We start from the raw sequence: 72,089 nt of genomic DNA on the forward strand, positions 1-72,089 counted from the left end.
CTCGTGTCCAAGTATTGGGTTCTGTCATTAGCCTCCTATCTTTGGGGTGGATGCTTGTGGCTGTTAAGTCCTAGTCTGTGGTGGAAGAGTCGTGGACAGTGTTCACCTCCTAATTTTGTCTCCTCCTCCTCAAAGTCCACGGTGCCATGATGTACTGTACTCCTCCAGGTTTTCCTGTCCCTGGCTGTTTCTTCCCATGAGGAAGGATCGATGTCAGTTAAAGCCAGGGTGCGCTTTAGTTGCTCTTTATAGCGCATTTTCGGGTCTCCTCGTGGTCTGGTGCCCTGGGTCAGTTCTCCGTAGAATATCTTTGGGAGCCTAGATGGATCCATCCTATGCACGTGTCCTATCCAGCGGAGGCGGTGGTGGGTTGATGGTGGCCTCCACGCTGGTCAACAATGCACGTTCTAAGATTTCAATGTTGGTGGTGTGGCTCTCCCAGGGGATTTTCAAGATTGCCTCAGTTTCATTTGTTGGAAGCATTCTAGGTTTTTAATATTGCTTCTATATAGCGTCCATGTTTCACATGCACACAGGAGCGTGGAGAGGACTACTGCCCTGAACACCATTATTTTGGTGGTCATTGTGTGGTTGTTAAATACGCGGCAGTTGAATCGGCCAAAAGCAGAGCGGGCTACCCTGATCCTGTTCTCCACGTTCTTTTTGCTTGTGGGAGCTGATGTTAGGATGCTCCCTAGGTAGAACTGGGCCACCTGTTCTAACAGTTGGTCATTCACTGTGGTATTGAAGTTGGCAGCATCAGTCCTGGTGGATGTTGGACAAGGGTCTTGGCTTTATCTATGTTGACTTTCATCCCAAAACATTCGTAGGCAGAGTTGTATGCATCAGCTAACGACCGTCTGACCTGGGGTGGCATTGTCGTCAGCATACTGCCGTTCTCGCACTGCACACAAGGTGGTCTTGGTTCTGGCGTGGAGTGTAGCGAGGTTGAAAGTGCCTCCATCCAAGCGGAAACGTAGGTCGACTGGGGGTGTGTCTGGGGGAATCTCGTTGAGCATTGCTGCGGTGTATAGCTTGAAACATGTTGGGGCCAGAACCCAGCCCTGCTTCAGGCCGCCGTTGATGGGGAATGGGTTTGAAAGAGAGTTATGGTGGCAGACTCTCCCAACCATTCTGTCATGGAGGGCACGCACCAGCTTGACAAAATTGGGTGGGCAGCCATATGTTTTGAGGACAGCCCACATGGCAGGTCAAGGTACTTGGTTGAACATTATGGGCTGTTGTTGTTCGAGGCTCTTCTCTTATAGTTGTCGCGCACAGAAGATCATATCTATGGTCCTGCGGGAAGGTTGAAAGCCGCACTGGGACTCTGGCAGGATGACTTCTGCGAGAATAAGGAGGCGGTCAAGGAGAATCGGAGCGAAAATCTTACTCGCGATGCTTAATAGTGATATTCCCCAATAGTTGTTACAGTTCCCCCTGTCTCCCTTCTTGAAGATGGTAATGATGTTTGCATTGCATTAGTCACTGGGGAGGGTCTTGGTCTCCCATATTTTCAGTATAAGGAGCATCAAACGGTTCCTCAACCCGGGCCCACCTTGAGTGAGGAGCTTCAACGGGATGTTGTCTGGCCCTGGGGCTTTGCCGGGCTTCATGTGCTGCAGGGCCTTGTTGCAGTCCTGGATGGAGAGTGGTAGTGATGGACGGGATGCTGCGGGGTCATTTGCAGGAGATCGTCTGGGGTGTCTGCTTGGTCATTGAGGAGGTTCTCAAAGTGAGACCTCCACCTGGCCAGGATGCCCTCACTGTCGGTGATGGTCGTGGCCCCATCCGCAGCCTTCAGGCCGCCCACTGATGACTGTGTGGGACTAAATATTTCCATTGTTGCTGCTCTGCAGCTTTTCTTAGCCACCAGGTGTTCTGGGCTTCATGGATCCTTCTTTGGCAACCAGCTTCAGCCACCTTGCGAGCACATTTGTTAGCTGCGGTTGGTTGGTTCCAAAGTCCGGCATGTTTGTCGTTTGGTTTCAATGAGAGGAGAGATGGTAGCATCATTCTCATCGAACCAATCCTGCCATTTCTTGGTGGTGTTGCCTAGTGTTTCCTCCGCGGCACGGGTCATGGCACTTCTGAGGGTGGTCCAGTGGTGCTCAACAGTGGCCTGCGAGGTGTCGTTCGCAGGCCTCCTTGTAGTTCTGTGCCACCTGTGGGTTGCAGAGCTTGCTACAATCAAAGCGTTGGTGTGGTACATTGTCAGGTGCTCTTCTGGGTGGTTGTAGGGTTGTCACGGAGAGTCTGGAGATGAGGAGTTTGTGGTCCATCCAGTAGAGTATATAATACATAATTCACCATGTTTAAGAAAATATTGCAGATAGCTCCAGATTCTTATTCGTTGCAATACATCATCTGCATAGAGAACTATCTAGAAAGAATATTTCAAGATAAATATCCCTTTAACAGGTAAAGAATAAATTTCAGTGTGCCAAGTAATTCAGGGCAAAACTTTTTGCGGGGTAAGGTGGATAGAGCATACATACTGTAAGGTAGGATTTTTTTTTTTAGCATAAGTCAGGGTATTACAAGAATATCACTTGTAGCAGGACATTAACATGACGAGACAAAAGTTCCGGAAAGTTGGAGATAACAAGAATTGCTGCAAAATAATCTCAAATATATTCCTCCTTGTAGGAGCAAATTACAATACTGGTTTTATCTCTCCATGCTGCAGTATGGCAACAAGATATGATTATTCATCATACAGAAGATAGCAATGATTATTCATCATACAGAAGATAGCAATGATATGTCAATGACTCAAAAGAATAGTTTTCTTTTATATCAACACTTGTATAAGACTTCCTTTCCGTTTGGGAACATATAGTAATATTCCATGACGATAAAATCTTTCAGCATACAACAGATGACTTCAAGAAGAGACATCTTAGCAATATTATCATTCCATGGTGAGGGAATAGTTAAAAAAGTCTGGCATACAGCAGATAACTTTGTCACAGTTTATTCATTTAATGTATAATTATCCTTTCATAGCAAGATATCATTTATATCGACAGATGTAGAGCAAGTATATCAAGATAGGCTTCCTTCAACATACAGTATATTTTGAAGGAAGACAGCCTATAGCTTGAAATACTTGGAGAGCATCTGTCGATACAAATATTTTGCTGCTATGAGAAGAATCATTATACATTAAATGAATAGTCTGTAACAAAGTTATCTGCTGTATGCCGGACTCAGTTGTACCTATTCCCTCGCCATGAAATGAATCTTGCTAAAATGTCTCTTCTTGGAGTCATCAGTTTTATGCTGAAAGATTTTATCACGGAATATCACTACATCTTCCCATAAAGAAAGAAGTCTTATACAAGTGTTGCTATAAAAGAAAGTTTATATTCTTTTGAGTCATTGACATATCATTGATATCTTCTGTATGATGAATGAATCATATCTTGTTGCCAAACTGCAGCATGGAGAGATAAAACCAGTCTTGTAATTTGCTCCTACAAGAAGGAATATATTCTAAAAGATTATTTTGCAGCGATTCTTGTTATCTCCAACTTTCCTAAACTTCTCGTCATGTTAATGTCCTGTTTACAAGTGATTATATTCTTGTAATACCCTGCTGCATGCCGAAATGAATCCTACCTTATAAAATATTCTCTTCACCTTACCATGCAAGAAGTCTTGCTCTGAATTACTTATAATGTGTTAAAGTTTATTCTTTACCGACTGTGATTCATCTTGACATTTATTTCTATCCCATTTCTTCACATAGATGATGTCTTGCTATGATTCTGATATACTTGATGTCTTGCTATGATTCTGATATACTTGGAGCCACCTGCAATACGTTCTTAAACATGCTGGGGATAATATAAAATACATTCACTTTCCATGTAAAATGTACATGTGCTGCTACAAGAGGACAATATATTCTTGGAGTCATTTGCTGTATATTGTACATATCCTATAACCTAGCATAAATTTACTCCTCCTTTACTTGCTTTTTAGTTCTTAAGTTTCCTTGCATCTTTAGACTCCTTGGTTTTATCTGCAATTTGGCGAAGGTTTTTCTCATTTTATATATTTTCAATCTCTCCTTGAAAATATAGGATTTGCTGTAGCACATCTAAGACCTTGAAAATCTCGTGCTATTGTTTATAGTTCAACCATGGATGTGCTGTTATAAAATTATTTTGGTTTACTCCATATGCAGAATATAACATAAATTTGCTTATTTGTGAGGCCTTCTGATTGATGCCTAAAGAATCTGGATCTTGCTAACTTGCCACGATTCTAGTGTTATAAGATATAGTTGACTATTGAATGTCACATTCTTACTTCTTCATAGTGCTCTGTTCAAGGAATAAGTTTTTCTTGGAATTATATGGAATATAGTCATTCACTTGGTGAACATGATCAAATTCTTTTCCATGCAAATGGCTGTGAGCACCCACATAGGTATGAGGACATATTTCTAATGAACATCCTTACTATGCTGAAGTTAGCCACTGCTGAGAAAAAGATACTTTTATCATATTTATCTGGCATTTGATGAAGGAGTTTCTTGAATATCATTCTCCATGGTAAAATCTTCTGCAACTTCTCATTTCTGCTCTTTGCTGATGAAATTTCACAACCATGTATTTTTTTGCTTGCCATTTCAGCTGTATGCCGATGAAATTTTACAACCATAAGTGTTGTTTACTTCAGCTTCTACTATCCAAGCCTTTTTAAATATGAAGATTCTAAGAGATCCAAGTATTTCAATATGTTTCACTTACTCTGAAAAGGTTAATATTCAATTAATTATGAGTAAATTTATATAAATCTAATAAAATAATGATAAATTAATAGTTTTCTCATCCTTTTTTCTTCTGTTGAAAGAAACTAATTTGATAATTTCATATTCTTATATATATATTTTTAATGTATTATAAAAATGTACATATAAACAAACATCAACTAACCAATGTCAAACAAACATCATCTAACCAATGTCAAAGTTTGCATTAATTCTCTCATTGTGATGTTGAAGACTTATTTAGAAATATTTGATATTTTCAACCTTCCTTTACAATAAATAATTAGTTATGTTAATGTACAATTATGCTTTGTATTTAATGTATTCACAAAATATGAGCATGCTTATCAATTTGATAATTACTCCAAACCTTACCCAAGTACACCTTACATACTTGCACTATGAAGCAGAAATTTTATTTTTCTTAGCTAGACAGGTTAAGTCTTTAAACAGTAATATTGTGGGGAAAAGCTGTAAACTGCAAACAAATTACTGTAGAGGTTCTAGCAACTGCCACCCCATATTCACTGGTTTAAATGCTGTTCATGAATGGCAGAGGAAAGAGACAGTGACAGACCATATACAAATATGATCAGCACCCAACCCCACTCTCCACCAATCTTGGACCAAGGAAGGCCAGGCAATGAATGCTGATGACTCAGCAGATAGACCTATAGGCTACCCAAAGTCCCCCATTCTAAGCTCACAAGGATGGTAAGTTTCAAGCGATCAAAGGAACAAAGAGTTTGAGTGCTAACCCCAATCTGACATTCACCAATCAGATACGTTACCGAATGGTCTTGCCAGCACCCGAGCCTCCATTTTAATTCTGTCCGGGTCCTGTGGCAAGTGGAACCTAAGTGACATGGTTTTGTATGGCCAGGAAAAATACAAATAATTTAATAATTATATTTCCTAAATAAATAAACAATTTATCTAACTGGTTGGTTAACAACCCAAGATCCCAAAGCTCAGTCTGGAAAGATCAAAGAAAAAGAATCCTTGCATCCCATAAACCATGACCGAATGATTTATTGCATAACGCCCCAGTTGTTTTGTCATACAAGGACGCATCCTGTTAAGGCTAAAATAAGTATTGGGTTTACCTTAACTGTCACACTCTCCCTCGAAAGGAGCATAGTGATCCTGCAATTTTACTACTAGTAAAATGACTGGCAATTTTACTATTAGTAAAATGACTGGATGCAGGTGAGCACACTAGTAACAGGTAGTGACCATTCCAGTTCCATGACATTTTACCAGATGATCCCAAAAGGGAATGAAGGAAAAACCCACTTTTACTAAAACCTTAAAACCATCTTGTAAACAATATTTTAAGACACAATGCTTCTATGACCCAAAAAGAATGGGCTTGCTACACCACTTGTTGCACACCTTCAACAGGTCTCACGGAAGAATATGTCCAAGGACTTGTGGGCGCAATTCCGAAAATGTCCGCAATCCCGAAGATGGTCTGCCTCCTCTAGACACCAGTTTAACACTGGGTCTTTCTGAAGGCTAATAGCACCAATCCCCTGACCTCATGAACTCTTTGAGGGTCAAAGGTAGATTTCTCTAAGCTCCTTGCTCACTGTAGGCTCTACTGATGACCTCTCAAAACCAAGAAAGGGTTACTGAAGATTTTCTTCCTCTCTTCCCTGTGCTAACAGGGTTTCTGTAAGTGCGGCAGACATAATCTTGTTCATTTTATGTTAAGTATTACTGCTCTTACAGGTCACAGTAGCAGCAGGTCAACAGGGTTATGGGTAGTCTCCTTCAGCTATAATACTGAAAAGGAATCAAACCTTGAGTCCCTGATCAATGCGTTTAGTATTTTTGCCATGCGAGAAGGAAATCTGTATCCATCACCACGACATAAAAACTAAGTATGACCTATCATGGCGTTCTCCCACGCTTTTGGTTCAAGTCTAGCTAACAAACACTATAAGAGTGAGAGGCCTGTCTGTAGCTCCCATCAAGGTGTTCGTAAGGAGCCTTTCGGAGCAATTAAATGATCCTTGTCACATCCAAGCTGAGGCTATCTTTTCTGAAGGACAAAATTTTTTATCTTCCCATGACATCATCAATCAATGAAGACCTCTCACTTTGCTTGGTGGACCGCCGTTTTAAACTTTGAGGTATCCGTGGAAGTGTTTCGCAGATGGTCATGTAAAGCCTTTCTCTCAGAGAAGCCAGATACCCTCCAACCACGAAGAGAGCCAGTCCACTGCACTATGGTATTTCTTCATGTGCAGCTAACATAGGAGGTTGTACCAACCTGGGAGCACTCTGGGCACTTTCGTCATTAGATTTAGAAGGCCTGGATACCAGTGTGTGCAGTGATTTCAGTACTACCAAGGGCAATTTGGAGATTTGGGCATGACGATGGCTCTACTGATCATTCCTGGAAAGACAAAATGGTGGGAAGGAATGAATGTCAAGGCCATCCCACAGGTGTAGAAATGCACCCTCATTACTGCTACTTGGTCCGGCTCTAATGGACAAGGTACTGCGAGTTTGTCATCCAAGAGAGTGGTTAAAATTTTTATTACCGCACCACTAGAGTATTCAAAGATCATTCAGAGCCTGCAACTTCAATGCGAAAACTCAGTCTGTGACAACATTCAGTTTCCCTGAAATAAACCATGCTGACAGGGTTACACTGTTGTCCTCAGACTATGAGTGTTTGCTCACTGCCAAATGGCAAAGGGGGTGAGAAACTGATCCCCCTTAGCTTGTAACATAAGCTGCAACTATAGTGTTGTTGCTCATCAACACTACTGAGTGACCTCTTATATGTCCTGGAAGTGGATCAGAGCTAGGTTTAATACAATATACGCAACTTCTTGTCTACCTCCTCTGTCCACAGACGTGATATGGAGAGAACAAGAATTTGGCTCCCCACCCTTCTCCAGACACAACTAGGAAAAAACAAGCTCAGGGTTAAGAACCTGCAATAGGGATGCCTCCATCCAGTTCCTCTTGTGCAACCACCAGGATTGGTCCTTTCAGACTGCCTGTGTCCCATTAACTAATACCTCTAGTAGGTCAGATCTCCACTTCCAAGTGGAGTTTAGAGCCCAGCGTACAAACCGAAGGTGTAACATCCCGTGCGGAACCAGACGTTCAAGGGAAGAGTGCCAGTTCTTTGTCATGAGGGATTCCAGTGTCAAGAATGGTGTGGAGGCTTTCTTCACCTCTGTAAGCTGCCCTGTGATGGGAGCACTTTACCTTGGACTGTGTCTATCATTCCCATTCAATACTAAGGTCGCTGCTCTTCTTCAGTTTGCTTCCAAAGAGTTAACTAAAGAAGTGCCAGTGAGGAAAATTTCAGTTGTTGGAAGTCAGGCTCTCTCTGTCTTTCCCGATCTTGAAGACAAACCCGAAGGAAGACCATCACACTTGGATTTCCTCTTCATACCATAGAATCTCACCAACTGGGAGGGCTCTCAGTCCTTGCACACATTACAAAGAGTATCTGAAGGGCAGCAGTGGCCTCTGCACAATCTTACTCAAAGGTTCCACAGTGTTGATCCAGCAGTCCTGGACATGTCCGCATCTTACCAAGTTTCTTCACACTCGTACTGAAATGAGAAAACCCCTAAGAAAAAACTTCAGACCAGTTGGAGCACATAGGGACCACTTCTGTTCCATACGACAGCCAGAATCAGAGTGGAGACGGGTTCTGTCAAACCTGGACCAACAGTTTTCCAAAACTGAGTGGCACCTCCTAACTCCTAACTGGCTGTTACTAGCTCTCTCCAGAAACTTACCCTACTAAAGGACGAAGGTTTGTTTTGCGTAGGAACAAATCCACACTTAAATGTTTTAAAAACTATCTTTGAACTTAAACATGTAATCATCACATACAAATTGCATCCACATACCTAAACAGTTTAGTTCCCCTGTAGCAAAGTATCTTCAAAACATGCACTATAGGATCTCTGCAGCATTTCTTCTGCTCTTGGCTACTATATTCTGACTTCCTTCATTGTGCAAATTTTGAGTTCCAGTCTAACCCCTGGCACCTAGCTACTAAATTGTCTGAGAAGCCCCAGCAACCAACTATGTAGCCCAAATCAAAAAATCCAATTAAATCTAAATCTAGTCCATAAATAACTCGCCCACCACTTGAAATATATCAAAATGTGACCAAGCCAATGGAACTTTTATTTTAGATGGAATTTAAAAGTAAAACAAAATTATTATACTCTACAATATTTATAGCTATGAAAATCTTCATAAAGAATGTTCAAACTTATTCCTGACATTCTACCTTAATACACGCAGTACAGTAATACAATTCATGTTTCATACTAACAAATTAATATACCATAGAGTATAGTACCCACCTATTCATGAATTGTTAAGACAATTTCTTATGCTTAAATAATTCTATAAATTCAATAATGTACATATTCCATTTTTCATAAAACTATTTGCAATATATTTCAATCAATATTATCTAACTTCCTTCAAGATTTAATCATCAAATGCTATACTAAAAGTAAGCCCTATGCAAAGTTGATGCTTACGAGATTAAAAACGGTTGATAGTTTTCTTAAGCTATTAGTGGTAATTTATATAAATATTAAACCGAGAAGTTAATCTGAAGATCACCACATAAACCACGAATAAATGGAAACTACGGCAGCCTAACAGAAGTTAAAATTTACATCAAGGTGTGGCCTACCTTAGAAGAAAGTGTACTAACAAACAAGTTTTGATCAAATGGTGAAGAGATCCTTTCTTGTCTTCCTAAACGCACATACTTTAATTTGGGGGATATGAACTCCCTATAATATATCTACAAGCAAATTTCAATTGGGTCAGGACATCTAGGAATAACATACCAAAAACTGTACGTTCTGATACCTCTTTTTCCACAAAAATAAATCAGAAGTCCTTTTAAAAACTACTTAAAAAACATCTAAACAATTTAGTGTTCAAGTGTATTTGCAAGATAAAAAAAAAAAAAAAAAACTTCAAACAACTTACCAGTATAACAAATGAAACTTGTCCAATTCTTTTAAATCTAAAAAAAAATAAACGTATATAACTTATTTTGAATAAAAAAAACTAAGGATCAGCAATGATTACAACTATGATACAGTACTACATTATATTCACCCCTATGCCAATCTTTCATCCAGACCTTTCTTTAAAACAAAATAAAAATATCTTACATACTCTATGACATAAAATAAAAAAATGTACCCTTGATAGCACTGTATTTTAATATTCAACCTCAGTGAAATGCAGTAAATAAAGTTAAATCAAAGTACTGCACCTAAATCATTTTAAAATACATCAATAAGCATTTTAAATTTGAAGTTGAAACATTTTTATATACATTATTAAAGATAAAAACTAAAAAACCAACTGATGGAATTTGCCATATAAGTAATGACGAGAAATCGTCACTTAAATCTTCTGCTACGTCAATCACCCTCAAAACTTTACCTAAACACTAAAGCAATCACTCGAATCATCAAGATATCTATGCAAAAGTACAAACCTAAAACTACATGCATAAAATAACAAGCACTGTGAACCATAGTACAGTACTTAGTATCTAAAATGTAAATGTAGGTTATGTATTAAGAATTACAGTACAATACTAGTGAACATGAACATTGTAGCTAGAAAAATTCAAATTATACAAATTTTAAAAGAATTTGTATTTTTCCTAGCTATACAAACAAGTCATTTATAGGAGGCTCCAGCGCAGCTTTGTTACAACCAGATTGAAGAATTGGGGGTCTGGCAGTCTTCAATGGCTGCCTCATAAGCCCACCATGCCCTTTTGGTGTATTGATGCTAGGGGATATGTGCTCACTCTCTCTGGTTGGGACTCGTGGGGTGACTGAGGTGGATAATACAAGTAAACGACTAAGTTTTGTATAGGTAGGAAAACTACAAATTATTTAAAAATTTGTAGTTTGTTCCTATGCAGATACAACCCTTCGTTATATTTTGGGAGAGTCTTTCTTAGGAGTCTTTCTTAAGAGGGAAGACAACACTAACAACAAATAGGATGTCTGCATAACCTTTCACTTGAAATGGTTATACTCAGATCTGAAGCGAGGTGAGGGGCATGACATTCAAACTTCACATGGCTTCAAGGCAAGTAACAGCCATGGCTCGACGAGAAGGCATATAAGTCTTTAAGAACAATCAATGTATATTATGAAACTGAAGGATCTGTGCTTACCTGCATGTGTCCCATCACTGAGGATACTCCCAAAGGAGGAAGAACTGGAAGAGGGAAAACAACATTCATCTAAACTATTACCAGCACTAAAACCGATGTAACAAGTGTTGTGACAATGCTAGCTGTCCTGCAAGGGCATAAGCCTTTACACCAACTGTTGGGCAGTCACAACAGGGCCAAAAGAAGAGGTATTTAAGGACCTGTGTGAACAATCCTTCAGGTAACGAGCAGTAAAGGTAATCTGTCTCTTTCAGACACCCGCTCCAAGTACCAATGTTACCGAGTGGTTCAATGTGAAAGTGCATTCTTGGTTACTTTCTTCTTTCGTACGGTACTCACAAACAGATCAATATTACCTGGATGGCATGGCGTCATCCTCTTAAAGTAAAGGTGGACTGCCCTCACAGGAGATAGTAGCAAACTATCATCATCAGTTACCTCCTTGAATGATGAAATGGAAGAGTAACATATTCTCATTAATAAACAGATTTTGGATCTTAGCTTTTAAATTCTGGTACAAACTAGAATTACAGCAATCCATCACTTGGTGAACAACACGATACAATATACCATGATACCATGAAGCTCACTCGCTCACTTTGATGAGCAGAGGGCAAGAACGAATACTTTCTTTAAAGTTAGGTCACTGTCTGTGCAACCAGAGACTGATGCCTCACTGCTCACCCCTGATGGGGGAAGGGTCGATAAAAGGAGACCTAAACCCTGGTTGTTCCATCAACACCTGGCCAGTTCACCTTACTCGGCATGTCAAGGCATCTCTTAATACGGTCGAAACAAGATAAATTCCTTTAACCATAGCAGCACGGAATGTTTGCACCTTACTAGATAATGATAAAAGTAGTGAACCATCGTTTTTCGCGGTAGATAGATTCCAAACCCGGCCGCGATAGCTGAAAATCAGTTAAGTAGGGACACCATATTTATGTATTTATTTAACATGTATATTCAGACTTTTAAAACCTTCCCTTTACGTAGTACTGTTAACAAACTACCCTTTAATGTACAGAACACTTAATGCATGTACTACAGTACCCTAAACTAAAACAGGCACAAATATTAAAGGCGATTTTATATCATGCGTTTCCTAAACACGCCAAAAAGCATGATAAAAAATGACAACCAATGTTTTGTTTACATTTATCTCTGATCATAACGAAGAAACAGACGCACTTACACATCTGTGTATAGGTTAGTTTTTGCATCGACAGCAATCTTACCAAGTATTGATTATATGTTGACTTTGTTATTACCAATGTTCTACTTAATTTTTCTTAGAACTTCCAAATAAATGAAATGAATGCTATTTATATAATTTTTTCTTTATGACGCCGCCTGAAACGGAAACCTTCCATTTGTTTACGCTCCATCTTCGATCATAATAAACAAACGAACGCATTAAACACACATGCTCAAAGTGATAACTAATGATATAACAAACATTTAGTAAACATTATGTTATTACAAATATTTTACTTATCGTATCCATATAAATTCCTAAATTCGTAGCAAAGCTGGAAACCTTTTTTTTCCTTATGCGTTTGATCCACAATAGCAAACTGCCGCTAATAACAGAATGATAATTTACGATAATTTTAAACTGTTACGAAAGGTAACTCTTCTTTCCATATCCAAAATACTTTTCCTAACTTCAGTTATAAGTCAACTTGTACCCACCTCACCATATGCACAAAAGGTAAAAGAAGAAAGTACTAGGCCATTTTTAAAGTCATCGAAAAATTAAGTTACCGCTATTACGTTCGATGGTTGGTTGAGCAAGCTTTAATTCGTTTACTTTACTTGGTAGTAGATTCTGTAAACTTTTTTTATGGCCTTCCGTCCTGAAAAAGACAGCAGAGAGAGAGAGAGAGAGAGAGAGAGAGAGAGAGAGAGAGAGAGAGAGAGAGAGAATATGGTTTTAAATGTACTAAATAATAAATATGATAGATTATAACACATTGGTCTCTCTTGATAGCTGAGTCGGTAGGGTCCCTGCCAGCATGGTTTCTAGCCGTACAGGTGGTGGTTCGAATCACCACCCGGCCAGAAGCTGTTACCATAAAATGAATTCCAAGTGGATATATATTCCCAAGATAGAATTCGGTATTAAATGCCATTCGTGGGTGATATTTACATTGGTGCTTATGTAATATTAACTGTATAGATGGTTTGAATAAATTAAGAAATGGTGTACAGTGAACAATTCTTTGTTAATGTATTCGTACTGCGCATATACTTGAGAGCGGAAGCTAGACATCAGTGATGTGATCACAGCCAAAAGTAAAACAAAAAGTAAAAAATACTCAATTTTTAAAACACACCCGAAATTTAAAAACATAGTACATGTTTTATTATAGCGCAATTGACTATTTAAGGAGTAAAAGTTTTCTGGAATAGAATGGAGTTTCCTAAAAAATAGTAGTTTGCTGACAAAATCTGATACCGTATTTTAAGCTATGATTGAAATGGATGTATACAGTACACGGTATAATTTTTTCGTTTTGTATTTAACTGACACTTTAAGAAAACCGATTTTGGTTTCTTCATCTATTTGTAATTATTGTATAAAGAGAGAGAGAGAGAGAGAGAGAGAGAGAGAGAGAGAGAGAGAGAGAGAGAGAGAGAATCAGCTGTTGTAATCGAATGCCGTGTTTTTGTTTCCTGTACCTCCTGAAGCGAGGAATTGATCGCCACAACTAACAATATTCATGTTAATTTCATTCTTAAACTCAAGTTGCCATATGTGAACTGAGAGAGAGAGAGAGAGAGAGAGAGAGAGAGAGAGAGAGAGAGAGAGAGAGAGAGAGAGAGAGAGAGAGAGAGAGAGAGAGAGAGGAGGGGGGTAGGTAGGTTATAACACATTGGTGCTTATGTAATATCAACTGTATAGATGGTTTGAATAAGTTAAGAAATGGTATAAACAATACTTCGTACGCGCCTATTCTTGAGACCGGCAGCTAGACGTCAGCTGATCTGATCACAGCCAAAAGTAAAACAAAAAGAAGACAACAATACTCGATTTTTAAAACACACCCGAAATTTAAAAACAAAAGTACACGCTTTCTTAATGTGCAATTAACTATTTAAAGAGTAGCAATTTTCTAGAATAAAATTATGTTTCCCCCAAAAATAGTGGTTTGCTGATGAAATCGGATGCCGTATTTAATGAAAAAAGTCCACGAAGTCGTGAATCCGCGATGGTCGAACCGCGAAGTAGTGAGGGCTCACTGTAATAGACCCCACCGTAGGACTGCTCTACTTGCTCCTGAGCTTAGCAGATACTAAATTGACATTGCTGCTCTTAGCGAGACTTGCCTCTCAGGAGAAAATGATTTAAATGAAGTTGGGGAGGGTTCCACCTTCTTTTGGAAGGGTTATCCTGTAAATGAAAGCAAAATACAGTTCGTAACACTGCTGCAAAAAACCCAAATTGCCACTAGGCATATCAGAGAGGCTAATGTCCTGGCATATCAGAGGGGCTAATGTCCTGGCATATCCCACTCTCCAAAGCCTTCATTCAACCCTCCTTATGCTCCAACACATGACTGATGATGCTGTTAAGGACTCCTACGTAACTATAGATTCCACTATTCGCAGAACACCTCGAAAGAATAAATCTATTGTATGTGATCTTAATGCTAGAGTGGGTAATTCTTATGGAAGAGTTCTGGGCCATCATGGTATTGGAAAAATGATTTTTTCATAAAATAAATTTTTTAATATACTTACCCGCTGGATATATAATGGCTAAAGTCCCCGACGCCTCGGCAGAAAATTCAAAATCTCTTGCGCGGCTTAGCGCATATTAGCCAGGTGTACCCCAGCGCCCTCACGGTACCACAGGTAGAACTATACTCAACCAATTCAGATTTTCCATGCCCCATGGTCTCTAGAGGGGAGGAGGGTGGGTCTAAAACTTATATAACCAGCGGGTAAGTATATTCAAAAATTTATTTTATTATAAAAATATTTTTAAATATAAAACTTACCCGCTGGTTATATAATGGCTGATTGACACCCATTGGTCGCGGGTCAGAGACAGCTGCATAATTGGAAATTCACTTAAGAGTTACATAAACAACTTAAGTGGTTCTAACCTAATAAGGAAGCTGACAGCAATGCTCTGCCTCATTTTGTCTGCTATCCTTAGGAGATCCAGTGATCCACTCAGGGCTGATGATCTCTAGGAGCTGTCAAACGGTACAACCACCTATAACATGACAGGACCTCAACTAATACCCTTGTTCCGGGCGCTCTCTAGGAACAAAATGACCACCTGACTAGGTCAAAGATTGCGGAAGATTGCCGACCAATCTTCACGTACAATCATAAAAATATATATAACAGTTCCAAGAGAAGAACAGGGGTACTAGGAATTTAGGGAAATGTAGGGGAGAATGTTTCACCTACTACTGCACTCGTTGTTGCAAGTGATCCCAAAACGTAGACGTCTCCATAGAGACTGGACACGGTAAAAGTAATGCAAGGCGAATACAGGATTACCCCTTCACAAGACTGTATACGCGATGCTTTGCAGAACAGTTTAGTTTAAAAATTACAGAAGTTTCTACAGCTCTAACTTCGTGAGTCTTTACTCTTTCAACATCTTATGATCTGTCACCCAACCGTGTGGAAGAACCTTTGTAATCAAAGTCTATACGAGATGACAATGTTTAGACATGGATAGCGCAGGCTTCTTGACCATGCACCTAAGAGTTATGAATAGACTTTAAACTTCTTTGTTCTTGTCCCAATAAAACTTCATCGTTTTTATCGGGCAAAAAACTCTTCTCAGCGCATCCCAAACCAAATTCGAGAGAATAGTGATCCCAAAAGATTTAGGCTATGGATGAGAAAGATGTTTGTTAATGACCAAGAATCCAGGTTGCAAGGTACCTATGGCTGAACCAATGTGAATTCTGTGTTCTTGCTAAAAGAGTGAACTTCACCGACTCTCAACTATGGTAGACTTACTCAGAAAGTCTCCAAAGTTAGGCCTTAAAACCAAGTGTAAAGGGTCGGATCTGTCACTACCGCGAAGCTCCAGAAACGAACCCTAAATTTCAGGCTGAAGCATCTTGCTGATGCCTCAAAGTCCTCTCAAATGATCCGAGATTATCTATAAAGTCTCTATTTGATAGATCCAGTCTTCTGCATCTGAAGACAGATGCCCGCATACTCCTGTACCCTTTGATGGTAGAAGAGGGAAGAAAATGTGTTTTCTTCTAAGGTCTAAGAAAAAATAGGCCACTTTTGTTAAGAGTTACCTAATGAAGAGCCGGCTCTAGCTCTACACCACTCCATACAGCACTCTAATTGGGTTGGAAAACCTCGAGGCAAATGTCCTTTGTACAAGCGAAAGCCTCGGCTGTCTCCTTCGAACCACCCTCTAGATCTTAGGGGTTTTCCGAAATACTGGAGGCAGCTAGACCTAAAGCTTGATGGTTTAACATAAAACGTTCGTGATCCTGACACGGGGAAAAGGACTAAAGACATGCTTCCAGCATGCACCAAGCATGGTCCCAGCATGAGTCCAGAACGGTTCCAGCATGCTGCCTACACTCAACATGTCGTGAGAGAGAATCGGGATGTAGAACCGCCTCCCAAACCTCGCCCATATCAGTCGTAAGAAACCGATATTAAAGCTAGGCTTGTTGAAAAGAAGCGTCAACCACGTGAACCTCATGCTGTGAGGTTAAGACCTGATTCGTGTGTAATCAGCGAGTGTTCAACAAACTTAAAGCCAAAGCTTGACAAGAGGGAGCGTTAGCTGCGAGGCCAGAGAAACGCGTAGGAGAGACAATAGTCTGGTTAAACTGCTGTGAGAAAGAGACTTGACGGTATGCGTCTAGCATGCGACCATAATGTCGCATGTGGTTGCATTTCCGTAAGGTGTGCCCCTCTTGTTGTAAATCTACAGCGTGCTGCGTGGAGGCGACAGCACCGCGTCCAGTCATTGACGGAAAGATGGAACCGATTGCTGGGAGTTGTCCACGTGTAGGATACGTCCGCATGAGTGATAGTCACGCGTCCCGCAGACCGCGAAAATGGGACCACTTGTTGAAAGGATCAACTTTGACTGTTAGCGTCCAACATACGACCAGACTGGTATCTGCGTCTGGGACTGCGTGAGGGCGAGACCAGAACTTGCGTCTGTGTCTGCATGACATCTGCCGTAAGAGAGAGACCAGACTGCTACAAGCACCCGCTCTAACGCTTCTCGTAACACGAGCATATCTCTGCGAGGAAGCGTTACTAAGCATAGGAGAACTATGCCTTCTGACACTAATCGGAAAACCATTTCTTTGATCTAAGGTAGTCCTTAGACTCTTTAGGAGAAAATTTTCTCCTCCCGAGAATTGTGGTTGGTAGGCCGCCTGTGCGACAACGAGTCTTCACCGTTAAAGACACGATGCCTGTGTCTCCGTGTCAAAGACCGGAATCGAGACACCCAACCGCACTGTTAACGTCAGTCTGAAAAGACTGCATAAACGAAGATAGATGCTGTTTCATGCCTAACTACAAAGATCAAGGATCAACCTTAGGCGAAACGTATTCAGCATTATCTTCGTCGATCCATAGCGCTAGCCACTGTCGAGAGACGACACCCATCAGGTGGGGTGGCGGCACTGCGTCTGCGCCGCATGAAACGTAACATACGCAGAACGAATCTAATTTTGTTTTCAGCTTAGCGCCTTTGAAAACACTAATACCTCGCTTTATCTATAGCGAGGGTGAGCGTTCTGGTGATCGACAGAAAATGCTCGAGAGGACTTCAGTTCGGGTCTAAAAGACTGTAACGCCTGGTTACCCTCTCGATTCCTTTCGTCGATTGACTTAACTTCTCCCCTGGGTCCGGGAGCTCGACAGAGGTCTAAGGCTAGGATAACGATAGATCCGAATAGAAGCACTCTCCACTGAATAAAATTCACTGCACAATTTATCACTAAAAAATTTTCACTTTACTCTTTGGCACAAAGATAGTTTCATAATTACCTGAAAGCGAAAGTATACACTCTCTCAAAGGAAATGAACTCCGTAGGGAGAGACTTATAATTCTATCACTGGACAATAGTTTGAATGGGAAAGCAAAAGAACCGAATCCCATATAAATGTAACAAAATAATAAATATCAAATATTACCTTAATAGATACAGTATATTTATAAATCAGAATAAACCCTTAAATTAAGGGGTTCCAATAAAAGATGAATCATCACTCGCATCATTGGAACATCTACAAATAAAATACGAACAATTTAGTATTCCGAAAACCACCAAAGCAACAGCGATACATAGAATCGTGCGCTATGACGAATGTAAAGAATACTGCATCGTATAAAATAAACTAAATTGTAACTTCCTTTAATCTCTGACTAAGGAAAAATACTGGAAGGGCCAATTAATAGCAAAATAAAATGTTCCTTTTATAAAATACAATTAAAGACTTGGGAAGTAAGAAGAAAGTACAATTCATAAAATCGCTACCATATATGTAACATCGTAACGATACCGATTACTGCGTAACAAAAATAAACTGAACGGTAGTTAATCTTTGCAAACAGATCGAAGATTATCTAAAGAAAAATATCAAAAGGATAAAATTCTCAAAATAATTCCTTTAATTTAATTTATAACTTAAAACTTTAAAAGCATAATCACTTATATTCTTTGTAAAAGGCAAGACAGACTTTTAGCCTACGGAAGAGGCTGTAATGTCATCAACGGTCTAAATGTTTACATTTCGCCCCTAGGCTTTCGTGAGGTTTAAAATAGGTTGAAAAACCTTCCAACCCTACCTTTTAAGTTATAAATACGTGATCACAGATCAAATAAAACAAACATACGAAAGCCAAAACTCAAAAACGTTAATACATCACCAAATAACGTCCAAACAGAGTAAGAAAACAAGAGAGAGAATTTCCAATAGTTCAGCCAGCTATAGCGGCAGAGAAAATCTGAATTGGTTGAGTAGTTTTACTTGTGGTACCGCGAGGGCGTTGGGGTACACCTGGCTTATATGCGGTAAGCTGCGCAAGAGATTTTGAATTTTCTGCCGAGGCGTCGGGGACTTTAGCCATTATATAACCAGCGCGTATAACCAAAACCTATAGTGGCATCCTATCGACTATGCACTCGTCAGACATGACCAAAGCGAAGTACTTCATACTAGAGCAATGAGAGGTGCCAAATAATCAACAGAACACAACCTTATTTGAACCAAACTAAGGCTCAAAATAAGACCCTAGACCCCTTGAATACCTTCTACCAAAAAACTTAATTGCAATGCTTTAAAAAACATTGATACAAGGTCAAACTATCACAGTTCAATTGCAGATAATATATCTTGCCTTCCTCCTATTGAGCCTGGTAAAATAGAGATATCGATAGTAAATGGTTAAACCTAAATGTACTAATCCATCACTCGGCAGAGGAAACCTTGGGATTCTCCACACATCACCTTAAGGACTGATTTAACAAGATTGCGGAAGATATATATTATCTCAAAACAAAAAACCAAGCACATAATGCTTGTCTCTCAAACCCTGTTCACTAAAGACTTCATTTCAAAACCTTAGAGCTGAAACTCAGAGAGTACTACATAACAAGGGAAACAAATGGTAGCTTGGTCGCTCAGGAAAACTGCAGTCTTCCAAACAGAAACGACCAACACGGTTTCTACTATGAGCTTAAATCCATTTATGGACTGATAAAACTAAATGTAACACCTGTGCGGTCTTCTAAAGGAATACTTCTGCAAGATAAATTAGAAATTCTTGACCATTGGGCACAACACTTCCGTGGCCTCTTAGCCCTACAGAACCCACCCATCATAGATGTCACCCCAGCACTACTTCCAGTAATGGTTCTTGATGACCAGTCCTCCTTTACTGAAACTAAAAAAGCCATCAAAGCCCTGACAAATAAGAAAAACCCTGGACCAGTTGTCTTGCCCTCTGAACTTTTCAACTAAGGAGAATACCTACTCCATCAGTGCCTTCATAACCTTATATTGTCCATCTGGACCCTGATATAATTATATTGTCCATCTGGACCCTGATATAATTACAATCCCCAAACAGAAAGGAGATCGCTCAATATGAGACAATTATCGAGGCATATCCCTCCTAGCTGTTACTGGTAAAATTCTAGCAAGGATCATACTCTCAAGATTAACACGACTGATACCATACTTCGTGAATGTTCGGCTCCACTTACTACTGCAAGTCTGTTTTCTCAACTATGAACTTCATGAAGAGAAAGTTCCACCCCTGTATGACCAGTGAACACCTCCACCCATCTTAGAGTCGCTACTACTCCATTAGTACCAAGATTTTAGGAATTGACAAGATCCAAGAAATGCAAGTTCTCTCACTTAAGTCTTGCTGTGGTGCTATTTTTTCTTCCATTTGAAAATTCTTCATTTTATTTTCAGAGAGGAAAAGTTCATATCCTGCTATGTTTTCATACCCTGTTCTCAGTTGGGTTGGCTTATTTTGAAATACAAAAATTTCTGGACCTATGCATACATTGGAACTTAACTAACTGAAGCTTTGCTCATAATATTAGAGTAGAGCTGACATACAGTATAGCACCCCTCTGGTCTGGATTTGTAGAGAGAAATTAACTTGCCACGCTAAAATCATTTCATAAATACAATCACTTATGCAAGCTTTCCTCTAAGAGATAGATTCTATTTGCAATATATTTCAGTCAATATCTAAATATTTCTTGAGAAACAATCATCAAATATTGTACTGATGTATGCCCTAAGCAAAGTTGTTGCTCATGATATTAAAAAACTAATGACAACCTTCATGAACTACAAATGGATATCTATTGAAATATTGCATGATTTTCACCCAAATATTCCATGAGAAAATTAAACAAAATATTACCTGGCAAAAAAGGTTAATATTTTTATACTTTACCCATTTAATTGAAGATGTAGCCTACCTTAGAAAAAGGTGTACCTCTTATAGAAAAACATTTGAATAAGTGATGACGAGTTGGTCACTTTCTCGTCTTCCTAAATTCACATTACCATTTGGTTTGGAGGACTTTCATTTTACAGCCCAGCACCCCTGAAAACAAAATTCCTATTAGAAACTAGGCTAGCAATGAAGAAAAAATTCAAATCTATGATGAATTTGATTATCAATGATGATAAAATTCAAATAAAATTCAAATTACCTTATCAACACAATGTCAAAATAAAGGAAATGGTTCCCTTTTCTAATTGCCTTCTCATGATGTGTTTTGAATAATGAACTAACCATAATACCTCTATATGTAAAATTCAATTGGATTAAGACATCTAAGTATAATAACCAAAAGCTATACACTTCTAAGACATACCTAACATAAATGCAGGTCAGGTATATTGACTACTACAGTACCTTAGAAAAAAATAAAATAGAAGTTCTCATAACTAAACTACATCCAAAACTAAATGTAAAGTTCTCTTTGTAGCAAAAATACATAAAACTCTCGGCAGTAAAATAGACTGAACTTGCGCCAGCCAAAGCCAACTGCGATTTTTTTGTTTTTCTCAATCTGGAAAAATAAAACTATCTAAAAAAATGGGATCAACAACAATTTAAAGTAGTACTTGGGTTTACAAGTAACGTTGAATTTGAGCAAATCGACATACGAACAAAAACTCAAAATAGGTTTATGAGCAAAAAATTTCCCTCAAGTGCATTTTATGTGGACAAGTATTATAGAGATTAACATGAAATTAGTCACGTTGTGACCACACACCACACACACTGCATTCACAAGATTTTTACCCCATTTTCATGTCATTTTAAAGAAAATGGCAAAAGAAGACATCATTTGATAGGTTGGTTCCTTGCAAATAAAAAGATCAGATGTCTAAAAGGCATAAATTAAGGGGATTCAGTAACAGTGAACATCATTAAAGAGAAAGAACTCTCGATATTTTACCAGAACTGTTCATGGAGAAAGATTCTTGTTCCAGGCAGTAACCCCACCCCCATCTCCCTCATGCCATCAATAACTCTCCTCAAAAGTATGAGTTAATTTGTTAATATTTCTGTAGGTAGTAGGTTGGCCAGGGTACCAGCCACCCGTTGAGATACTACCGCAAGTGTGTCAATGGGTTCTTTGGCTGGCATTGGATCCTTCCCTCGATACGGCTCATTTTCCCTTTGCTTACACATACACCGAATAGTCTGGCCTATACGTTACATATTGTCCATTGTCCTCATACACTTGACAACACAGATTACTACAAAATTCTTAGCTCAAGGGGTTTACTACTGCACTGTAATTGGTCAGTGGCTACTTGCCTCTTTGCAAGGGTAGAAAAGACTTTAGCTAAGCTAAGCAGCTCTTCTAGGTGAAGGACACTACAAAATCAGACAATTGTTCTCTAGTCTTGGGTAGTGCTATAGCCTCTGTACCATGGTCTTCCACTGTTTCAGGGTAGAGTTCTCTTGTTTGAGGATATACCTGTACTCTGGTACACTCAACTATTTCTCTTCCTCTTGTTTTTTTCAAGTTTTAATATAGTTTATATAAGAAAATTTATTTTAATCTTACTGCTCTTTAAATATTTTATTCTAAGTGTTAATTACCGTACTTCTCTTGTAGCTTATTTATTTCCTTTTTTTTCCTTTCCTCACCTTTCCTCACCAGGCTATTTTCCCTGTTGGAGCCATTAGGCTTATAGCATCTTGCTTTTCCAACTAGAGTTGTAGCTTAGCAGGTAATAATAATAATAATAATAATAATAATAATAATAATAATAATAATTATAATAATAATAATAATAATAATAACTGTGAATTACTAATTAGTGTTCATTTCTCATGTTAGGGGTTATAATTTGTTCACTAAATTCAATTTCATACACTTTAAAGTAATTTTTTTCAATTTCAAAAATTAAAAATTTATTACCTATCAATTCAAGCTTTTATAAACCCTTCCAACAGTACAGTATTTCAAGCTAAAACTTACTATGCTGTAGAAACATCCTCATTCCTTACTGCAGGAAGTTGATCAAATTTTCCATCATCCTTATATTCTTTAGGTCCTTCTTGGTGTAGTGAACGGTAGATTCATCAATGTTGTGATGGTGTCCTGTGTCCAAATAGCTTCTCCCCCCTGAAGCATGTCAAGTATTTCCCTCTTCTCTGTTACACTAAGCATCTTCCTCAATGGTTGGGTTCAATACCAGAAACCTTAGAAGGTGCAAAACGTTTAAGTAGGCATCCCAGACTTTGAAAATAATTTACAATGTGTGACAAAAATGCAAAAAATACCACAATACATGACAAATTCGTAGGTAATTTGTATTTTTCCTAACTATACAAACCTTGGCTATTTAATATGGGTAATTACTTTCAGCGTAGCTGAAATGAGCTATTAGAATTTTAACGAGGGTTTACTACCCCACCGCTACTTAGCAGGGGGTAGGGAGGGTAGCTTGGTACCCCTCCCCCCTCACACACACACACCTGTGCTTGAGCTCACTTTGCTTAGAGGTAGGACTTCACGGGGGATAGGGGTGGCGGGCAAGTGTGATTAAATAGCTAAGGTTTGTATAGTTAGGAAAAATACAAATTACCTACGACTTTGTCATTTGTTTCGTAACTGAAATACAAACCACGCTATTTAATATGGGTGACTCACCCCTTAGGAAGGGTGGCAAGTCCCAGCCAGTACTGGCTTTAGGCTTTGCCCAGGGACTCAGTATCTGAGTGTGTCAGCACTCAACAATAAGGAGTCACTGCACCTCGCTAGAACTTTCCTGCGCAAGGGCTGCGGTCTACGTAAGCTGTGTGTGAAGGAATGAAGTGTGACTCGTCCTAGGAAGTTGACCTGTAGTCCTTTAGATGGAAACTTTAGGCTAGGACTCTCCCAATACCACCTCGTCAGGGTATGGGGACGTGACAGTATTAGCTTAATACTAGGAACACAAGGAAACATGGTTTACCTGCAGTGGTTCGAGGTCAACTGTGCAGAGAACCCAGGATGCTGCTTTCCCCAAGAGAGGAGGATGAAGAAAAGAATAAGGGCCAGACAAACCTTTTCATTCATGCAGACTAAGACCGGGTAACAATGCCCTCAACCTTCTGCTACTTGTCCATTAAGGAGCCTGAGGTTTTAAACCAGCTGTTGTGCAGCCACCACAGGGCCGATAGAGAATATATCGAGCCTCCTGTGGGTCACGTCTTGCAGGTAGTGGGCTGTGAAGGTCGTCTGACGCTTCCACAACCCCGCTTGTAGAACATGCGTCACTGAAAAGTTCTTGAAGACCAGGGACGTAGCTACGCCCGACATCATGTGCTCTAGGGCGACGTGACGGAGGAGGGTCAGGATTCAGGGACAGATGGATCACCCTATGAATCCATGCCGAGATGGTATTCTTGGTAACCCTCCTCTTTGTTCTCCCAGTGCTCACAAACAATGCCTGCACTTGGGGACGAACTGCAGCCGTTCTTTTGAGATATAGCCTCAGACTCCTTACTGGACACAGTAGGAGATGGTCTGGGTCATCTGTTACAGAACGAAGACTCGAAATCTGGAAAGAGTCGAACCGAGGGTCTGGCACTTCAGGATTCCGAGTCTTAGCAACAAACTCAAGGACGAATCTGAACGTTACCTCCCCCCATCCCCTTGAATGGGCGATGTCATACGAGAGACCATGAAGTTCATTGACTCGCTTGGCCTAGGACAAAGCTAGTAGGAACACTGTCTTCCAAGTTAGGTGGCGATCTGAAGCCTGGCGTAATGGTTCGTAGGGAGGTCTCTTAAGAGACCTGAGGACTCTAACCACGTTCCATGGAGGAGGTCTCACTTCGACTGGGGGTAGGTAAGTTCATAACTTCGTATGAGAAGGGAAAGTTCCAGCGAGGAAGAAATGTCCACTCCTTTGAACCTGAAGGCTAGACTTAAGGCTGAGCATTAGCCTTTCACTGCCGAGACTGAAAGGCGCATTTCTTCCCACAAATATACGAAGAACTCCGCTATTGCTGGAATAGTGACTCGATACCCCTTCCACGACACCAACCACAGAAAACTCGCCACTTTGCCTGGTAGACCCCTGCGGATGACCTTCGCAGGTGTCCAGACATTCTGTTCGCAACTTGTTGCGAAAATCCTCTCTCAGCAAGGAGATGCTGGATAGTCTCCAGGCATGAAGTCGTAGCGAAGCTACGGCTTAGAGAAAGATGTTGGCGTGTGGTTGTTTGAGTAGCTCGTGTCGTGGAGGGAGTTCTCTCGGAAGTTCGGTTAGGAGTTGCAGAAGGTCTGCAAACCATTCCGCATGATGCCATAGGGGAGCTATAAGGGTCATCGAGAGATTGACCAATATTCTGGTCTTGTTGAGCACCCTCCTCATCAGACAGAACGGGGGAAAGGCGTACACGTCGATGTTGTCCCACCGTTGTTGGAAGGCATCTTGCCAGAGTGCCTTGGGATCCGGGACTGGGGAGCAGTACAGAGGAAGCTTGAAGTTCAGCGCTGTAGCGAACAGATCCACAGTCGGGGAACCCCACAAAGTCAGGACTTTGTTGGCTACTAGATGATCCAAAGACCACTCGGTACTCACTATGAGACGCTCTGCTCAGACTGTCGGCGAGCACATTCCTCTTGCCTGGAATGAAGCGAGCTGATGGCGGAATCGAGTGGACTTCGGTCCATCTCAGTATCTCTACTGCGTAATGGGATAGCTGCTTTGAAAAGGTACCTCCTTGCTTGTTGATGTAAGCCACTACTGTGGTGTTGTCGCTCATCACCACCACAGAGTGACCCGCCAGGTATTGTTGGAACTGTTGAAGGGCCAGGAATACGGCCTTCATTTCTAGCAGATTTATATGGAGGCACTTTTCTGATTCTGACCCCAGGCCTGAGGTCCTGGGATGCAGAACGTGGGCCACCCACCCTCTCTTTGAGGCATCCGAAAACAGCATCAAATCTGGGGGGAGGACGAGAAGATCCACTCCCCTTCGTAGGTTCTCGTCTGTCACCCACCATTGAAGGTCCGTCTGTTCCGCAGGACCCATAGGGATCATGACGTCCGGGGAATCGTGACCCTGATTCCAGCGCGACTCGAGTCGCCATTGGTGAGATCTCATTCTGAGGCGACCGTTGGGAACTAGACGTGCCAAGGATGAGAGGTGACCGAGGAGACGTAACCACGATTGGGCTGGAAGCTCTTCTCGTCTGAGGAAAGGACTCGCGACCCTCCTCAGCCTTGCTATCCTGTCGTCTGATGAAGGCTTTGTGGAGATTGGTGTCTATGCCTAAATATACCAGTCTTTGAGTGGGAAGCAGAGAAGACTTCGAGATTTACCATGATCCCCAGATCTTGGCAAAGTCCCGGAAGTTTGTCTCGGTGTCGAAGAAGGGCCGACTCCGAGTCTGCTAGGATCAGTCAGTCGTCCAGATAACGAAGGAGACGGATGCCGATCCTGTGTGCCCACGGCGATATTAGAGTGAAAACACTAGTGAAAACCTGTGGTGCTGTGGAGAGACCGAAACACAGCACCTTGAACTGGTACACTTTGTTGTCTAGGCTGAATCTTAAGTACTTCCTTGAAGACGGATGGACTGGGATCTGGAAGTACGCGTCCTTCAGGTCCAGTGTACACATGAAGTCTTGCGGTCTCACTGCAAGTCTGACTGTGTCTGCAGTCTCCATGCTGAACGGGAGTCTGCTTGACAAACCTGTTCAGAGCTGACAGGTCGATGACTGGTCTCCAGCCTCCAGATGCCTTCTTTACAAGAAAGAGTCGACTGAAGAAGCCTGGGAACCCGTCGACGACCTCTTGGAGAGCGCCCTTCTTCAACATGGTCTCTACTTCTGCCTGATGGGCTTGCCCCCTTGCCGATCCCATGGCAAGGGAGCTTAACGACACTGGATTCGCTGTCAGGGGAGGTAGAGATGATGTGAACGGGACGCGATATCCTTGACTGATTACGGAAATCGTCGAGGAATCGACCCAGAGTTGCTGCCACCTGTTTGCGCAACTTTGTAGGCATCCCCCCACTGGTGGACATGCAGGGGGACTGCCTATCCTAGAGTTTGCGGCCTCGGCCGCTCCTTCTAGGATTCTTTCCTCCCCTGGAAGACTTTTTGCCTTTCTTGTCCTTGACAGGAAAGGGCTTAGACACCATTGTCTTCGCTGTAGCTGCCGGTTTCGTAGTCTTAGTAGGACGTGATTGCTGGGTTGCTGGAGGTTTATAGGGCTTCGATGTTAAAGCTCTATGTAGGAGAGTCCTGGTTGGACTTCCTCCACCTCTCAGCCGCCTGCTCCACGTCCTTAGGCTCGAACAAGTTCTTCCCCATGATGGAATAATGTCTGAGCCTGCTGATCTCGGTACTGGGGACCTTTTGGTGGAATCTCTCAGACACCGCATCTCGACGTTTCCAGATGGTATTAGCCCACAAGTTCGAGACTTGGTGGGCTAGAAACTATTGAACGAGTGCCTGAGAGTAAAAAGGTCTCCATGGCCTTCCTGGTACTCTCTTTGGACAAGTCCTCAGATCGTAACAGGATGCCCAGATACCCTAGCCAGATGTCAAGCCATGAAGTTGCCTGCATTGCACACTTCGCCACCTTCTCCTGGCTAAGGATCTCCGTTGCCGAGAACGAGACTTGCCGGTTGGAGTCTCTCTCTAGAGGAACTCCCCTGGTAAGCTCTTCCAAAGAGTGGTGTAGGGGAAGAGCTAAACAAGTCTCCTCCATGATGTCAAAGTACCTACTCTGATGGACACGAGAAGGCGGGAGGAGTTTGTTACCGGCGCTGGATCGGCTGGAGGAGACAAGCTCGTAGAGTTAGCCTTCGACCTTGTCTCTGGCACTCTTAACCCCTTGAGATCAGGGCAAAGCTGCGCTGGCCTTTGAGGGTTTTTGAGTACCAAAGACTCGGTCCAAGACCGTGTACTTGCCCTCACGAGGGGTATCTCTGGATCCGCAAACCCATTGAGATTCCTCATAAGGGTCAGAACTTGCCAGAACGCATGCTCTGATTCCTGCAGCTCCCCTCCTGAAGGGCTAGCAGCAAAGTCTCCTGTCCCCAAAGGCTCTTCTTGGGGGGACTCGTGGACGTTCTCTGAGGGCTTGGCTGGCTCCGGTCTAATCCTCGAGGATGACTTAGACGAAGTCTTAAGAGTCCTTCGACTCCCTCCTGGGAGGGATGCAGGACTCCAACAGTGATGGTAGGAGGCTCTTCTCCACCCCTACCCGAGAAGACTTCCCGGCGCGAGGTGGGGTTTCCCTTATTGGTGCGATGGGGGAACGCCTCACCTCGCATGACTCCCGAGGACGGGAAATCTAAGTCCGAAGGGGAGGGAGTGAAAGTCTGGGGGGGGTGAGAAGGCCTTCCTCAAAGACTTCGAGGAGTCAGCTTCGCCCTTGGAGAAGTTACCACGTCAGACTCCTCTCTTCCTCTTCAGGGGAGTAAAAGCTGCCAATGATTTGTGGCCCAGCTCAGAGAGAACAGGCTTAAAACCCTGCATGACCGCTCTGACCAGGGACCCAAACCAAGGCTGCGCAGCTGTCAGAAACTCCCTCTGGAGGGAAGGGGATAGTTTGATCCCTAGGAGGAGTTACCAAAGGAGGGTTTGCCTGAAAAGATGGAGAAAAGTCCCTGGACCTATCCAGAATCCTCCCTCCCTCCGCCGAGTGCGCTGTTCTGCGCTTGCGGGGGGGGGGGGGGGGGGGGGGGGGGGGGGGAGTAATGCAACAATGAAGACCTGGCCGCGCGTTGTCCTGCAGCCTCACGTGTGGGATCACGCAATGGGATTTGCCCTGGCGATGGTGCGCAGGGGTGCGGGCTGGAGATGGCAGAGGGCGCGCAGAAGGCTGGATGAGTGCTCGCGCGAAGGCGATTGTTAGCGGGCGCGCAGGATCTGGCTGAAGAGCCCGTGAGGGCGATAACGTTGGGCGCGCAGGAGATATATCCCTAGCGCGCAGGAGATATATCCCTAGCGCGCAGGAGATATATCCCTAGCGCGCAGGAGATATATCCCTAGCGCGCAGGAGGTATATCCCTAGCGCGCAGGAGATATATCCCTAGCGCGCAGGAGGTATATCCCTAGCGCGCAGGAGGTATATCCCTAGCGCGCAGGAGGTATATCCCTAGCGCGCAGGAGATATATCCCTAGCGCGCAGGAGGTATATCCCTAGCGCGCAGGATATATCCCTAGCGCGCAGGAGATATATCCCTAGCGCGCAGGAGATATATCCCTAGCGCGCAGGAAATATATCCCTAGCGCGCAGGAGATATATCCCTTGCGCGCAGACAGAGCACGATGGCGCGTTGGTGAGCGCCGGCGAGCAGGAGAAGAGGTTACCTTCCCCATTGCGCCCAGATCAGAAGATCGTGGGCATGCAGGAGATCGTCGGCGCGCTGGCGGGCAGGAGAACGGGGGCGCACATGGTGATCACCGTGTCCGGATTAGCCTCGTCTCCTCTACATGCCAATAGTGTTCCTTTAATTAAATCATTTGGGCAAGCCAGAATAATCTCATATTTCTGGTTTTGTTTTCCATACAGATGGAAGAATCTTCGAGTCATCAACGGGACATTATGCCTTTTCTTCATCCAAACAAACAACAGTACTGTATACAGTGCATGCTTGCTACTGAAATGGATTTCTCGATTTCCATTAATGACTGTACTGTAATTTACTTTATAATTTTTAGGCCCAAAAATGCCCATTTTCAACTACTGTAAAAATCATTCAAATCTAAAAAAATATCTAACTTATCTCCCTCAAAACCCCCAACATAATAATTTCAATATTAATGACAGTATACACATATCTGATGTAGTGAGCGACTGATAGGTGAACCTCAATATGGCGAAAGACAACTGTGCATTCATGGACTTATGGATGAGCATTGAGAGAATTTCCTGTATTTCTTACGGCAAAATAGTTCCAGAATAAGAGCATTTTAGGATGCGAGCTTACTTTCATAATGAACTAAATTTATAAACAGATATTTCACTGTACTGTATAATCAAGAAAACTGTGCGACAGTATATTTACACCAGCTCAATAGAAAAAAAATATCTACATACTGTATTCTACCATACCAATAAATTGCATATATAGTAAACAGTACAGTACAATAATACTGTATCACTATTTACCTTCTGTTCAGACTAAGTAGTGTAGTAAATCCTCAAGTACAGCAAGAAATCAGAAAATCCTTGTCAAGTTTTTCGCAATCTTATGTCCTTTTCCAAGCCATAAAACAATGATTAAGTGCTATACTGTTCCTAACTTAGAAACTTATTGATGTGGGTAGGTATCTGGTTTCAATAAAAATAGTAGGTTATTGGTACTTGTGTGTGTTCCACATGTCTACGGGGAGCATACAATCAACTGTAATGTGCGAAAATCTGACCTACATAAAAAATCACTTAACGTTGGGCCTCTTAGAACCAATTGTGTTCCTGTATTCTAATATTCCGCTACAATAACTTTTATATATATCTTCTTTAGTTAAAATCAAAAGTACAGTGATGTACTGTTTAACCCTTTTACCCCCATAAGGACGTACTGGTACGTTATACAAAACTCATCCCTTTACCCCAATGGACGTACCGGTGCGTCCTTGCAAAAAACTGCTATTTAAATTTTTTTTGCATATTTTTGATAATTTTTTGAGAATCTACAGGCATTTCCCAAAAGAATGAGACCAACCTGACCTCTCTATGACAAAAATTAAGGCTGTTAGAGCAATTTTAAAAAAATATACTGCAATATGTGCTTGGAAAAAAATTACCCCTGGGGGTTAAGGGTTGGAAAGTTCCAAATAGCCTGGGGGTAAAAGGGTTAATACCATCAACTCTTCAATCCATGTTGCTAAGTATTTTTTGAAGCTTGAACAACTTCGCAAAGTAAAAGTTGCATACTAATGAATGCATTTCACCATATAAGATTTAATTTTAGCTCTCTTCATCCAAACCTCTGCGTGTTATAGAAAATTTCCAGTGCTTCCTCAGATAATCTGCACATAGCCACATTGGCCTTAAGAATGTGTTTTAATCTTTTGTTTATTCAAAACCAATAAAATTTCTGGCATGGATTACTCAAATATGCTCATTTAAAAACTAATAAATGCTGTATAGTATATGTTATATACAAGGGCAGTCCGCTTCTTTAGTTACATACTGTAACTTAAATTTTAAAGTAATTTAAAGTACGGTACAGTAATTTTGTACTTTTCATACCTACATTACAGCACATTTTCATCTGTTTAACAAACTACTCAAAATTCAAGTCCCCACAAATGTAAGTTATAATGGACCAGTTCAGCAACATCAGCATTTCACAAATCAACTTCAGGTCACAATATCCTGGATACGGTATAATTTACACATCACAAATCCATCAATTTTACAGGAACTTCAAATACATTGGATTCATAATCAAATTATTTAAGATAAAACACCCGTACGATTACAATACAGTACTGTACATTGGCCTAATCATTCGATTCCATACAAATGCAAAAAAAAAAAATTCTTACGGAACTTTAAGCTCCAAACAGTAAATAAAAATTCTATTGCAGAGATGAAAAATTTCAAACTTTACATCTAGGCCCTGCTACTCAAAGTGAACTTACTTTATTTCCATACAAGTAGTACTTTCAATGTTTGGACATTTCATGAATTTCCAGAAGCCTACCATGCTTACTTTCATCTGTTTTACTTGCATCAGCCATAAGTTCAAGACCCCAAAGATTAAATAAACCTGCAATAATAATTTTGCTTTTATATACCGGTAATGACAAAAAAAAAAGTAATCAGACTAAATCATTGTTAACAATGGATAGCAAACTTCCGTCATGCTAAGATATGCCAAATAATAGCTACTTTACCTCTAATACATGTTATTTAAATAATGAAATAATGACCAATCCTATTAAAATTTAAAATGTAATTAGGCAGGTACAGTACTGTACTTTGAAACTTAAATCTCTTCATGGGTGGCAAAAGTAGAAGTCTTGAAGTTTTAAGAATTAGGAAGAATTGAGTTTCTATCACATGCTCAAGTAGTACCAATAACATTCTAGGTTAAACAATGCCCTAAGTAGTTCTCACAGTCAATGTATTGGTGTGAATACCACAGCAAAAATGTTAATTATTAATCAGCTTTAAAACACTAATTACCAAAACCTTATAGTAACGACAGTACTGCACCAGCTTCACAGATATTTACTGTTTAGGAAAAAACTAACTCTATAGACTAACATGTTCATATTAATCTAGAAGGCTTTTAGGGTAAATTTACTTATACTGTACTGTATAGTACTTTACAAGCTTATGTAAAATCCAAATCAACACTACACAGTACAATCCTCATAATTTATAATTTTCATTAATACATCATCATCATCATCTAATACTATTGACGCAAAGGGCTTCGGTTAGATTTCGCCAGTTGTCTCTATCTTGAGCTTTTAAATCAAATATTTCTCTATTCATTACCACCTACTTCACACTTCATAGTCCTCAGCCATGTAAGCCTGGGTCTTACAACTCTTCTAGTGCCTTGTGGAGCCCAGTTAAACATGTGGTGAACCAATCTCTTTTGGGGCGTGCGAAGAGCATACCCAAACCATCTCCATCTACCTCTCACCATGATCTCATCCACATATGGCACTTGAGTAATCTCTCTTATTGTTTCATTTCTAATCCTGTCTTGTACATCATTCTGTTAAGATTTTTAAACAACACAGAATAACCGAGCATGGCCACAAGAAGTTAAACTACAGCTTTACCATGGAATGCATGGAAATACACAAGTAATACGAATAATTAAATCTCTCAAAGTTCCATTCACAGTGAATTTGGATATATACTGGTTTTTATTCAAAATTTACAAAATTAATCTAGCTATTTTGTATCAATATTGTGTAAAGGAATAAATCATTAAAGGCATATAGTATACATATAATAATGGAATAAACAGATTTTTAGTCGACCGCAAGCAGCTGGAAGAAAAAATCATCATCCTAATTGAATTCTCATTTCCTCCAACCTCAAGAAAAAAATACCTTTACTGAGCTGAGAACTTGGAGTTTTCAACAGGGTTAAATATTTTTGAACGAGATTATAACCAATTTTTCTAATTAGCTAACTAGTCCAGACTATGGTAGATTGGATCGAGTTATGAATTTAGGCTATATAGCTCAGTACTGGAGCCTGTGATTCTGTGACCACAAATAACCATACCTGTTATTAATAGGTGGAGTAAATGTTTTCAAAAAAATTTAGTTCGACAGTTTAAACCCATGAAAAATCCAAAATAGCATACCTGGCAAATTAGGAGGCTGGGGGTTCATACAGCCCTAGAGGACAATGTAGGTAGTAGGTAGTATCCTGTTGGGATACTACTGCTATAGAGTTCTTTGGTCCTTCGACTGGCCAGACAGTACTGCATCGAATCCTTCTCTCTAGTTACGGTTCACTTTCCCTTTGCCTACACATTCATCGAATAGTCTGGCCTATTCTTTACAGATTCTCTTCTGTCCTCATTCACCTGACAACACTGAGATTACCATACAATTCTTCACCCAAGGGGTTAACTACGGCGGAGAGTCTTCCTTCTCGGCGGAACCACCTGAAAAACACGCCCACGAGGCGGGAGAAGAGGTAGGCACAGTTTTTCCCCACATAGGATCATCTGAGGAGACGGGCCCTGCTTGCACCAGGGTTCTGTCCCCCGAACACACTCCCGTCCCTCCCTCAGGCCCCTCACTTGCCTGGGATGATGCCACAACACCACTATCCCGCAAATCAGACTCCTGGGGAAGGGCCACAGGCCTCTTCCCCGCAACCAACTTACCTTGTCCCCTACTCTGGGTAGGGGAGGGCGGCAGCGAGGCTCTGTCTGACGCAACGCCCGGTGAAGCAAGAGGAGAAGAGATGTTAGGCTTCTTAGGTGATCTCTTCGACGCCGCCTCCTTTTTGGTGCTGTAACGCACCCACTGCACCTCGTTCCAGGACTCGCACTCCTGACACATGGCTGTAGGGGAACACACACTGCCCCTAAACGAAGAACACAAGAAGTGCGGGTCAACTTCAGGTTTCGACAGGAAAGCACCACATGATTTACTGGCCATAGGCCCAGGACAACGGCGGGGATGCTCCATAACGCACTAGTAAAGCACCGCGAGACACAGGAACACGAGGGAAAGGATAAGGGGGAAAACAAAAGTACCACGTGGGAACTGCGTGAGACACAAAGGGTCGCACTGGATAAGGAGAGCGTCGAGATGTTATCGCGACGCGACCAGAGAACTTACTGGGGATCGAGACCTGAGCAAGCATGCTCTCTGACCCGGGGTCGCCTCAGGTCGCGTATCACACCACCTGAGGTTACCCCTCATAGAAAACAGGAGTAGGGTAAACTACACCAAACTCTGGTCGGTTGGGAGGAGATCCCAGATACTCCTAAGAAAGTATTTCGAGGTAAGTACTCTGTGTTGGAACAAATTTATTTTAATGTTACTGCACTAAAATATTTTATTCTAATTGTTAATTACTTCTCTTGTAGTTTATTTATTTCCTTTTTTCCCTTTCCTCACCAGGCTATTTTCCCTATTGGAGCCTTTAGGCTTATAGCATCTTGCTTTTCCAACTAGGGTTGTAGCTTAGCAGGTAGTAATAATAATAATAATAATAATAATAATAATAATAATAATAATTTATTAACTGGGAATTACTAATTAGTGTTCATTTCTCATGTTAGGGGTTATAATTTGTTCACTAAATTCCATTTCATAAGCTTAAAAGTAATTTTTTTCAATTTCAAAAATTAAAAACTTATTACCCTCTATCAATTCAAACTTTTATAAACCCTTCCAACAGTACAGTATTTCAAGCTAAAACTTACTATGCTGTAGAAACATCCTCATTCCTTACTGCAGGAAGTTGATCATATTTTCCATCATCCTTATATTCTTTACGTCCTTCTTGGTGTTGTGAACGGTAGATTCATCGATGCTGTGATGGTGTCCTATGTCTAAACAGCTTCCCTGCCCTGAAGCATGTCAAGTATTTCCCTCTTCTCTGTTACAGTAAGCATCTTCCTCAATGGTTGGGTTCACTACCAGAAACCTTAGAAGGTACAGAACGTTTAAGTACGCATCCCAGACTTTGTGAAAAAAATTTACAAAGTGACAGAAATGCAAAAACTACCACAAAAAACAAATCTTTAGAGCGATTGATTGATTTAAAGTTTTCAGGCATCCTGACATCTGAGGTCATTGACGCCGGTCTTTGGAGCGATGTAGTGTACTTCAGAGTAGAAGCAAATTGAACAGAGTGGGATATTGAATGCATCGATTTACTTGCGACTATGGTCCCACAGCCAATCAGCAGACAAGATACTGATCACCGTGTCAGGATTAGTCTCGTCTCCTTTACACGCCAATAGTCTCCCTTTAATGAAATCATTTGGGCAAGACAGAATAATCTCATTTCTGGTTTTGTTTTCCATACAGATGGAAGAATCTTTGAGTCACCAACGGGACATTATGCCTTTTCTTCATCCAAACAAACAACAGTACCGTATATAGTGCATGCTCGCTACTGAACTGGATTTTTGGATTGTACATGAATTACTGTACTGTAATTTACTTTATAATTTTCAGGCCCAAAAATGCCCATTTTCAACTACTAAACTGCAAAAATATTTCAAATCTAAAATAACATTCAACTTTTCTGCCCTCAAAACCCCCAATATAATAATTTCAATATTAATGACAGTATACACATATCTGATGTAGTGAGCGACTGATAGGTGAACCTCAATATGGCGAAGGACAAATGCGTGTGTGCATTCATGGACTTATGGATGCGCATTGAGAGAATTTCCTTTATTTCTTCCGGGAAAATAGTTCTAGAATAAGAGCATTTTAGGATGCGAGCTCACTTTCATAATGAACAACATTTGTAAACAGATATTTTACTGTATAACCAAGAAACAATACTGTGCGACAGTATATTTACACCAGCTCAAATAAAAAAAAATATCTACATACTGTATTCTACCATACCAATAAATTGCATAAGACTATAGTACACAGTACTGTACAATAATACTGTATCAATATTTACCTTCTGTTCAGACTAAGTACTGTAGTAAATCCTCAAGTACAGCAAGAAATAAGAAAATCCTTGTTAAGTTTTACGCAATCTTATGTCCTTTTCCAAGCCATAAAACAATGATTAAGTGCTATACTGTACCTAACTTTGAAACTTATTGATGTGGGTAGGTATCTGGTTTCAATAAAAATAGTAGGTTATTGGTAGGCTACTTGTGTGTGTTCCATATGTCTACGGGGAGCATATAATCAACTGTAATGTGCGAAAATCTGACCAACATCAAAAATCACTATACGTTGGGCCTCTTAGAACCAATTGTATTCCTGTATTCTAATATTCCGCTACAATAACTTTTTTATAACTTATTTAGTTAAAATCAAAAGTACAGTACTGTACTGTTTAACCCTTTTACCCCAAAAGGACGTAATTGTAAGTTTCACAAAACTCATCCCTTTACCCCAATGGGCGTACCAGTGCGTCCTTGCAAAAAACTGCTATTTTTTTTTTTTTTTTTTTTTTTTTGCATATTTTTGATCATTTTTTGAGAAACTAAAGACATTTTCCAAGAGAATGAGACCAACCTGACCTTTCTGTGTCGAAAATTAAGGCTGATAGAGCAATTTTAAAAAAAATATACTGCAATGTGCTTGGAAAAAAATTACCACAGGGGGTTAAGGGTTGGAAAGTTCCAAATAGCCTGGGGGTATAAGGGTTAATACCATCAACCCTTCAATCCATGTTGCTAAGTATTTTTTGAAGCTTGAACAACTTCGCAAAGTAAAATTTGCATACTAATGGATGCATTTCACCATAGATTTAATTTTAGCTATTTCAGCCAAACTTCTCTACCTGTTATAGCAAATTTCCAGGGCTTCCTCAGATAATCTGAGCATAGCCACACTGGCCTTAAGAATGTGTTTTAATCTTTTGTTTATTCAAAACCAATAAAATTTCTGGCATGGATTACTCAAATATGTTCATTTAAAAACCAACAAATGCTGTATAGTACTGTACATGTTATATATAAGGGCAGTCCCTTTCTTTAGTTACACATCTTGAATTTGCAGAGTAATTTAAAGTAATTTTGTACTTTTCACAACTAAATTAAAACACTTTACTGTAGTTGAATCTATTTGTAGTAACGTACATTACTATATAGTACTGTTCAACAAATTACTCAAAATTCAAGCCCAACATCAGCATTTCACAAATCTACGTCAGGTCACAATATCTTGGATATAGGTATTTTGCAAATCACACATCCATCAATTTTACAGGAACTTCATATACAATGGATTCAAAATACAATTATTAGAGATAAATATCAAAACTAAAATTCGGTACAGTACTTAGGCCTAATCATTTGATTCCTAACGAATAAGAAAAAAAAAAAAAAAAATCTTACGGAACCTTAAGTTCCAAGCAGTAAAACAAAATAAAGTCTACTATAGGTGTGAAAAATTTCAAACTAAGAATTTAGGCCCTGCTACTTAAAGTGAACTTTTAGTTTATTTCCGTACAGGTAGCACTTTTAAAGTTTGGAAATTTCATGAATTTACAGAAGCCTCCCATGCTTACTTTCATCCGTTTTCTTGCATCAGCCTCAAGTTCAATAACCCAAAGATTAAATAAACCTGCAATAAAAATTTTGCTTTTAAATAATGACAAAAAAAAAAAGTAATCAGACTAAATCATTGTTAACAATGAATAACAAACTTACGCCTTGCCAAATAATAGTTACCTTACTTCTAATACAAGCTATTTAAATAATGAAATAAACACCAATCATATTAACAAAAATTTAAAAATAATGAGGTAGGTACAGTACTGTACTTTGAAACTTAAATCTCTTCATGGGTGGCAAAAGTAGAAGGCTTAAGTTTTAAGAATTAGGAAGAATTGAGTTTCTATCACGTGCTCAAGTAGTACCAATAACATTCTAGGTTAAACAATACCCTAAATAGTTCTCAAAGTCAATGCACTGGTGTGAATACCACAGGAAAAAAGTTAGGATTAATTAGCTTTAAAACACTAATTACCAAAACCTTACAGTAACGACAGTACTGCACCAGCTTTACAGATATTTACTGTTATGGGAAAAAACTAACACTATAGACTAACATGTGCATATTAATCTAGAAGGCTTTTAGGGTAAATTTACTTATACTGTACTGTATAGTACTTTACAAGCTTATGTAAAATCCAAATCAACACTACACAGTACAATCCTCATAATTTATAATTTTCATTAATACATCATCATCATCACCTAATACTATTGACACAAAGGGCTTCGGTTAGATTTCGCCAGTTGTCTCAATCTTGAGCTTTTAAATCAATATTTCTCTATTCATCACCACCTACTTCACACTTCATATTCCTCAGCCATGTAAGCCTGGGTCTTCCAACTCTTCTAGTGCCTTGTGGAGCCAGTTGAAAGTTTGGCGAACTAATCTCTCTTGGGGAGTGCGAAGAGCATGCCCAAACCATCTCCATCTACCTCTCACCATGACGTCATCAATATATGGCACTTGAGTAATCTTTCATTGTTTCATTTCTAATCCTGTCTAGTACATCATTCTGATAAGAATTTTATACACAACACAGAATAACCAAGCATGGCCACCAGAGCTTAAACTATGGCTTTCCATGGAAAGCATGGAAATAAACAATTGATACAAATACAGGTAATTTAATCTTTCAAAGTTCCAATCATAGTGAATTTGGATATAGGTTTTTACCCAAAATTGACAAAATTAATCTAGCTATTTTGTATCAATATTGTGTAAAGGAATAAGTCATTATTTAATAGCATATAGAATACAAACAAAAAAATTTTAAGTCCACTGCAAGCAGCTGGAAGAAAAATCATCACCCTAATTGAATTCTCATTTCCTCCAACCTCAAGAAAAAAAAATCTTTACAGAGAACTTGAAGTTTTCAATAAGGTTAAATATTTTTCAACGAGATTATCACCCATTTTTCTAATTAGCTAACTAGTCCAGACTATGGTAGATTGGATTGAGTTATGAATTTAGGCTATATAGCTCAGTACTGGAGCCCGTGATTCTGTGACCATAAATAACCATACCTATTATTAATAGGTGGAGTAAACGCTTTCAAAAAATTATAGTTTGACAGTTTAAACCCATGAAAAATACAAAATAGCATACCTGGCAAATTAGGAGGCTGTGGGTTCATACAGCCCTGGATGACTTAAAAAGGATTAAGCAAGTTTTTCTTTATAAAGTAACATCATTACAGAAATAGACCTAGTAATCAGGAAGGTAATAAAGGTTTCAAAATCTTGCAAACCTTCTCAGGGTAGTTCATAGCTCTGTATGGTTGTATTGAACATTGATGACTTGGCCCTAAACATATTTCAAGTTAGCTTGTCTGTATGTTGAACATAGTACTTTCATTCCAGCCACAACCTCCAATAACATTCTCTATACGTAAATGCTACTAATGACTCACGATTGATAAGTTGAAGTAAAATACCAGCTCTAATGTTTTAATAGAATTGAATTCTATTGTCAAGGTATCAACAACATTAAAGGCCTGGGTAAGAGGATGACATTTTTGGGGTCAAAACCGAAACCCCACAAAGACTTCGGCCGTACCACATCGCCATATACAGTATTAGGTTAAGCAAATTAAAGTTGAAATGGAGCCTTGTAGTTCGTTAGGGCAGACTAAATCCCAAATTTTAAGAAAGACACAAGAACAATGTTTGACCAAAGTTTCCCCACCTAACCTGACATAGGAGTATCCTTATTTACTTACCTACCGGGGTCCTACCCACCACTACCGTATTCTTAGCTTATCCTGACTGCACAAACAACTTTCACAACGGTGAAAGTTACATTAGACTACAATGGTAGAATGTACGAGATGTTAATTTAACAATTGTTAGCTGATCAACAATCTAAAACCAATGTTGTTCCCTTGGCGAGGAACTGGATATCACAAAACCCAAACACAAATAAGATAATTCAGTATACCTCCTGTAGTCACATTTAATACAAAAATTGGTATTATTGTAGTGTATTAGAGGGCAATGTAACATAGGAAAAAAACACTTTTACTTATAGAAAAAAATTACGCTCTTCGAAAATAACACCCGGTTAAATCACGTTATTTACTATAGGAAAACATATTTTCTGTTCGAAATCACACCCTGTAATACAATACAACTTGACCCAAAAATTATTTTTCTTTTTAAGTAATCAATATATTTATCCTAACTATAAAAATCAGTCATTAAAACGGTAGAATTTCCTCGTAAGCAATGAAACAATCCATCACCATGAAATGTTTCATGAAATCACATTGTTTCAAGTCATCAGTATAACAGAGATAACCATACAATAAAATAATAAACTTCACCTTGAAATTTCTTACCTAGATTACTCTCGAAGACTTATAGACTTGTTAATAGTACACACACAAAGAACGAACTACAAAGTACAAATACAAATGGCGGAACTTGATGAAAACTTAATACACCACGAAAAATTTATAATGGCTCATTTTTTACAAAATTGCAAAAAAACAATTATATTTCTTGGATAGATCTTCGTTCTCTCATATAGGTATTTACTCATATAACTACTTATTAACTATATAATGCAAAAGTTTTAAAAACTTTTTCGATCATATGTAAACATGTTTACAAGCCACAGCATAATGTTTTAAACATTTAATGCCTCGTTTTTTTACAAAATTGCAAGAAACAATTATATTTTTTGGATAGATATTCGTTTTCTCATATGGGTATTTACTCATATAACTACTTATTAATTTTAAAAACTTTTTCGATCATATGTAAACATGTTTACAAGCCACAGCATAATGTTTTAAACATTATAATCTAGTAAAAGACTAAGTGCTAAATGCCATAAATATAATCCATTATATCATCTAATACTGTATAAATAGACCAAATGATATCAGAAGAAAATTTTATTTTCATCAGTTAATTACGAATAACTAAAAGAAATGTACCATGATATTACAGTATCATAGAAAATGGTGATTGGATATCTATAGAAAATGGATAGGTTTCTGACACCATTTTTAGCTTCAACTTCAAATAAGTAGAAATTAGGTTCTATATATCAATACCAGATATTCAATTATGCATAAAACATATATTTGTCATTTCATGATTACACATAACATAACTAACATATCAGAAAGGGTGATACGAAAATGTTTTTCGTCAGTTAAAAATAAGATTCTATCTCGTCGTTTTCTGATAAAAATAGCGAATGTATGCCAACAAAAACTACACCTGAAGTAATAAAAGCCAGAATAAGCTATAAAATAGCTTCCTTTGCTACACTGTTATCTATCACTATTTGCCTGTGGTATAGTATAGGGAAGATTGGAAAGCTTACCTATAAAAATGTGCGCTCTCTGCTAATAAAAAAAAAAAAAAAAACTAAAGGATTCAGTATTTCAGATTGTTCAAGCATTACTATATATTATTCCGTAATTGGTCTATTATTATTCATTCAGTGATTTCCATTGATCTCTATTAAATCTTAATGATCATCTTACCGATTATATTCTTATTTATACTTATACAGCATGTTATTTGTGCATGCATTTCCTCATGAACAGGGAACTCTCTTTCCTTACACAGGACGAGGAGTTAATACAAAATTCAATATACTGTATATAGATGATATTTATTATCAATATTAAACACCTGACTGCGTATATCATCTTTGGAATGTGGCTAATCTCCAGACTATACACACTTTCACAAAATGACGGTTAGGTTAGGCTGTGTAGGTCTACTTAAAGTATATATAATATAGGCTTATATATAATATTGCATATATAGTGGATTGTCTCGGATCATTTTTGGTTTGTTAGATCATATTTTACACATGTGAATTTTGTTTCTGGGGGTACGTGTTTGCGCCTACCTTAGTGAAATAAAGGCCTCTCGAAGTGGTCTTAGCTTCTATAATTAGGCCATGTTTCAATGCACAACCTCGGACTTTGATAAAGTACAGTACGCGTATTCTGAAAGTTAAAATCATATATACATTCATTCTACAACTTTACTTTAACTTTGTATCGATAAATGCGAGAAAAAATGTGTCATTTAATGATAGATCATTCCTAGGTAGCAGACGTCAAGCCACAAATATACCAGCGCCATCTGTTGCCAAGGTGCCCTACTAAAACAACAAATGCTTACAAAACTCGAGCATGTTTCCCTGTCTTCCCTTTACTGTATCAAAGGGATGCAATAAGATGAGATAAGCTGTAATAGAAAGAATTAGACTATTGTATTTTTCATAATGATAATAAGCAATGTCAGTAAACACTGCAGTAGGAGGTCTCCCAAACTTTAGCCAGAATTAGCGTTGATTCTTAGAAAATCAAACAATCAAAAATAGTTCCGTAACAAATAAAAAATCTAAATAGTTATCAGAATTATGCTATTTAAATTTCTGGTACCTTGTTATTTCCTGATAGTTACTTGAATATTGTAAAAATGCCAATGAAATGTCAAGTATTGGTTTTCATGTGAAACAGTGCAAAGAAATAGAAGAAAGTAATAAATATTTAAGATTTCGGGAATCCTTGTATCTTTTTAATGTCTATCTTTTTCTTGCTTTTATAAAGAAGAATAATACAGGATGCCGGACCTTTTAAGTCAAAGTTCTTGCTGTAGGTTCGAATGATACTACACAGTGACCATAGACATCGAAATCAGAAATTCAAATGGGTTTAATTAAACTGTATTATAATATTCTTAATTTCAGTATTCTAATCATATATTTGAAATTACGAATAGAAGAAAATATGTAGGCCTAGCTGGGATAGACAAGTTCACAAAGAACGATAGAAAATAATAATAGTTTCTACGTAGCTGTCATTATAGTTGGTAGCCTATATGATTGGGGAATCGTGTGTTCTTAAGAGTCACGGTATGGCAATGTTTATCTTTTAATATTTTCACACACACGCACACACACACATATATACATATATATATATATATATATATATATATATATATATATATATATATATATATATATATATATATATATATATATATATATATATATATATATATATATACATATATATATATACATATATATATATATATATATATATATATATATATATATATATATATATATATATATATATATATATATATATATATATATATATATATATGGAAATCCTAATAAAATTACTGCAGTCGGTTTTAACTCGTAAGCTACTGGTGAACAATTAAACTTAAATATGTACAGTAGACCAGCCCATTGTTAACATACTACCAGAAATGGGTATAATTTAGATAAATGGCTTACCTTATATTTTGCAACATTATCAGTTACAATGAAAGTCAATAATAAACGTCAATTTAGAAGAATGAGCCCTCTCCATGTAATTCGCTAATCAGTAATCACAATACATACAAAATTCGCTATGTTTTTACGGTTCACAGACAAGTCTTCTCACAATGGACACCTTGGTAACACTGAAATTAGGTTTACACTCACGGCCTCGTGGTCACAATTGAAGTTAGTTACCAAAGCATTAAATACTCCAATTAATATTGGTCTTGAAGTTCCCCTACAGTTACTTTAGCTTTGGAATTTTGTTTTATTTATGTTGTTAAGAAAATAAAGGGAAAATCGGAGACTCGTTGGACTTTTAGTGAGCAGTTTTCCTCGTTACTGAGAGCCTTTGGCAACAGATGGCGCTAATTAGTCTAGTCTTTTCGTTCACATCTGGACAAGGGTAAAGAAATCTCTCGATATAAATTATGTATCTCACTACTACTAGAAATTAAGAATACACATATGTTTAAAACATTATATTGGATTGATTCCATAAATAGTTGCGGTACGTCCCTCGGAGGTTTTAACGATTTTTAGTTGGGCGCTTTGTCAATAGATGGCTCTGATTAAAGAACTCTACGTGGATTTATTGTTAGCTTACCAGTCTGTTTCACTATCTTTACGTGAAAGTTAGAAGAGGAATATTCTCATTACTCTGGTATTGATACAATTGTAAAAGTAAATTTCATCAAGGCAATGACTCCTGTATTTTATTTTACACATCAAGGGGTTGAATGTAAATGATTACTGTATAATGGACATTCCATAAATTACTATGAAGAGCTGACCAATTAATTCATAACTGGTGAATTCAAATACAGTAATATTTTCCTTAGTCTGATATATCAATAAAAATTGTATAATTTCTTAAATAACCATGTGTGGGCATACAGTAAATAGTGTAAACCCAGGATTGTTTCATTTCTTAATCATTCTCCTACCCCTATTGTAAAAAATAAGGATTGTTTCTTTTCTTAATCATGTTCCTACCCCTATTGACGCAAAGGGCCTCAGTTACATTTCACCAGTCACCTCTATCTTGAGAACTTAAATCAGTAGTTATCCATTCATCTCCAACTTCACGCTTCATGGTTCTCAGCCATTTATCATTATTGTGATTACTTGCTAAGCTACAACCCTAGTTGGAAAAAACAGGATGCTATAAGAACACAAATAACCCTTTTTTATTGCTACTTTTTTCTTACCTGAATGTAATTAAGATTATAGCAGCATTAATCATTTCTCTTCTTGTCATGTGTTTTTTTTATTTGTGAGCAACTTTACACAAAAACTACCATACTGATTTTGACCAAAATTGGTAGTCACATATTGGGTTCGACCCAAGGATGAATCTGCAACGTTCTGGATTAAGTACACCGAAGTGTAAGTACACAGCAGTACTTAGAAAATAACCATAATGTTAAAAGAGAAAAAAAAAATTTTTGTTTATGAACATTAAGCAAGATATATAAGAAAAAAAAAACGAACGAACATGTCCATTAGATTTTGAAGAAAATACATATTCGTACCAGTAACCAGTGGTTAAGAGCAAAATAAAACTGCCTGATATGGCGATGGCATGCTCTCCACCAAGTGCCTCTGGTTTTTATACCCGTTCAGGTCACACATTCGAGTGATTTTGTTAGATAAAAATTACTTCATGCTTTTATTTTCCATCTTTGTAAAAGCTGATGCTTTTAGAAGAGGTAGGGGTTGTATGAATCAGATTTTTACAGTTAGGCAGATATGCGAGAAATATTTAGCAAAAGGTAAGGAGGTGTATGTTGCGTTTATGGATCTAGAGAAAGCATATGATAGAGTTGATAGGGAAGCAATGTGGAATGTGATGAGGTTATATGGAGTTGGTGGAAGGTTGTTGCAAGCAGTGAAAAGTTTCTACAAAGGTAGTAAAGCATGTGTTAGAATAGGAAATGAAGTGAGTGATTGGTTTCCGGTGAGAGTGGGGCTGAGACAGGGATGTGTGATGTCGCCGTGGTTGTTTAACTTGTATGTTGATGGAGTGGTGAGAGAGGTGAATGCTCGAGTGCTTGGACGAGGATTAAAACTGGTAGGCGAGAATGATCATGAATGGGAGGTAAATCAGTTGTTTGCGGATGATACTGTACTGGTAGCAGACACAGAAGAGAAGCTTGACCGACTAGTGACAGAATTTGGAAGGGTGTGTGAGAGAAGGAAGTTGAGAGTTAATGTGGGTAAGAGTAAGGTTATGAGATGTACGAGAAGGGAAGGTGGTGCAAGGTTGAATGTCATGTTGAATGGAGAGTTACTTGAGGAGGTGGATCAGTTTAAGTACTTGGGGTCTATTGTTGCAGCAAATGGTGGAGTGGAAGCAGATGTACGTCAGAGAGTGAATGAAGGTTGCAAAGTGTTGGGGGCAGTTAAGGGAGTAGTAAAAAAATAGAGGGTTGGGCATGAATGTAAAGAGAGTTCTATATGAGAAAGTGATTGTACCAACTGTGATGTATGGATCGGAGTTGTGGGGAATGAAAGTGATGGAGACAGAAATTGAATGTGTTTGAGATGAAGTGTCTGAGGAGTATGGCTGGTGTATCTCGAGTAGATAGGGTTAGGAACGAAGTGGTGAGGGTGAGAACGGGTGTAAGAAATGAGTTAGCGGCTAGAGTGGATATGAATGTGTTGAGGTGGTTTGGCCATGTTGAGAGAATGGAAAATGGCTGTCTGCTAAAGGTGATGAATGCAAGAGTTGATGGGAGAAGTACAAGAGGAAGGCCAAGGTTTGGGTGGATGGATGGTGTGAAGAAAGCTCTGGGTGATAGGAGGATAGATGTGAGAGAGGCAAAAGAGCGTGCGAGAAATAGGAATGAATGGCGAGCGATTGTGACGCAGTTCCGGTAGGCCCTGCTGCTTCCTCCGGTGCCTTAGATGACCGCGGAGGTAGCAGCAGTAGGGGACTCAGCAGTATGAAGCTTCATCTGTGGTGGAAATGTGGGAGGTTGGGCTGTGGCACCCTAGCAGTACCAGCTGAACTCGGCTGAGTCCCTGGTTAGGCTGGAGGAACGTAGAGAGTAGAGGTCCCCTTTTTTGTTTTGTTTCTTGTTGTTGTCGGCTACCCCCCAAAGTTGGGGGAAGTGCCTTTGGTATATGGATATGGTAAAAGCTGAGCTCAACTTAAGGGGGTGATAAATACCCTTTTAATAAAATCTGATTTGTTTCATTTCACTTGACCTACTTGAATTGTCAGTTTTTAAACCATCTGGTTATGATTTGAAATCAAGGCTACAATAGTTGTAATGTAGAAGGGCAAGGAGGGCTTGATATTCCGTAAAAGGATTAGGATGGAAGGATATGTTTAGCGCTATTTGTGCATGTCTCGATGATTTATAGGCATTACTAAAAGGTTCTTGCAACAATTTAGTTGCAACCTCTTTTTAGCCATTTGCTTTAACTCATTTCCGTCATCCTACATTTCACGCATTCTAGTTGAGCAATTGAACAATTTTCATGTGCTTTAAAAATAAATAGTCAAAGAATAACAAAGCCAACACTGGCTATGAAAAGGTGAAAAAAGTTTTCCGTTGTACATTTCTTTTACAAACTTAATTGCACAGTACAGTAGTGCTTTTCATTCACATCTAAACAACCATTTTGTTTACGGTTAGAGTTAATTTTGTTTGATCCATGTAATACAATAATATTCTTTACAAACCCGTCCTCTTTCACAAATCAATTGGTTTACATTCAATGACCAACCTTGACCGCAATTGATTCTTTTCTTCTACAGTCAAAGTCTTTGACTGGCCATCAGTAAAAACACTGTTCAAACCTCACAATTTATCCTTTCTTGCTCTAGCTATGCTAAATTATGTCTTAAAAATAAACAAAAGTAGTCAGTCTTTGTTCTAGTTGTTTTACAAGATTGAAAAACACTTTCCAAAGAGTAATGACAAAAAACACATACACAAATTACGAATTTATGCATTTATAAAAAACCATTAGGAAGTGTCTTAAATAAGGATATAAACTGGACAGTCATTCCAACAGAATATACTACACCTGTAAAGTATAAAGTAGTAACTAACTTTCTAGTACAGTTGCAAGTGAAACTTTCAAATTTAAAATTATGAACCTTACGATAGATGAAGATTAATCAATACGTGATATGATTTTTGGAAAATTATGAGGTTGCAAGTCTCCCCAACCCCAAGCCTTTTCAGGTTTCATTTGCATAACGTTAAAAGCTACATAGGGTACTAAAAAGCCTACATATTTTATAAATGTGGAAGGTTGAAATGGAGAGGACTGAGAACTCACGAAAGCACAATCAAGCTAATGGTGACTGGAACTGAAGCATTAAAGCAAAGGAAAAACTAGGATGGCAAAGGGTTTGGTGGGTGACCTCTCATGTGTATGCTATTAAAAAAATTGTGTAACAAATGTGTTTTGAATTATTCAATCTACATAACGTAAGACTAGATTTATAAAGAGTAAAGGAGCTACACGGAAGATGGCAATTTACAATCCTGTTGTGATAGTCGAGAAATCTATCAAGTATAGGGCATTGAAAAAATTCAGCAGTAAAATTACCTGCAGTGTGTGTGACATTTAGCAAGATTACCGAACTATTGGTTAAATAATGACACGAGCCATTAGCAGAAATCTCCAATAATTATTATGGGCACCATAAAGCCTGTACAATTCGATGCATTAAGACCTGTCCACACGATCGAGCATGCCCGACGGGCAAACAGTGATACCAAGCCACCATAGTTAGTGAAAATGAGGGTTGATGATGTCAGAAGCGGGAAAACTAAAGGCAGGGATCTGGCAACACTGTATGATGCCAGATCCATTTGTGGTTTTCCCACTCCCGACATCATTAACCCTCATTCTTACTAACTATTGTGGTCTGTTATCATTGTTTGCCCGTCGGGCATGCTCAATTATGGGCACTTTTTTTTTAGTATGGTGGTAAAATCATACTAGGAATGAGGAATTGATTGAGGTATCCATATGCCAAAAAATAAACATGGTTGGACTTGAAAAGAAGGGATACAGAACCACTGTTTGTAAAATCCTTTAGTATCAAAGTGACAATAAATACCTAAAAGAACACAAGAGTTACACATTCAGAATGACAGTGAGGAACCGTTTCACATCCAATGACCTACAGGTTCGAGCAATTAAAAAAGTTATAGGTATGAACTACTGTACACCATGAGTCCATGCGTACCTCCCTTTAGATAAATAATGAACACAGGTGAACCTTAAGTGGTTCTCACAATTCCAACTACAATGCAACCTTCACCAAACCCAGGAAAAGGATACAATAAAATTAAGCACAAAGTGTACTAATCTCCAGGATTTTCTTACGCCTTATTGGCTGTAAGTCTCATAATTTATGTGACAATTATTTTCCCATATATTTTTTCAGCATTTTCTTCATGTAAATATATGTACATTGTTTAACTTGAAGTATTTACAATAACAGTAATAGGGAACAGCAAATTTGATGCAAAACTTTTCCCCCTTTACCTGGTTTGGGTTAAAAATTTGGACCAGAATTCAAGAATGCATCTGTATGTCATACTAAAAGAACAAGTCATAAATATTCTTTTATTACTCTCCCCTTTACTCTTGTTGCAATTTCAATCTAATAAGTTGCTCTTATAAGTATTGCAATCGTTTATCTTAGTCAACATTTACACAAGTTTATCATTAAAATCACTGGCCTTCTCAAACTAACCCCAGTTTGTTAAAACTTTTAGATAACTGTATTCTTAACCTTTCTTAATTTTGTTCCTGTGTCTTATCAGTTTAGTGGCTGTAGATTTACTTGAAATATATCCCAATGTACAATAACAATTTGCAGGTAGTTATTCCATTTTTAATAAAGCAGACTATATTTCATTACTTATGCTTCAACAATAAATATGAAGTATATAACAATACAGTACGGAACTATTTGATACATCACAGTTATAAATACAGCATTGAAGTAATTTTCCCTATTTAAAGAAAGAAGAATTCAAATTAAACAAAACCTGGTAAAAAATTATTTATTAATATCCATCGTTGAGAAAAGCGCAAGAGTGACTGAGACAGGTAAGAAGAAGAAGTTAAAAAAAATCTGAACAGTCAAAGGTTTTCACAGGTAACATAATCTTTCACGTCTTATAAACTGTAAAAATCATGGGCATCTTACCACAAGAAGAGACATTGGAATGAACTTGTAATGAAACTAACATATGTTATATAAATATATATAGTGTACTAATGGAAACAAAAAAATTAAAATAAATAACTTCTAAGCTGTGAACCTGTAACAACTAGTGTGTCTAGTGTGGGTTAATTAATTAAAGATATTCTTAAGTAAGCAGAGTTAAGATTTATACGAACAAAGTTTAGATACAAGGATTAATTTCCACAATTAAATACAATTTACATTTATAAATGCAAAATGAGAAAATGGGAAAAGTTGACAATACAAATAAAGGGGATGAGGACTGCAAGGTGATATGGATTTGAGTTCACTTCCCACCACAGAATCGCAAACAATATAATTGAGAGCTAGAACAGCATCAGAAGTGTGCGCACTTTTAATAAATGGATTAAATTTTGAAAGATATAGAAAATAAAATCTCAAGAGAAGTTAAAAAGTTGATTTCCAAAATCCAGGTGACAAATGCTGTACTCTTGTCAACCAATGTCATAAGAGGTGGTATAAAAATGCAATCTTTCACCTTTGTATCTATCACTTTTTCTTTACTCAACAGTCCTGTTGAAAAGGATGACATATGTGCTCTTTCAGAGCGAAAATTAGCTCAATAAAGGCCTTAAGCCTTACGAGGTCTCAAGTCCTTGTCCAAAGGTCCAAAACAAGGGAGTAGGCTTCTCTCTTGTAACAGTTCTTCTCCGTACAAATATTTACTATGCTTTCTTGACAATATCTTCAACTACTTAAATCATTCAGTGTATAGTATATACGATACAAAAAGAGTAATATTCAGTGTAACTCGAGAAGAAAGATTAGTTCACCATCCTTTTTTTAAGTCTATGATACCAAAGAACATAAGAAAATCTATTACTCGAAGGGTGCTGACATTGCCTTAGCCTGTGCTCGAACTCTCTTCTCGTATTCTAGACGGTTTTGGCTGAAAAGGGAAAAAATATTTATGTTTAGATACCTGTCCTAGATGAAAGATGAAGGAATGGAAAAGCTACAAGTCTTGTAATGTAATTAAATATTCACATGGCATTTTCACCCTTTAAAAACAATCTTTTAGCTATTAAGCCTTTTACCACCAAAGGACGTACTGGTACGTTTCACAAAATTCATCCCTTTACCCCCATGGACGTACCAGTACGTCTTTGCAAAAAACTAGTTACATTTTTTTTTTTTGGCATATTTTTGATAATTATTTGAGAAACTTCAGGCATTTTCCAAGAGAATGAGACCAACCTGACCTCTCTATGACAAAAATTAAGGCTGTTAGAGCAATTTCAAAAAAATATACTGCAAAATGTGCTTGGAAAAAAAAATAACCCCTGGGGGTTAAGGGTTGGAAAGTTCCAAATAGCCTGGGGGTAAAAGGGTTAAGTTTACTTTACAATAACCATGAAATAGAGAACGTCATTATCAAACTACCTGATATCCACAAGAATTATGATGTTAAGGGGAAAGCTATGATCTAAAGCTCACACTTCCCTGTGGGAAATAATCATGAAGAAAATGGATTAGAGTAATCCTTACCAATAGATTGTATATGCTTCAGCCTGTGCAGGATCTTTAATATTGGGGTCATTAAGCAAATCCTGAATACCCAGGAGAATCTGCTTGATGGTAATAGCAGGTCGCCAATCTTTTTCTTCATCTAGCAGAGACAAGCAGACAGTTCCTGTAAAATAAGACAATTAATATTTCAGAACAAAACCTCTGATCAACGTTCTATAAATGAATGACAGTACAGTACTAAATTCCAGAACAGATTTGATATACGAATTTTGGTGACATTCAGCCCCCGAGTGTGTGTGTGTAGTCTCATGATAAATGAAGTTGAAGAAGGAAACGGAACATAGGTTTGGTAGAAAGATACAAGTGCTGCTAAAGGCAGAAGGGATGTTGTAAAGAAACAGCTAATGCTGTAAAACAAGACAATTAATATTTCAGAACAAAACCTCTGATCAATGTTCTGTAAATGAATGACAGTACTAAATTCCAGAACAGATTTGATATACGAATTTTAGCTGTAAAACCCCAAGACTGGAACTCAGGAGGACATTCAGCCCCAGAGTGTGTGTGTCTCATGATAAATGAAGTTGAAGGAGGAAACGGAACATGGGTTTGGTAGGAACATAAGAAGTGCTGCTAAAGGCAGAAGGGATGTTGTAAAGAAACAGCTAATGCCTCGCCACAATGCACAAGGTGCACTCTTATGGGGACAAATTTTAGAGGATTTCAGGTAAAAGAGGTTATTACGAAATCTACTTTTTGATTTTGAAACATCCCCTTGGAATACTTGACAACATTATCTCCCTTCAACATTTAAATGAATATAACACCATATGGGGCATGCATAATTGAGATATAAATGTAAATTATGAAAAAACATTTCTTTACAAAAATTAACAGCCTTTTTTTTTTTTGGCCAATTACTTTTCTTTTCAATTTCAACACCTGTGAAGTAGTTTTTATTATCAAAGCTTTAGTGAATTATAATTTACAAATACAATATTCATAAGTACTTGTGATGGCATAATATACAATTTCCTACTATCATAGGTTTTGGGTATAGACAAAATACATTCTATCTCAGAATACCTGGTTATGTAATTATATGAATCATGAGTTTTGACTTTCCCCATAATTGACTAAGGTTGCCAGATATTTAAATTTTCTTAAAAAAAGATAAAGCTTAGGTAAAATTGGATGCCAAAATTTGGTTTGCTTCATAGGGTTCAATTATTACAAACTGGGGAAAAAAAAAAAATACACATTGATCCAAAGTTTCTCAACTCTTAAGCTCAGAATACATTTTAGCAGTGTAGCAGTCATAAGATTTACTACAAGGAGACTGGCTCTCATGGATATTCCAAAATTTAAGAACAAATGTATACACTACTAAATGTAGAGCAATTTAACCCCTTTTCTAAAAACATTAATTACTGACAAGACATTTATAAAATTTGGATACTTAAATCATTCAATGACAAAATAAAATAAAATTCTAACATTTATAAAAAATTAAAAGGCAGAAATCAATTACTGTAAGTTGATAACACTAAAATTCATGAAAATTTAATTCAATAAGATCCCTTGGGTTGTAAAGTCATCTACTGTTCAGATGCTTACAGTATTTACACGTGTATTGAAACATTGTAAAATTGCTTAGACAAAATGAGGATCAATAAATAAGAAATTTTTGAACCAGGTACATTACTATTGCAAGCAGGATGCTATAACCCCATGAGCTCCAACTGGGAAAAAGATTTGATTCAAGAAATTCGAGCCATGTGGGTACGCACGGTGCCAGGGACGACCATCGAGCCTTGAGGTTTAACTGTAGGACTATGCAGCAGTTGCACCATAAATAATTCAAATAAACAATGACAAAAATTGAAAAAAGGAAACAAGTCAATAACAAGTCATAACCTACACGGTAACTTTACAAATCTTCCCAACCAGGACACAGCTACGCAGCAGTCCAGGTCTCATTCTTAAAAAGCCCCATTTTACAGAGGTCACCTGTCCTTTCCCTAAATTATTTTGTTGCATTCATTCAGAATATCGTCACCCTCATAAACTAACTGCCGAAGTCATTTTCTCCACTTGTTGGGAAATCAAAAAAACCTTCTCATTTCCTAATTCTTTATATCATTGTGTTGAGCTTCAATTCACAAATTGTTCTGTTAAGAATTTGTGAATTGAAACTCAAGACAATGATATAAAGAATTAGGAAATGAGGTGTTTTTTTTTTTTCTTTATTTCCCAAGTGGAGAAAATGACTTAGGCAGTTAGTTTATGAGGGTGACGATATACAAGCTGCCCTTGACAGTCCTCTAGGGGGAAATAATCTTGCGGCATAAAAAACTATCTTACATTCACAACTAGTTACATAAGACTTAAAAATATTAGAAAACCTGGTTAATCTTTCTGAAATCCTCTAAATTACATTACATAATTGGCTACAACCTCCTTTAAATACATTAACTGGGATTACTTAAAAGGAAAATATATCAAAATGTGAAAGTAGTGCGAATATTACCTGATGGATAAACATTCGGGTGAAACAATGGAGGTTCAAACTTGCATTTTGGTGGGGTGGATGGGTAGTCGTCTTTGAAGATCATGCGCAACCTGTACAGGCCACTTTCCCATGGGGTCTTGGGAAGAGAAAAAAACACTAAAATGAGTGAAGACTAAAATCATAAAGACTACCCAGCAACAAATTCATTGCTTAAGTATTTCGATAAGACTTCTATGAATACAAATAATATGGAAACATAAATCAATTCAATATTGTGTTCAATGAATTTTTTTCATTTTCAAATAATTTTTGTAAAAAAAAATCAATTGCTTCAGAACATTGTCAAGTTGTTTTAGCTTTTAAATATCCATTTTGTTACCATAGAGTAGTAATGTATTGAAAGGTTAAACAAGATCTTAATAACACATTACAATTTTTAGCCTTTAAATGTACTCAAAATACTTACTATAGTCCATTTCTTTTAGCGATGCATATTTGCACCGACTCGCAGCGTTGCCCTTTTAGCTCGGAAAAGTTTCTGGATCGCTGATTGATTGGACAAGATAATTCTAACCAATCAGCGATCAGGAAACTTTTCCGAGCTAAAAGGGCACCGCCGCGAGTCGGTGCAAATATGCATCGCTAAAAGAAATGGACTACTGTATAGATATATTCTTTTAATATTTGAAAATAAGTTATGAAACATATAACCAAATTATTATTCAATCATCTTGTGAATAATCAGCACCCTAATTACAGAATAATTAGATCAGGGGAAAACTTTTAATGTTGATTAGAGAAAGCAAGCTAGATTCTGCCAACTTCATTCCATGCTATCATCTGTAACCTATTATCTAAAGTTATTTCTGCTTTGCTGTGCTAAACACTTTCTGCTTTAACCCTTTTACCCCCAAAGGAGGTACTGGTACGTTTCACAAAAGCCATCCCTTTACCCCCATGGACGTACCGGTACGTCCTTGCAAAAAAATGCTATCAATTTTTTTTTTCTTCATATTTTTGATAATTTTTTGAGAAAATTCAGACGATTTTCTAAGAGAATGGGACCAACCTGACCTCTCTATGACAAAAATTAAGGCTGTTAGAGCAATTCAAAAAATATATACTGCAAAATGTGCTGGGGAAAAAATAACCCCTTGGGTTAAGGGTTGGAAATTTCCAAAGAGCCTGGGGGTAAAAGGGTTAACAATGATACTAAATCCCCACTGCTTTCCGATAGAAAATTTACCCAAGGGAATCTGTTGTTGTCAATGATTGAACATTACATAGAAAATCAGTTGTGCTGGGCTTAACACTTGGTGCCCATCTTAAACCGTAAAGGACTGACACCAAAACTATTTAAATCTCTCAAGTGTACAGTAAATTAAGAGTTTACTCAAGTTTGCACAGACATACATACATACATATACCAAGGGACTTCCCCAAATTATGGGGGTTAGCCGACATCAACAAAGAAACAAAAACAAAAAGGGGACCTCTACTCTCTACGTTCCCTTTTTGTTTTTGTTTCTTTGTTGATGTCAGGTACCCCCCAAAATTGGGGGAAGTGCCTTGGTATATGTATGTATGTATGTATGTATGTATGTATGTATGTATGTCTGTGCAAACTTTAAACATTTCAAGTAAATTTGCAATAAAAATTTCATACCATTAATTATTTTCTAAAGCAGCTAACCAACTCAAGATTCCCTTGTGATTACAAAATATGGATGAAGTTTGGCTGCAACTTTTTACATTTAAAATCTACACAGGTATTAAATTTTATTCTATCTTTAAGGTGAGGCTGACACAATAACACCTAACTATGCATTCAGATTGTTGCCCTCAAAAATAATTTTGTTTTGACAGATGCCAAACTTAATCAGTGCTATATTCTAGCTAAAGTATGAAATACACAAATAAACACTTACTCCCTTCTTTCCTGGAATTGCACATTCCCAGTTCATTAAATTTAGTGTACCATCAGGGTTTTTTGTGGGACGTGCAATGAAGCCCTGTAAAAAATAAGGAGCATTGAATCAAAGGTTGCATAAGTGTCATGCAAAGATGAACTGTAATATCAATAAAATGCAAACGAGGACTACATACTGTACAGAGGGTTAGAATCTTGTATTCCCCATTTCAGTAACTCCTGCCTTTCCCTTTACCATGCATGCCAAGAAATATACGGCAATACCTCATTTAAAGCTCGCTCATGAATGGCAGATGCTAGGGACCGTGACATTGCCCTAGAGACTGCCCATATTTACATACGATCGGCAGCCAAAGGCCCCTCTCCACCAAAATAAGGACTAGGAAGGGCCAGGCAATGGCTGCTGATGATTCAGCAGGTAAACCTATGGGCTTCCAAAAACCCCCAATCCTTAGCTCACACAGATCGTGAGGTTGCAGACACTACAAGAAACTATAAGAGCTTGAGAGAGATTCTATCGCCCGTCCAAATGGAATGCCAGGCAGGAACATTTCCAATAGGCCACAACAACCTATTTTACTTCCTTTCTAAGAATTCTGAATATCCTTCACCCTCTATATTACCCACAAAGATTAAATAGTAACATTGATGTCTACCCAACCCTAACACTTTACAGAGCAGTTTACAAGGACTTTTACATTTCATCATAGTTTCTCACTGGACATTCAACAATTCAACATGCAGTATACACTATTACAAATAATAATCCTATCATCAATGACAAAACTTAAAATTATGATGACCAAGATGCAACTATTTGGGTATGTAACTGTCCTACTTCAATAGCCTGCATGGGAAGTCATAAGAAACTTAATGCTCCTGTGGCTGACTATAGACTACAAAACCAAACACAGCCCTTCACCCAAATGAATCAAGACCCTTTTCACATTCCTTTAAAATAAGAGGTCTTATTGTCTTCTGCATCTGTATCACCGTCTCCAGATAGCATTTCTCCCGCCATAATTTTTGTTGACTAGCAAATCTTGCCTATCAATTTGCCTTTATTGACATTAATCAACACTGGCTCCACAGTTACCTTACTGGAAGATCATCCAGTTAAGATTTATCATATTTACGGGTAAAGAACATCAGTTCTAAAATTTGCCACATAACCAGATGCCAATTTAATTTGCTGTAAATGTTCTATGTCCATATAATACTAGTGAACTTGGTTTCCTTTCCTGAAATCAGGTGAAATATGGCATCTTTAAGCTTCAGTTTTCTTGCATGATAAGACCAAATCAGTGTAGTATATTCAGTAGGCGATGGTTTTCACATGAAAAGGAACAGCTAATTCTGCTGTCAAAATAACATATCCATGGAAATGCGAAATAATCTTGACCACTAACATAATTTCTCACAAAATTGAGTCTCGTAGTGGCAAATTGTCCATTCAATACAGAACAATCCTAAAATTTTGCTCAAGCACATATTGCAGTGTATTGAGGGCTGTACAATGGAAAAATGGGCGATGCCAGGTAATGTTATTAAATCTAAGGATCATGAGGTAAAACGCTAAAGTAGCATTAATCTTTGATTTTCTAAAGACATTTTTCGTAAAGCTTACGAGAGAATTACAGAATTTAAAAGACTTTCGAGGCATTTAAAACTTATGACCTCCACTGCTAATCCATAACAAAATAACCAACTTATGAATCAACTTACAAAAGGGTGATCTTTCCTCCAGGCCTTTCGTTCTTCAGCAAGACGAGCAATAGCTATCCCAGACATCTTGTGTGTTAAAGCCTGAAAAAGAAAAAGCATATTAATTGCTTTATAACAGTAACTTTGACCTCAGAAAAATATAAACTAAAGTAAATCTTCCCTTACCAGAACTTAAGACTGCTTTTGAAAACTAGACAAGGTATGGATGTGGTACCAAGAGCCAAGTTTTATTTCAAGATAGAACCCAATCCAAAATAGGTCAGGCTGTGCTAAATCCATATTCTAGTACAATAGAATTAGCTTATTGAACTATTCCCCCCTTGAAAAACTATTCTTGGGTGCTAAACAAATTTTGTATATATCATGATGCTCGAGATAGGTCATAATTTTGCTTCCTTCCACCTAAAAATTTTGAATCCTGTGGTCCTCCAAAAACTAACTCTCCTTTACTTTCAAACTGAATAAGAAACGTCCCTCTTCTGTCTGAAGAGATGAACTGGATACATTAAACTACCCTAATTTTATAAATTGTATACCATGAACGTGTTTTATGTTATCAATGCAATCATATGAAAACACAAAATTTCTTTGACTTTTTTTTTTTACTATCTTCAGCACAAGATGGTACCACTGAAGTTTCATAAATACTAAGCATGTGTAACTTTCTTTTCCTTTTGGTTACATGTTATAAAGGGGGATGCAAAAGAGGTACTGTAATATTCGTGATAAAATTTAAAAAACAAGTAATTTGTATTTTTTTGTAACTATACAGACTGTTGTCCTTTAACTGGAAACTTGGCATTTAAAACTTAGTAAAAGGCGTTGGCAGCAGTCGATAATTACGGTCAGAAGCCTCGTCTTTTTTACGGGGAAACTGAACAGTCACTTTGACTGTGTCTGCAACATTCAGGGTTGGTGATGTCAGGAAGTCGAGTTGAAGGACTCAAGTTTGTAGGAAAAATACAAATTAAATGTAAACTATTTCTAAAATTTTTCAGTTTATTCCTACACAAATACAAATCTTTGTTCTTTAATAGATTTTTCCTTAGGCGGGATGAAGTGTGTATTACCAAACTGACTGGCTAAAATTCCGGGATCGTTAATCTCCGGCATGATAATGAGCAGATAATAATATCCTAGACACCTCACGAACCATGGTCAAAAGTACAGTCAAATTCATGGCTCAGGCAACTGAGGTGATAGCAGAACAAAATCTTTTTCTTAGACAGGTAAATATGTCAAGTAAGGCATAAAAAATTTGATGGGATTGCCTGAACATATCCATCATGCCCCTCATAAAGCGAATGGTGGAATGAACACATTTAATATCAATAGAAAAGCTGCTAGCTAAAGATGAGGTTGGCCAAGGCACCAGCCGCCCGTTGAGTGTTATGTGGTCCTTTGACTGGCCAGACAGTACTACATAGGACCCTTCTCCCTGGTTATCTTACCCTTTGCCTACACAACCTTCACTTCCAACATGACTACGGGCAGAAGTTTCCCCGAGAGGTATTTAAAACCCAGTTTTCCCACTTGGAAAGCCACAATTGTTTAAATGGGGGGGGGGGGGGTTGTTAACAAATACCACGAATAAGTGCTTTTCCCACCTTCCTGGTCAGAAATGGAAAAATGTCAGCCTTTGTATATTGACAGACAGGATCTCCTGCTTGCCTAGAACACCACCTAACCTACCTTACAAGCAGAGTCCCAACCTATGTACCTAATGGAGATGGCTCAACGACCCTTAGACTACAGTATTCTTAGCAATAGAAATGGAATTACCCCTGCACTAATTAAATTACACTGGCTGCCGGTAAAGGCAAGAATCGAATACAAGCTACTCTTACTAACGTTTAAGATACTGAACCAAAATATCTAAAAGAATTCCTGAAAAAAACTAGAACTAGAAACAAATGTTACCATAAGACACATGAGTGACAAACAGACTATCTGAACCAAGAACAAATAGTAAATTTGGTGAAAGGGCTTTCAGCTACTGTGCACCTAGACATTATAATAAACTGCCAACTGAAATGAAGGACTTAAAGGGAGCAATTGAATTTAAGAAGAAACTAAAGACATTACTTTTCACAAGATCCAACCCTCCACTGAAGTCGAGTGAACTACTTCTCGGGCGGGTCCATATCAATCATCTAACGAAACATTTTCATTGTAACTTATACAATTCTTTGTAGCATCGGAGCCTTTGTAGTTTATGGGGACAGGCCTTTGACCGGCCGAAAATAGAGTAAAAAAAGTCCGAAATCGGCTTTTTTACGGGAATGATCACGGAATGAAATAATATTAATTTCACTAGTTTTGTAATTGCTTGTCCCAACAATCTACATACTAGGACCACTCTGGTCATGGATGTCGGAAACGTGCGAAAAAAAAGTTCAAAATCTGCTCTTTTTCGCGGGAATGAAATATTAAATTCACTAGTTTTGTAAATGCTTGTCCCAACAATCTACATACTAGGACCACTCTGGTCATGGATGTTGGGAATGTGTGAAAAAAATGGACAACTAACCCAAAATTCCCCTCCTAACCTGACCTACAAGCCATGTCCTCACCTTCCTCGTGAACTAACCGGGGGGGCTAACGGCCCCCCCAAACACTGTCGCTAACATACAAACCCCACAAACCCAACCTAACCAAACCTAGTAGTTCCCAGGTCACTACCCTTATCCGGGGGTAAGCCCCCGGACCCCCTTCGTAAGTCTCTCTCCTACACAAAAAAAGGTATGGGTAGCGCTCAAAATTATATCTTAACCACATTGTCATAATAAAAAAGTACTCAGGCTTACCTTAACATTCGATGTCGCAACATCAATTGTACACTTCTCACATGGACCCCTAAAATCCCCTAAGAGGCCTTCTTGAAATAATGAAAGAATTCGGGGTAACTCGAGTAAAATCTCGTAGGTGTATATACCTTAGAGTCTTAGGTAAATGTGTAGGAGAGCTCCGCGGAAGATCTTGAAGAATTTAAACACCTACAATTCACTATTATATCATATAGAACGCTTATATAATAGTCAATATATGAGCAGCTTCTATTTAACGAAGATATTCGTGTGTATAGTTATGTTTCACTTGGATTTTTTTTAAGTGTTTGTTTTTGTTTACTGTGTGATGTCTTGGCTAAAATGAGCTGTTTCACCGCCTTACTGCGTATGGCAGACTAGTTCACAATGCTATTCTAACCAATAACAGGTGTTTTCTTGACGTCACACTGTTTGAAAACCAATCATGGCGGTTTTTACAAATCTAGCCAATGCTGACACTTATTACTTCACTTATCCCTGCTATTTTTCCACCAGTTACCACAGTTTACGTGAAGTTCCGCGGAGGAATATTTTTGCACGTCTCGGATCTCCCTTCAAACTGAAAAGCTCATTTTGCTGTGAAGTATGGAGCAATTAGCAGGACCTTCATCCCGTTCCGACTGTGTCACTTGTGACAATTGCTTTATTTCTTATGGGGATTTTTGTGTACATTATTCAGGGAAAGTTGATTTGCTAATTGCATTTGCTCAACGTCATGGTTTGATTTTGGCAGAGAAAAAGTGCCCTAATTGTGAAAATGTGTGCCGTATAGATTACAACAAATTAGCATTCCGGTGTGATCGTAGTGTGGTTACTCGTGGGAAAAGGAAGAGGAGGTGCAATTTTTTCGTGTCTTGTTTCGGTGGTGCCCTGAAAATTACTGTGGCCTTAAGGGGGGTCGGGGGGGGGGGCGCCGCCAGAGGCGGCCCCCCCCCCCCCGGCAGGCCTAGGTAGGGGTACAGGGCCCCATAGGCTAGGTTAGGTGGGTATCTTAGGTTCGGTGGTGCCCTGAAAATTACTATGGCCTTAAGGGGGGGGTCGCAGGGGGGGCGGAGTTCCGCCCCCCCCGGGTAGGCCTAGGTAGGGGTACATGGCCCCCAGGGTAGGGTAGGTAGTTGTATTAGGTTCGGTAGTGCCCCGAAATATCACTTTTCTCCTCCTCCCCCCACCCAAAAACCCCGCTTCCCACTGGGGTCCCCCATAATTGTAGTAGTAGGTTTATGCTTACATTTTCTGTGTAAGAGTTAAGTGGTTGTAGGAGGATTATCTCACAGTTTCAAGGTAACTGTAGCTACAATTTACTGTTTTCTTTCGTTTTCTACTTTTAAAAACTTTTAAATCGAGCGCGGAGGTCTCCTACACAATTACCGAGTCTTAATCGAATCAATTTGATCAATATGAGTGATAAACTCAACAATATCGCTCAAAGAGTAACTGTACGAAACACGTCTACCCATTACGTCTGATAGAGTTAGAAAGGGCAGACTCCAGGTCAATCTCGGGTCATGTGGGGGGGGGGGATTAAAAATTTAAAATCACGCAGCCAACGAAAGGTTTAGTTCGGTTGCTATGTTTGACACTGGCTTTATCTACCGAAATATCTTAACTAGATGTTGGCTAGCCTAACCTTTGGTTGTATATAAAACAAAATAGTATTCTGCATAATTTTAGGACGTGTCCCAAAGAAATAACAATCTTAACAAGAGGTTATAAATGAAGATTGTTGGAATTAGCGAAAACATAAATCGGAACATCGATAACTGTTCAAGCTTGCGCCACCAGCTGATAGGCGAACCGAGCGCCGCCAAACGGGTGTTATTATAGTCAGGCAGGAAACAATGCTTGCGGGAAATTTTACGATCGAGTGTTGGCCGTGGCTTCAGCGGACGACGCATTGTAACGACCTTTTCCTAACCTAACAATTCATGATAATTATCATAGCAGTATCAAATATCACTATAAATGACGTGTCCCTAAAAACTACAAACTTAACGAGGAAGTAAATATGTAGATTAACGGGACAGTATTAAATTGTAAAAACTAACGTTTCTTAGACTGGGATGACATGGGATCTATCTATCGGGAAAGTTGGAAACTAAGCAGGAGCTACCCATGACTTGCGTTCGGACCGTGCTGAACTTAGAAAATATTGCCGTGGTAAAGGTAAATTATGATACTATTCAAAATGATAAAATATGATAAAATAACATCATATTATGGTATGTTGGATCATTGTAAAGAACATCTTCCCCATAATGAAAAACGATTTGGCTAGTAATAAGAAAGACATTGCCCTGTCCCCAAAAACTACAGACACCCCTTGGTTTTAAACCCAAAACAAGTAAGAATAAGGTGGTTTTGGGGCATTAACCATCAAGGTGTATACGTGTGATAGCGGCCACCTGAATGTATGATGATGACGACTATAATTATAGCTTTGTAAGGGGGAGTCGCAGAGGGCCCTCCGTCAGATAATTAGTTAAGGACACGGCTTGTAGGTTAGGTTAAGTGGGGAAGTTTAGTTTGGTGTTCATTTCCAATGCACGCGGAAGGAACTGCCCGCTGATATACAAAGGCTTCGCTATCATTCATATACCACAGAGATGCAGTTATTCATAAGATAGAGTAACTAAAATATATGGTCCAAGTAATTAGTTAGAAATTAAAGAATATTTACCATTAGCTGTGCTTCACTAAACTGTAAAAGCGAAAACAAATCAGAACTATATAATTTTCTAAACTTGCATTGATTCTCATGGTATAGGCCTAGCCTTCTGCCTAGTACAGCGGTAACATGTTCGCCTAGCGTTCATATGACGGCAGGTCGATCCCCACAAGAAACCTTCGAGTTGAAGCTGTTTACTGGGGAGACCACTACTGTGATTAGGCTTACCTAGCTGACGTTCTGGTGAGCATCTATTATGATTAAACTGGAACTGAAACCGGACTCCTTAAACCAGTAAAGGTAAGAGGTAATAAACTTTTTAATGCATAACCGTTGGTACGGACCCCCAGCCCTTATTATTATTACTATCCAAGCTACAACCCTAGTTGGAAAAGCAGGATGCTATAAGCCCAGGGGCTCCAACAGGGAAAAATAGCCCAGTGAGGAAAGGAAATAAGGAAATAAATAAATGAAGAGAATAAATTAACAATAAATCATTCTAAAATAAGAAACAACGTCAAAACAGACATGTCATATAATAATATAATAAGTTACTTTCCGCCCTACTTTCCCGGCTTACCCAACTTACCTATGTGATTTCGGCAGCTGAAAGTAGAAACCCTATTGGTTAATTACTTATATTTATAGGGTAAAGCAAAACTGATGGGCCAAACTTGTTAAATAAAGGAATAAGAACAGGCTCCAGTTCCTTCCTCGGGTTTGTTATTGTTTCGCTGTTCTCAACATGGCGGTCTTAGTGACGTCATTAAAAAATACAAACTAATCAAAGAAATTGCGGCAAATATAAGCAACCAAAGTACGTAAGGAAATCAATCGATTAGCCATATGCTTATTGGGGGAGATATGGACGTTCAACTTATATAAGATGAAGATAAAATAAGGTACAAAGGACCGGCCTTTGGAGATGTAACCTTAAGAACCACAAAAGATCGAGGTTAACCAGAGATGAATTTGGCCTAGAACACCACCATATATACCTCAATAACATAAATACTAACAGGAAATATAGTACACGACATATACTTACAGCTCAAGTAGCTATTAAGATCCTCTGGGTTGAGATTAAAACAAAAGAAGACCAACTGAATAAGGTGTGATGTATCAGATGGTCTACTGGTCCTTTCGACTCCGATTCTCGTGAAATCTCGCGCAATCTCGTAGATCACGGTGTCGCAGGGTTGCCAGATTATTTCCACTGGTTTATCGTACATGAGCCGTAAAATTGTCGTTTTTCAACCAAAATTATCGTACACAGTTTCAATATAATTATTAAGGAGTTATATGATTGACTTATTTCAAAATATTTTAGTATAATTGTTTAGTTAATCACGCATATGTATATACCTAAGGTATGTATCGTACATCGTACTTGACCTAAAATAGTCGTACATGTACGATAATTATCGTACGCATGACACCCCTGCGGTGTCGGTTCTTTTCGCGCTCATTTTTGAATACTCAAGTCATCTATTTAATTAAAATAAACCTTATTCCTAATCTAGTGTTTAGTTTTGAAATATTTCTTATATACCTGATTTCAATTAATTAAATCTATATGAAATGGTTCATTATCCTTGAGGGGAAACGTGATGGGATATTGTAAAATATTCGCAGCGAACGTACCCGTAACTTCCATTAGGTAATAATGGAAATTAAAAACAAACTATTTTTTTTTCAAATATTATCGTTCACATTTTTAACTTGGAGAGTCATTGATTTTTCATTATGTAAATCAATACTTTTGAATGGGAAGGATATTTGAAAGCACAAGGATGGTTTATACTGTACCATGTGGAACTTGCTAGAAATAGATAACGCCATTACGCCATTTTTGTGAACTGACTCCTGACTGTAATAGACGATACTGTAAGCAAATGCAGTACAATAAATGTAATGCGGTCAATATTATATGAAAGTAATCTAATTTTACCTAACATCAATATAACCCAAAAGACTAGAAGCCTGTGTTTTCCGTATGGCTTTTGCAATCAATAATTTGCAACCTTGTTTCCAGTAAAGGTTTCCTATCCTAAATGTTTCCTTACTCTTTCTTTCCTCACTGGGCTATTTTCCCTGTTGGAGCCCTTGGGCTTATAGCATCCTGTTTTTTCTAAATAGGGCTGTTGCTTTGTCAGTAATGATAATAATAATGGATGCACATTACATTCTCTTCTTAAAAATGGAGTCTAATCCCTTGGCCTTTTCTTTACTAAGGTAAAGGGCATACTTACCTGTCCATTTTCCCGAGATGGTAATGATTTTTTAAAACTATGAAGCTTATTCATATTTTTTTCGAGAATACTACACACACGCACACACTCACACACATTATATATATATATATATATATATATATATATATATATATATATATATATATATATATATATATATATATATATATATATATATACATCCCCGGTCACGCTCAGCGGCATTCCCAAATGTATAACTGCCGAGTTTCTCCCCGTTCCACGATAAGGGGAAAGAGGGAATAGTCATAACTTGGTGAGGGGCTACCCAGACGGGTTCTGTACACTGTGCATGTATGCACATCTATCTGAATATTTAGCAGTAATTTTTTAGGGATGGAGCACACTAGTGTGTGTGTGTGTGTGTGAAAAGTTTTCCTGAGCAGCAGTTTGGTTGATATTCTCAGACAGTATCGAATACTTTCATTTTACGTGACGTCAACTCCATCAAGGTCTATAGACCTTGAACTTGATACTCCTTCTATCAACAGCAGATTGGATATTGAACAAAAACAAAACTTGTCTGTACTACCCAGCCAGCAATGTAACACACTGCTGAGAGACAGGCATCTCTCTCTCTCTCTCTCTCTCTCTCTCTCTCTCTCTCTCTCTCTCTCTCTCTCTCTCTCTCCACTACATCCGAGGTTTAACTTATAGTAGGCCTATACATTCTTCTCATTTGTAAGACTGAACAAATCCTTCACATATTCCAAAATTGTAGGATGGCCAAGACACCAGCCACCCGTTGAGATACTACCGCTAGAGAGTTAAGATGTAATTGGCAAGACAGACTAACAGTACTGTACTACAATGGATCTCTCTCTCTCTCTCTCTCTCTCTCTCTCTCTCTCTCTCTCTCTCTCTCTCTCTGGTTACGACTCATTTTATCTCTGCCTACACAGACACCAAATAAGTCTTCTTTCCTCATACACATGACAATACTAAGATAACCGAAAAATTCTTCTTTCACCCAAGGGGTTAACTACTATTGTTCAGTGGCTACTTTCCTCTTGGTAAGGGTAGAAGAGACTCTATAGCTATGGTAAGCAGCTGTTCTAGGAGAAGGACACTCCAAAATGAAACCATTGTTCTCTAGTCTTGGGTAGCGACATCGCCTCTTGCACCAAGGTCTGCCATTGTCTTGGGGTAAGTTCTCTTGTTTGAAGGTACACTCGGGCACACTATTCTATTGTTTCCATGTTTCCTTTCCTCACTGGGCTATTTTTCTTGTTTGAGCCCTTGGGCTTATAGTATCCTGCTTTTGCAACTAGTGTTGTAGCTTCGCTGCTAGTAGTAACTATAATAATACATAATTCGTTCCTCTTCTACATATTTCACCTTTCATTTCTCTTACTTTTCCAATCATCATTTACATTCACACCCACATAGATATATTAGATATATAATCAACTACTTCTTTTCTTTCGCTATCCATACCAAATTTATTGCAAAACCTTCCAAGCCTTTACACAACACGATAAACTAGCTCCTACTTACTTGAGGTTTCAACTTCTTCCACTTGCCTCAGGAGTTCTTCACGATCATGCCATACTCATTGTATGGCTTCATTTCTTGTCCACCAGATTTGCAATTAAACTATTCTCATTTTGTTTCTTTCATCATCATTTTGAAAAGGTTAATAAACAGTCATGAAATCATTGTGAGCAAATAATTTCCATGTAACCCATTGGATGAAAATCATGAAGATAATAGACTGATACGTAAGATCTCTCTCTCTCTCTCTCTCTCTCTCTCTCTCTCTCTCTCTCTCTCTCTCTCTCTCTCTCTCTCTCTCTCTCAGTATCGTGTATACATAAGCTTTTCTCTCAGTGGTTTCACTCAACCTAAACTGAAAGGTCTAAGTCTTTACTTCATCTTCTCTCATACATGCTTTTATTTCTCTCACTAATTTCCATAGGTTGTTATAAACAATGATCCAATTGCTTACACAGGAAAAAAGTTTTTGAACAAGAACTAAGAGCAGTTATGAAAATCATACTTGGTTCATAGTGCAACAGAAACAGCAAAACTGCAAGGTTTTCTACAAATATTTGTAATGATTCTATAAGAAAATGAAAAAAATTTAGTCCTGATAGTTAGATTAAGATGAGAAGTAGATTAGAAAAAAAAAACTATATTCAAGAATATTAATAAAGATCATTATCAGAGTATTACTATATCAATTAAGGATATCTTCGAATAATCCTGGATTTCTCCTACATTTTCTTCACAAATCAAAACTTTTTCTGGTATAATTTGAAAATGGCTTTTGACCTGCACTGCTTCTTTTTATCAGTTTTAGTAAAAAAAACAATATTCTAAAATACAGGGGCCACTAGACGTAGGTTCGGTTCACCACTCCTCTTTTGCAGAATGGGAGAGAGGGACACGCCATTTACAAAAGATCCTAATCTACTTCCTCAGCTTCAAGAATGATTTGATAACTTTCTCTTCCTTACTGACCTTTACCAGACACACAATTACACAAACAGGAACGTGGTTCAAGAACACAAGCGGTATACCATAAATATTTATTATTTATACACAATATAAAACAATACAATAACTGTTTCTGAAGAAGAGAATAGAAGAGAGAACTGAGAAACCAAATAAAAACGAAAGTGCATTTACAGAATGACTAGTTGAAAACCTATGAAACTAACGAGCATTACCTATCGTACAATGACTCTTGTTCGATAAATGACAAAGACACGGCACTTCTGGAAGGACTATACTCCTTGTAAAAAGCACCAATGGTTATTCTTGTTATTTATATTTGCATTGGGGAGATATTCACTGAGCTCTAATAAGTTATGAAATATTACCATTAAACATAACTGAAATAAAATGTTTTCTTCTGTCATGGCCAAGTTTCTGATAAAAACAGGGCGAGTTACATATTGGAAAAAATAAAAGATTTAAATTTGTCATGACTGGCATCATAATATGGTAATACTGTTCGAGTCTATCACTTAAAAACTGTCAGATATCTATAAAAACAGCCAGCAAACCTCAGAATATAGTTAAAAAAAAAAAAAAACAGGCTAGCCTCTGAGCTCTGATGAATATGCTCCTGCAATGGCAGCACCCTCTGTGTTCTCTAGACTTAGGAACCATCTTGCCTCAGGACACAACTCCAGAAGATGCAGTGTTGCGTGTGTGATGCACGTGATCTCACGTTGAGCAATCGGAGAAGAAAGGAAGGGGCGATGTCCTGAGGTAATCGTCTTTTTATTTGTACAATATAGGTAAATGGGATTTACAAAAGTATGCCTCTGTTCACTTGAAAATATTCATGATTATGTGAGAATCATTAGATACAGGTAACAAGAATATATACAGCTAATTGCTAGCTATCACATCCTAATTAAAAACTCATAAAAGAAAAAAAGAAATAAATATTCCAATTGTTGACAGCATCCAAAACAAAATAAGAAATCCTTCAGTTTTCATAACATTTTAACAAAATAAAGAGAATTTTAACAATGGTGCAGCCTGTTTTTCCTATCAAAACTGGTTACATAAAGGTGGGATAACTCGACTGTAATGGGTAACAGAAGCATGACGTACATGAAAAAGGGCAATGGATTTTCTTTCTTACACCACAGAGGTCTTTGAAACGAAGCCTCTTCCTCAATAGTTTTGGGTATGTACAAGAAAACATCTGAGCAGCAAAACACCCAAATCATATCAGGGATCACAGCCATTCAGTTCTATTTCACAGTTGGATTCTATGTACAAAGGATCACAGGGAGAAACTTATCTTTGTAATGCATTGTTTTCTTTTGTCTTGAGTAAGCCTATAGCAATACATAGATATAGCTGATAAACATACGTCAACTGATGACGCGGATGCATTGTTCAAGATGCGTACGTTATCGTGGCACAGCTGACTTTTCGTAAATATTTTTCCTTTACAGTATTGAAGAGTATTTTTCCTTTAATTCACAGCAGTTTACCACATTCAGAGACACAGCACTGTGAGGAAACCAACAAACTTTCAGCAATGAGACCACCTTGCAAACTAAGACTGTCTGAGGATACATCTTAATGCATCGGTTGAATGCATTTTTTTTACGTCATGGTACCAGACAACCTCAAATACAGATGATGCTGTACTCATCGTTCTTTGTCTCAAGTGAATTTAAATCTGTCTATTAGGTTAGGACTGCGAGGTCTGCCTCTTTCATCATCAGGTTTCTGCAGAGTTCTGAGTTTTGTTTCTGGTAGACGCTTAGACACCTTTTTCAAGAAGGAAGATGCGACTTTGTCTCCCGTACGTCGTTGGAGAGCTCGCAGGGACTTGTAACCTGAAGTGAAGTACATGTTAGTTTTTGGTAATTAGTTAATGGGGCAGATTGACACATTTTAACATTGGCCAGTTATGTTCAAAATAAATTTAGGCTTACCAATAAAACATTACACTAAATCATTAAAGAGTAGGAGGATATGACAAATAGACTGATGTTATACTAAACACAACAATATGCTGTACAACCATTTGGAGCAAATGTTTTTATGTTGACCAGGCTGACATGAGTCTTTTTATAGTTTATATATGACATATCTATTTTTGACGTTGTTAATAGTTTATATAGGACATATCTGCTTTGACGTTGTTACTGTTTATTGAATGTTATATTGTGAATTTATTCTCATCATTTATTTATTTCCTTATTTCCTTTCCTCACTGGGCTATTTTTCCCTATTGGAGCCCTTGGGCTTATAGCATCTTGCTTTTCCAACTAGGGTTGTAGCTTGGCTAGTAATAATAATAATATAATACAAAGAAAATCAATTATGAGATTTTTGTGAGTCTTTTCAACTTTTTAACAAATTTCTGGTTAACTTAAATTTCTATTGCATATGCACAAAAGGGGAAAAAATACTACTAGACATCACCTAATAATAATACTGTACCTTTGCTCATACACAAAAGAAACTTACCCATATCCAGACCAAGAGTGGACATTTTAAGGTATGTGTTAGGGACGGTGTGAACTTGGGAAGAGTCGACACAAGGGAAAAAAAAATACTACCAGACATCTAACAATAATATTTTTGCCCGTAAACAAAAGAAACTTACCCATATCCAGACCAGGAGTGGTCATCTTAAGGTATGTGTTAGGGACAGTGTGAACTTGGGAAGAGTCGACACAAGGGAGGTCAGTGAGCGGCACCACAGCTTCTCCGATAAACGTATTTGATCGTCCCAGATTGTAGTCCTTGAGGGTGAACAGGAGCAAGCCAGCGCACACACCATCGTTATCCTTTTTCATATCGCTGTAATGGAAATATTTACGGATGAAGTACCAAACACAACATATGAATGAAGATTGGCATTAGTGTAGTGTTCTTTGAATCATCTAATAATTTCTGAGCCTTTGCTGTTTAAGAATTCTTTCTATTCTTAAAATGTGTGGATTTTACATTTTACATATCAAATATATTTATCTTAATAACTTCTGAATCTAGTATCTTAATTACCCTGTTGGAAAACACAAAATTCATTTATATCTTGAAAACTTGTTATTAGGGGGGTCTACTTTGTTTTCTTAACATTAACTTTAGAAGAATAAGGAATTATTTATTTTTTGTAGCCTGGGCAACATGGCTATATAAATAATTACAGCTTTCACATGTTAAGGAATACAGTCATCTATTGTGGTCAGTACAAAATGAAATTCTCAATATTTGTACCCCTTGCAATCACAAAGAAGCTTACAGTAATTTATACAAAAGTCTTCAAATGGGTATTCATTTATTGTGGATTAGACTCCAATAAATGAAACCAAGGCTTCTGACTCACTATTCAAAAGTTTCTTCGTAAACTGCCGGATCGGCCTTTCGTTGAGTTTTCGTCTTCCGCACCGTGGCCGACGGGAACCATTCTTGAGGGACTAACTGAACCTTAACGTAGGAGTCAACCGGTTGATTATAGAAGCTGTGGTGGAGTCCACCGCTCCTTGAACTGACGCTCATGGTGTCGCTTTCCGTAACCATGTCGCGAGCCATGATCACTTCCACCAACAGCTTTCCGGGGCGAGTGAAGAGCATCTGCAAGCAGGGCAATTGAATTATGATTCTTATTCATTACACTTTGCTGTAAAGTTGTCAAGCACAGGGGCTTAAGGGGTCATACTATTTAAATAAAGCCAGGTTTACACTTCATACACTTACATACATATACATATACCCAAGGCACTTCCCCCAATTTTGGGGGGTAGCCGACATCAACAAAGAAACAAAACAAAAAAGGGGACCTCTACTCTCTACGTTCCTTCAGCCTAACCAGGGACTCAACCGAGTTCAGCTGGTAGTGCTAGGGTGCCACAGCCCAACCTCCCACATTATCCACCACAGATGAAGCTTCATAATGCTGAATCCCCTACTGCTGCTACCTCCGCGGTCATCTAAGGCACCGGAGGAAGCAGCAGGGCCTACCGGAACTGCGTCACAATCGCTCGCCATTCATTCCTATTTCTAGCACGCTCTCTTGCCTCTCTCACATCTATCCTTCTATCACCCAGAGCTTTCTTCACACCATCCATCCACCCAAACCTTGGCCTTCCTCTTGTACTTCTCCCATCAACTCTTGCATTCATCACCTTCTTTGGCAGACAACCATTTTCCATTCTCTCAACATGGCCAAACCACCTCAACACATTCATATCCACTCTACACTTATGCTCATATAAAGAAAACACTTTTGCTTTCAATCTCACTAATATCTGATCTTATTATCCAGATTTATAATAATTGGTACTGAAAGTTAATTAATGAAAATATACTATTGATAATTTCCAAAATACAAAAGGTCAAGCAATAGCGTGCAGATTCTTATTTCATAATACATTACACCAAACATTTCCAGTTAATTTTTTTCTCTTTTTAGATTCAAACTAACTAAAGTTACAACTACTGTACTTGTTTATCTTGT

At 38.3% G+C, this 72,089-nt stretch overlaps 2 protein-coding genes and 1 long non-coding RNA gene across 4 annotated transcripts in view; all 3 read right to left on the reverse strand.

Moving 5' to 3' along the window:
- Positions 1-3,784: 3,784 nt before the first annotated feature.
- On the reverse strand, positions 3,785-40,581 carry LOC137657090 (uncharacterized). 2 transcript variants are annotated; one of them, XR_011047101.1, is made up of 7 exons: positions 40,522-40,581; positions 34,904-35,127; positions 31,629-31,756; positions 23,000-23,223; positions 20,972-21,099; positions 9,782-9,818; positions 3,785-4,764 (listed from the first exon to the last, which is right to left on the reverse strand). It is a non-coding gene; the product is annotated as an uncharacterized lncRNA (long non-coding RNA). The 2 variants fall into 2 exon arrangements; XR_011047102.1 differs by lacking the exon at positions 34,904-35,127.
- An 8,945-nt stretch (positions 40,582-49,526) lies between these two features.
- On the reverse strand, positions 49,527-64,069 carry LOC137657846 (SUMO-conjugating enzyme UBC9-B). The gene is made up of 6 exons (XM_068392439.1): positions 63,925-64,069; positions 57,384-57,464; positions 55,657-55,740; positions 53,747-53,864; positions 51,235-51,379; positions 49,527-50,635 (listed from the first exon to the last, which is right to left on the reverse strand). Exons 2-6 carry the CDS (start codon positions 57,447-57,449, stop codon positions 50,566-50,568), a joined length of 483 nt encoding a protein of 160 aa, XP_068248540.1. The 5' UTR covers positions 57,450-57,464; positions 63,925-64,069; the 3' UTR covers positions 49,527-50,565.
- A 3,597-nt stretch (positions 64,070-67,666) lies between these two features.
- Positions 67,667-72,089, reverse strand: part of LOC137658011 (protein unc-13 homolog 4B-like) — a 31,244-nt gene continuing 26,821 nt past the window's right edge. The window contains exons 14-16 of the mRNA XM_068392728.1: positions 70,959-71,206; positions 70,236-70,432; positions 67,667-69,459 (exon numbers count right to left, since the gene is read on the reverse strand). Coding sequence (XP_068248829.1) covers positions 69,284-69,459; positions 70,236-70,432; positions 70,959-71,206 — 621 coding nt within the window. The 3' untranslated portion in view covers positions 67,667-69,283. The remainder of the gene's footprint in view (positions 69,460-70,235; positions 70,433-70,958; positions 71,207-72,089) is intronic.

This window comes from Palaemon carinicauda, chromosome 18, assembly GCF_036898095.1.
Source record: "Palaemon carinicauda isolate YSFRI2023 chromosome 18, ASM3689809v2, whole genome shotgun sequence".
Lineage (NCBI taxonomy): Eukaryota > Metazoa > Arthropoda > Malacostraca > Decapoda > Palaemonidae > Palaemon > Palaemon carinicauda.

Coding starts and splice junctions, on each gene's coding strand:
- LOC137657846 (XM_068392439.1), bottom strand. CDS start 57,449: ATGTCTGGGATAGCTATTGCTCGTCTTGCTGAAGAACGAAAGGCCTGG. Junction 55,741..57,383: donor GGAGGAAAGATCACCCTTTT/GTAAGTTGATTC, acceptor TATTTTTTACAG/GGCTTCATTGCACGTCCCAC. Junction 50,636..51,234: donor GAAGCATATACAATCTATTG/GTAAGGATTACT, acceptor TTCCCTTTTCAG/CCAAAACCGTCTAGAATACG.